Below are 57,473 nucleotides of genomic sequence, written 5' to 3' on the forward strand. Positions count from 1 at the left end.
AGCATCTACCTAAGAGATTGTCTGGTACTGAAGTATTATTTTTTAAAATCCTATTTAGTGACATGATAAAATGGCATGATATTAAGTAAAAAAGATCATTTTACAAAATGATAATTAGTGTGTTCTTAAAAAACATTTTATTGTTATTAATTTATTTATAAAATAAAAAATATTGACAAGATCATAGGATAAGAGGGGTATAATTCCACACAATTCCCACCAGCAGAGTTCCATATCCCATCCCCTCCCCTGATAACTTTCCTATTCTTTATTCCTCTGGGAGTATGGACCCAAGGTCACTGTGGGATGCAGAAGGTGGAAGGTCTGGCTTCTGTAATTGCTTCTCCACTGAGCATGGGCATTGGTGGGTTGATCCATACTCCCAGCTTGTTTCTATCTTTCCCTAGTGGGGCAGGGTTCTGGAGAGGTGAGGGTCCAGCGTACATTGGTGAGGTCCTCTGTCCAGGGAAGTCAGGTTGGCATCATGGTAGCATCTGCAACTTGGTGACTGAAAAAGCATTAAGATATAAAGCAGAGCAAATTAATAGTAGGAACCTACAGGCAAGAATACAACAGATGAGAACGCCAGTTCTGAATATATATTCCTTCAATCTAAGCACTTAAGTTTCAAATAGGTAACCTGATTGAATTTTAACAGTGGGCTCAAAATTTTAATACATTTCTAATAATGACTGTTTAATTGAAATATTAAATCACCGAGGTCTTGCATGACACAGCAAATTCTAACCATGAGATTTTTCAAAGTCAACCAAATTTCCCAATAACTTGGTTACAATAATAACTATCGATTGCCTTCTTAAACTCCAAGATAGCAGGATCCCTCCCCTTTCTCTATAAAGCCCATATTTCTTTTAAACAAACATTTGAAGGTTTCTTTATTTGTTTCATTTGATAGGACAAAGAAATTGACAATGGAAGGAGAGATAGAGAGGGACAAAGAGAGAAACCTGTAGCACTGCTTCACCACTTGTGAAGCTACCTCCCTGCAGGTGGGGACTGGGGACTGTGGACTTGAAACAAGTCCTTGCGCATGGTAACGTGCACTCAACTGGATGTGTCACCAGCTGGCCCCATAAGAATCACTTTTATAGTGAAAACACTTTACAGAAAGATGGAGAGATAGACAGGAAGCTGGAATTAATGATAATAAAAATATAGATCAAAATTATATGCTCATAGTGGGAGGATAAAATGATTATCTACACAACCCATTCTGGCCCATTTTTAATGCAATTACTAATAAAAATATTTCATTACAAAATGAAATATCTGGACAAGTGCTATGCAATTGAAATGATGAGGATATAGGTAGAAGTTAGGAACCTTTTGACCCAACTGGCATATATAAAACCATCACAGCCATCATTTTTTTTCTCTAGTTCAAGTTGGCTACATGATGCTGTCACTGCCCAACATGCCATTAAATACATCCTCTTATGCCTTTACCCTTAAGGTAAAATAGTCCACTGACTTCTGCACAAAGTAAATGCAAACAAAATAAAGTTCTGGAATAGAAACTTGAACAAAATATCATCCCAAATATGTTTGACCTCACACTCCAAAAAAGAAAATATATATTCCTGACTCCTTATAACTTGGCCCACAAGACCTTGCACAAGAGGACCCCTCCCATCTCCCTTCTTTCCTTCCATTCCTTTTTCATCTCCACAGTCTACCCGGCTTGCTTTCAGTTAGTTCCTCAGGCATGCCAAGTCTTATCTGTCCTGGAGGTTGGCAAGGGTTTGGACTGTCCTCCCCGCTACATTCCCAGGCCCTGTTCCAATTTTTTCCCTGGGGATTATCTCAGTCTTATATTCTTTCTTAGAGAATTTCTTCCTGCCTACCTAAATAAGGTCTCTTTTTCTCTTTTTTCTTCTCTTTCTCTCTCTCATTCTCTTCCTTTGTTTCTCTCTTTCTCTTTCTTTTGCTCTTTCATTCTTCCTTTCTTTTTATTGCCACCAGGGTTATATCTGAGACTAAGTGCCTACATGACAAATCCATCGCTCGCAACATCCATTTTCCCTTTTCCTTTATTTTGATAGGACAGAGAGAATTTCAAGAGAGCAAATAGAGAGGGAGACACACAGAGAAAGACCTGTGGTACTAGCTTTACTGTTGCTTGTGAAGCTTCTTTCCTGCAAGTGGGGAGCAGGGGCTTGAACCCAGTTCTTCTGCATGGTAATGTGTGTGCCTAACCAGGTGAACCACTGCCCAGCCAGAGGAGGCCTTTCTTAATTCCAACCCCTATTAATTTTCCTCACAGAAATGATAGCTTGTTGTTACAATCAGGCTCTCCAGTGATTTACTTACTTTATTGATAGTGCCAGCCATGAAACTTTAAGACCTATGTCCTTTTCATCATCATATCTACAGATCAGAAGAGGATACCTAGCACCACATACTGAATACAAACGTTCTGAATGAATCAATAACATACTAGCGTTGTGTTTAAGCTGCACAGTGCTGTGAACTCTTGGGTCGAATTTAATATACTTGATGTTGTTGGTTATGGCATCAAATTCCTAAAAAAGGGTTTTATTTCCACAATGGCTTCCACTGTACACTTTGCAAGATGGTACTCAGGACCCACCTCTACTTATTTCCCAGACTGTTAGCTTCTGCAAACCCAGGGACAGGGCCTCAGTTACTCAAATCCTACTTGCTGAGATGGTGCTGTGAACCAATATCCGCCCCCCCCCCCCCCCCAAATCACTGTCTAGACCCTGTGGAACACTGAGAATTTACGCCTCTGAGGTTCCTCTCCACATCTGACCTTTATAAATGTGACTTCGTAGGGAACTGTGGCTTCTGAACAGATGGTTGGGATGGTTTTTACTAATTGCTGGAGTTTATGTTGTTTTCATAAGCTACTAAACCACTGAAAAGTTTGTTTGCATTCTTTGATAAATGTAGAACACTTCTGCTCCATAGGTCTGCTTTCTGAGCAGTCACTCTAGCTTCATTTGTAAAGCAACAGAGTCAGAGGGGCTAGACAGTGAGTGGTGGACCCAGTTGAGCACACATGTACCAAATCATTGTAGTCACTCTGAAAAATAAAATACATGAATCTTTTTGGCTTTCATAGTCTAACACTTTAAGAAGGTAATCCTGCAAATATGGCTTTAATGTACGCTAAATGTTGTTCTGACTAATGTCACAATCATGGGCAAACACTTGCAGAATATTTCTAATGTGTTGAATTTTTTTCAGTTAGTCACTGGTATCAAATCTTTTTATAATTCATGTTTGATTTTGTGAGAATGTAGAGAGAGCCATTAGTATTCTATGAACAAGGTGTGGCTATAAGAAAGTATCTATGTCCAAGTCTTTATTTTAGCTTTCTTCTGAGGAATCAAGGGATAACACAGAATTTTTAAATTTTCCTTTTTAAAAACCCAGTCTATGGTAGCTGAGTAGTGCTTTTACACATCTCATAAAAAAAAGGTATTATACCATGACCAGCACCAAAGTACCAAAATCAACCCTTTTAGACCCTGATTCTACAGATGTATTTATATATCCATCTGTTAGCTACTCATCCTCTTTGGATTCTTAGGTTGCTTCCACACCCTGGCTACTGTAAAAACTCTCTTGTAGCTCTTGCTTACGGTGACAAACAGCTTCTAATTTCAGAGAGTGGAAACTGGCTCATCTGAAATACAAAGTCTAGAGCTGGTCATTGAGGAACAATGTATAAAACATAGGGGTCCTGAGGCAGGGAAGATAGCATAATGATTATGCAAACAGCTTAACAGCATGACTGAGGCTCCAAAGTCCCAGATTCAATCCCTCACACCACCATAAGCCAGAGCTGAGCAGTGTTCTGGTATTTCTCTCTCTCTCCCTCAAAATAAAATAAAATAAAATATTGAAAACACAGGGGTCCCTTTCTAGGATGTCAACTCTTGCTTTTGTTCCTGCTTTATCTTAAAATTTTTTTTAAAAGACTTATTTATTTACTTTGGCAGAACAGAGAGACATTGTGAAGGAAAGAGGAAGTAGAGAGAAAGATGAGTGGGGACCAGGGGTTTTTCTTTTCTTTTTTTGCAGAGCACTGATCAGGTCTGGTGGCGCAGGCACCGCCATGCGAGCTGCTTGACATGTTACCAGCTTCACAGGAAGTTCAGCACGGCTGGACTCTCCAGGCCAAACTGAAACCATCTTGCCTTTTGCCACATATAGGGCTTGCGATTAAGCTCTGTGTGGTCTTAATAATATTTACCTATGGCCAGACTCAGAGCCCGACCAATAATGAAAATAATGACAAAACCTGCACTGCACTCTGTAAGACTGATCATAATGGAACAAGCAATACCAGTAATGCAGAATTTTTCAGGAGACTCCAAGAGGAAGAATTGTTTCCCCCTTTATCTACACCACTTCCTTTAGTATTCCCCCTAAAATATAATGAAAGACTGGTGGTTCCCATAGTGGAGGGGCCACCTTCCATAGCATAATTAATAAATGGAAAGTTATGGTACCCGCCTAGATACAATGGGCCTTTTAATCTACCACCCACCACTATGCTCCCACTTCCTTATGCAGGAATAGTACACGAGAACCTAGGTCACATAGTGAGCATACACAGAAGATGGATTCCAGCTAGAGAGCTTAACTTTATGGAGAGGCTGGCCAGGTCAGCACCACCTGGGTGCCTTCTCAGGAACAAAACAAAACTCCTTGATCAAACAGTGGAACAGATTTTATGAAAAATGGGCTGTTCAATTTGTTTAAAGCCCCTAGAAACATAACAAGCTTGAACTTTCTATGAACCATTGGCTTCTGATGCATAGGGGCAAGAGAATGGCATAAACATGCAGGTAGAATATTAATCTTAATCAATAGGACATTTGCCCAGCACACAGGTACAGGAATAACAAAAGACACAGAAACTGTGGTGTGATCTCTAGGGAGGAAAGTGCCCCTGGAATGTGAATGTTCTACAAAGCAGGAGGTGTTCCCTACCTGTGCTGTTCTTACTTGGTGATTTTTGTTTTAATAATCAAAGCCTTGGTAATTTTTGTATTAGTGACCAAAGCCTTGGTGAATTTTGTTTTAATAATCAATACCTTGGTGACTTTTGTTTTAGTGATCTAAGCCTTATGAGACTATAAAAATAAAGTTCTGCTTAACTAAGACAGGTGTCTGCTTGAGCTTGATTCAGCATCAACTCACTCGTCTCTCATGTCTCTCATTCTTCATTCCCCTCCTCCTCCAGGTTACCCTAATAACCTGGCCCCTGGCAGTCTGGCTTTAATGCTGGAGATTGAACCTGGGAGCTCAGAGCCTCCAGCATAAAAGTTGTTTTTCACAACCACAAATGTTTTATTAAAGTCATTCCTTGAAGACATTAAGCCTTTTCAGATGTGTACCTTTCAAAAAATAATTGCCTTTCAAATGTGCAAACTTTGCAAATCTCCTCTCAGGAGTAGACACTGGACTCCCTGTACGCACACACCAAATCTCTTCAGCTAAAATGACTCTCCTCAGTGGGTGAAGTGTGGCTTGTCAGCACCACTGGGTGGCCTGTCTCACACTCAGGGTATTCCCAACTGAGGGAAAGCTCCTAAGAACCTCAACGCATCGAATACACCTACATATGGAGATACTGAGACCCTATCACAGCCCTTCACCCACAAAAGACACTGCAGGCCACTCTCATAAGAGAAAGTGGCTGAGTAACTGGGAAACAGAACAATTTCTTTTCTTTCTTTCTTTCTTTCTTTCTTTCTTTCTTTCTTTCTTTCTTTCTATCTTTCTATCTTTCTTTCTTTCTTTCTTTCTTTATTTCTTTCATTCTAGCCTCAGAGGTGAGAGTCTTTTTGCAGAACCATTATGTTATGTAGCTTCCATCCCAGAACAATTTTCTAAGTACTCAGTCATTAAGATATTTTTGAATGATAAACAGGGAGACAATTAAATCACTCTAAGTGGTTTTTAAAAATTTAATATTGTATTTATTTATTCATTCTTATGTTTACCAGAGCACTGCTCAGCTTATGAGTATGTCAAGGATTGAACCTGAGACCTTGGAGCTTCAGATACGAAAGTTCCTTATATAATCACTATGCTATCTTCTGGGCCCCAAGTATATGGATTTAAATAGTCTAAGCATATATTGTGTTTTCTATACACTTCAGATTTTGTTATACAATATTATTATACCTTGAAGTAGTCTATGTACATACACACATATGCATATATACATATCTATAACCTTATAAAAATATCTGGAATCAAAGAACTACAAACATCAGCCTATATTAATTGTGATTGTCATAAGTAACCCTAGAAAATAGTATTAATCAGATGTAGTACTCAAACACTGCCTATTGCTTGATATAATATTCAAACCATAATACTTGATATAGTGTAGTGTGACTCACGTATTATTACGCATGGCAGACTAGCATAGAAATGCCAAGAGTAGGAAATGGTATTGTTTACTGAAGACTACAACTAGCACTACAATGTGTTCTTCAATCTTTTTTAGGGAAAGTCAAAGGAAAATGACAGAGAGAATCATTATGACTTTGAATGTGTATTAAAGAAAGAAGTCAGCTAGTTAGGCATTCAGTCTTCCAGAATATGTGTAGTCATCAGTGGGCACCTGGAATGAGACCATGGCTGAACACAGGAAGTAGTCTTTCTTTTTTATTTTTAAGATTTTACTTACTTATTTATTCATGAAGAAGATAGGAGGAGAGAAAACCAGACATCACTCTGGTACATGAGCTACCAGGGATTGAAGTTAGGACCTCATGGTTGAGAGTCTAGTGCTTTATCCACTGTGCTACCTCCCAGACCGCCAGGAAGTGTTTTTTTTTATTGTTGTAGTTATTATTGATGCCATTGTTGTTGGATAGGACAGAGAGAAATGAAGAGAGGAGGAGAAGACAGAGAGGGGGAGAGAAAGATAGACACCTGTAGACCTGCTTCACTGCCTGTGAAGTGATTCTCCTGCAGGTGGGGAGTCAGGGGCTCAAACCGGGATCCTTATGCAGGTCCTTGCACTTTGCGCCATGTGCGCTTAACCCGCTGCACTACTGCCCGACTCTGTTTTTGACACTGTTTTTGACAGTGTACCTGTGCTTTCAGAAACTCCACTAGCCATTTTCAGTCATTCAGTGGCAATTAGTGTCTGTTAAAATAGTGGTGTACTAGCTAAATAATCTGACTAATAAACTAGGCTACCAAAAAGCTGATTTGAGGTGGGAAAAGATAATACTATATAGAAGTCAGGCCGAGTTATGCTTGGGGAGACCAACCCAGCAGACTCTAAGCTAGGGACCATCCACGGCGACTTTTGCATCCAAGTTGGCAGGAACATTATTCATGGCAGTGATTCTGTGGAGAGTGCAGAGAAGGAGATTGGCTTGTGGTTTCGTCCAGAGGAACTAGTAGATTACAAGAGCTGTGCTCAGAACTGGATCTATGAGTGACATGAAATCAGACTACAGTGATTTCTCCATTCCATTCCCTTTCCTTCCCAAGGGCCATGGACCAGACTATCGCACATATAGTTATTTCCGAGAACTTCCTTGTAATCTGGAGTGAAATTTTTGGAGCTATTAAGTGCTCCCTATACAGTATTAAGTGCTACCATCAAATTAAAATATTTTATCCCAGCTGGTAACTGAAAAAAAAAAGTCTGGAATATTCCTGTTGTCAGTCAATATTTTCTCTGACTTGTGGGACAATCTCCCTGGGAAGTCAAATTACCACGGAAAAAGTTGGTTGGTGAAAATCAAGTCAGTTTTCTCAACGTCTCTCTCCCCCTTACCCTCCTTCACTCTCCCCCAGCCTGTATCCTCTTCCCTCTCAATTTCTCTCTGTCTCTACCCAAAATAAATGAATGAATGAAGGGGAGGTGCCGGTGGCAGCACACTTGATACACCATCAAGCACAAGGAGCCAGGTTCAAGCCCTTAGTCTCACCAAGAGGGGGTGGGAGCTTCATGAGTGGTAAAGCAGGTGTTTCCCCCTCTATCCTTCTCTATCTCCCTTTTCCTCTCAATCTCTATCCAAAATAAATAAATAAATAAATAAATAAATAAATAAATAGTTTAAAATGTTTTTAAAAGTTCAGAAAGAGGGGCCTTATTTGAGGAATCCTGAGATTTCCAAACAGACATAGTGGGCCTAGACCTTGAATAAATCCCTCTCTCCATTGCTACCAGCTATTTCTATCAGGAACAACAAAATAGACCCCTTTGTGGGACCCCCATAGGACCTTGCCCTCAACTTGGATCAACAATGACAGAGAATGTAACATACTCTATGCTATACCTGAGGAAGATGGGTCCTGACATTGGGGCAGCTTGGAACGTTCCTACTCATGACCACAGAATGTGAACTCAGATCTACAGGGATGCAGAGGTCACATAGGCTCCCAAGCTGAATATGGGTCCCAGATCACATCAAATCCATGGGGTTTACAGTCAACAATATTTATACACCTTTCCCATATTTGGGAGCTACTCTCTTCCCTGATCCAGCTTTCTGGTCCTTTTTCCAGCCATGACATCATCTCTCCAGACAATAACTTGGATCCATCTGCATATCAGACTTCAGGCTCAGGTGAAACAAAAACAAAAGCAAAAAACAAAAAACTAGTATGCTGGGCTGAGCTTCACTGACGCCAGACAGATGACCAGGGACTCATGGCTGAGCTGTACGCAGTATCTCTTTATTCATGCAGAACGCAGCACAATCTAAGCCAAATTAAACTAAACTAACTAAACTAAAATCACAATTCTGTCCTTATATATATATACTTGCCAAGTAGGGTGTAAACAGGATGTGATGTAGAGAGGGTGGAGCGAAAAGTGACTGGTGCAAATCAGGGTGTACTACGAGAGGGGGTGGAGCAAAAAGATATCATGAACCAGTGGGGATTAAACCAATGCCCTGCAGGCAGGGTGGTGCTTAGTTAACAGTGGTTATGTAAATAGAATACAGTGTTAAGCAGGGGGGATTAAACCAATGAAACAGAAGGGGTTTTTAGAAGCAGAATTAGAAGCATACCAACACTAGTATATCCACAGACCCTTTAGAATATAACTAAAATTGGAGTCAGGCGGTAGGCAGCAGGTTAAGCGCATGTGTTGCAAAGTGCAAGGATCGGTGTAAGGATCCTGGTTCGAGCCCCTGGCTCCCCACCTGCAGAGGAGTCGCTTCACAAGCGGTGAAGCAGGTCTGCAGGTGTCTAGCTTTCTCTCCCCCTATGCCTTCCCCTCCTCTCTCCATTTCTCTCTGTCCTATTTAACAATGATGACATCAATAATAATAATAATAATTACAACAATAAAACACAAGGGCAACAAAAGGGAATAAATATATTTTAGTTGTATTCTAATAAATATTAGAATATAACTAAAATATGCCTACTAGCTATCTACAAAATGGAGACACCCCTCTCCCCCAACTCTTCATCTGCACTACTCCAGCCTTTAGGTTCATGATTGGCCAACAATTTTTTTGGCTTTCTATGTTAACTCTCTTTTCAGCCACAAAGTTCCAGATGCTAGCATGATGCCAACCAGACTTCCCTGGACAGACAACCCCACCAATGTGTCCTGAAGCTCCACTTCCCCAGAACCCCGCCCCACTAGGGAAAGAGAGAGAGGCAGGCTGGGAGTATGGATCGACCTGTCAATGCCCATGTTCAATGGGGAAGCAATCACAGAAGCCAGACCTTCCACCTTCTGCATCCCACAATGACCTTGGGTCCATGCTCCCAGAGGGATAAAGAATAGGAAAGCTATCAGGGGAGGGGATGGGATATGGAGTTCTGGTGGTGGGAATTGTGTGGAGTTGTACCCCTCTTATCCTATGGTTTTTGTCAGTGTTTCCTTTTCATAAATAAAATAAAATAAAAATCAGAAGAAACAAAGAGCTCATAGTCTTCTCATAGTCTTAATGAGAAGCAGCATCCTGAAGAATGAGATGAATCTGAAATGATTTTAAGTCAATGTCTGTGTCTTTTTCAGAGCTTCAGAATATATATTCAAATTCTCTTTTCAATACATTCTGGTGATAATTGTTCAAGACCACAAGGTAAAACTTCTAAATTTTATTCTAAAGGGTCCTGGTAACTTATTTGTTTCCTAGGCTCAGATATTCAGGTCAGTCTTCTGTGAGCATGATTCTCTTTTCTCTTATATCAAAGTCCTACCTGCACAACTAAGAGAGGTTTCCCTCATAATAGTGTGTCAACTTGCACTCGAAACAATATTATCTACTTCCCCTGCCCTTGACCTTTACCTTTCAGTCATTATACCAGAGATACCACGTTTTAGAGAAGTTGAAGTATTGCACACTGGAGGCCGGGCGGTATCGCACTGGGATAAACACACATAGTGCAAAGTGAACACACCGGTGAAAGGATCCCGGTTCGAGCCCCCAGCTCCCTACCTGCAAGGAAGCCGCTTCTCAAGCAGTGAATCAGGTCTGCAGGTGTCTATCTTTCTCTTCCCCTCCTCTCGATTTTTCTCTGTCTTATCCAACAACAATAAGAAGAACAAGCATTTAAAAAAAAAGAGAGAGAGAGATGGTTGCCAGGAGCAATGCAAGCCCCAGCAATAACCCTGGAGGCAAAATAAAATAAAATAAAATATTAAAAAAAGAAACATTACACACTAATGTTACGCTGACACTTAGCATTTGCACATAGCACTAGTAAACAAGTTAGCAACTAAAGGGCATAATTTCTACCTTATGGCCTCTCTGCCAATTTTCTTGGTTAGAGTAACTGAGAGGTAGGGCGATATCTCAGAGATGGAGCACAGGGTTTGCATGCCAGGGGTCCTAGTTTCCATCCCCAGCACTGCTATATGCCAGAGTTGGGCAGTGACCTCTCTCTCTCTCATGAAATACTCTGTTTCTAAAAAAAAAAAAAACAAAATGTATCCAGCTACTTTTCAAAATCAAGTAAAGAAAGGACATTGAACAAACTGAACTTCTCACCTCCCCTATGAATGGAATTCAGGAATTGAATGTCCTGGTTGAATTATTAACAGCATTAGCTTTCTCAGGAGCAAGACAAACGGGTCTTTCTTTTAAATCTTGATATCTTTTGCATGGAGGTGCCAACTGCTTTGGCTCTGGATTATTTGTCAAGGGTGATGATCTAGCAAACTGCCTTGGGAGAGTGAGGCAGTGTCTGTCACAAGAGAAATGACCTCTGTGCTTCTGTTCAGTGTTATGAACTGGCTTCCCTACGCTCAAAGTTTCTCTCAACTGATGACGCTACTCATCAAGTCCTGTGTCTCTGACCCCGAGAGCCTCCGGCCTTCTGCCAGCGTCATTGAAACTATGTCTGAGTAGCACCTTCAACTTGAAAGTAGGGTCCAATATCACACCCTCCACACCTCTGGAGAGTCAGCACTCAAAACAAAAGATCCCTTAAATGAACTCATTTGGAAACCTTCTGGAGAGGGGGGCGGGGGCTTATCCTTCTTCTGACTCATTTCAGTTACCTCAAGAAAAAGCCCAAAAGCTCTTGGCAGGCAGCTGTTTCACAATATATTTTCATTCTCGTACCAGTGTGTGTAAGTCAGCCAGTGTTTAGTTTAGATATCAGTGTTGACTTAGAACTGTTGGCAGCAGTGTATTTGGACTTGGCTGAACACTGACTTGTATGATGGGAACGGACTATTTATCTATTTATTTAAGCATTACCTAGTCCTGTAGGAACTACAGGCTTTGGAGTTTCTACTTGCTTCTGCTTCAGTGTCTCTAATGGGTGAGGCCATAGTTTTGATTCATGAGACTAAAGTTTCATTCTCTCTTTCTAAAGCTAATGACCAATTATCCTCTCCTTTCTTTTTTTTTTTTTGTCACATACATGATTTTATCACTTCTAGTTGCTTTTTCACTCATATAAACACACACACACACACACACACACACACACACACACACATACACACACAGAGAGAGAGAGAGAGAGAGAGAGAGATCATAAAACTAAAGCTTCCTCCAGTGTCACAGTTCCTGCCATGTAGTGCCAGGCCTTTGAACTTGGACCATGGGCATGGCAATGGTCTAAAGATAGCTTCCAGCTAGTATTTATATAATTGGAACACAAAATTCTGACTTGGGTGTCTGTTTTTCCATTTGTTCCAGAAGTAGATTTGCATTTTAGGGTTCCTGGTAAAGCTGAGGCTGGCACCCTTTACCAAAAGGAAATGACTGTGTCCTTCTGTAAGGCAGATGGCCAAGTAGCCAACTATCTCCTCTGTCAATTGTAACTCCAGGAGCCTTATTGAGGGTTGGTGCCAAGCACGCAGGAATCCAGGGAGAACTATGCTTTCTGAAGGTAAACAAATGACTTAAACTCAGTGGTCACTAAGAGTTGTCTTAGAAACGGCCTGGTCTATTGGGAGGGAAGAATTGCTAGGATCAAGGAGAGAGCGTTTGCTTCTAGTTTTGCAACATTTTCTGTGACCCTGGGAAGGTCATTTGACCTCACCTGAGTCTTGGTTTTTCCAGCTGTGAAATGGTAATAATAGCACTTGCTCTGCCTATATCACAACATTGTTTTTGAGCATCAAAGGAAATAGCTCCAATTGGGTGAATGTAACAATCAAAGAACCCTTGGCTCAGCATCCTGATTTCAAGTTTGGAAGAGCTTTACACGGAGGCCTTACTAGGAAGGGGTTTATCCATCACACTCTTTTAAGAGCTGCTGCCTCCCTTTTCTTTTGAACTGAATAAAATTGCCACTCAGAAGAATTCAGCCAATACAGCTTTGGAAGCTGAGCACATACAATTGAGGTATTTAGATCACGAGAAAAGAGATTTATTTGTGTGTGTGTGTGTGGGGGGGGGGAGGCACTTTTGTAATGATAAACTGAATCAAAGCAAAACAGAAGAATACAACATCAAAAAGGAACACAAAGTTATCAAAGTTGTCATTTATTTCTGGCTTTTTAGATTTTCTTCAAGGAGTTCAAACTAGGGACCTAACCTAGATTTAATTGGTTCTGCAGAACCTTGAACAGAACGAAGGCCACCTGAAGGCCACCCGACAGCTTCTCAATTTCTCAATTTTGCCAGTGCTTGTAGAAGCAAACCTCTAGCTCTGTGATCAGAGCTATGTGTTTCCACAGGACACAGAGTGTGAGAAACAAAGTTAACATAGCGTTAATTTTTAAGTTGTCCTAAGGCATAGTAATATACATTAAGATCATTTTTCAAAAGAGATAGACAATAAAATATGTAAGTATATGTTTACTGAGATGTTTACAAAAATGACTTGAAGATAAGCATTTTTTGACTTAAAAATAATTCTGTGAAGAAACCTATCCATTTCCTTTTGATTTTAGCAATCATTGCTAAATGTGGTATATTTGCCTTTATATACATTTTTAAATATTATATTTATGAGAGAGACACACAGAAAGTGAAAACAGGGCACTACCAAGCCCTGGCTTTTGGGGGTACCTGGGATTGAATCTGAGACTTCAGAACCTCAGGCATGAAAATCTTTTGCATAATCATCGTGCTGTTTCCCCTGCCCACCGCATATACATTTTTAATGGCACTGAATAAAATAGAAAGGAAACAATCTCCAGAGGAGCATTAAAAAAAAACTTCAAATTTCATTTTTAGAATAGTCTGTGAATGGTTACTATACTTTATGGTGTTGCCTTAAAAACTGATCACCAGTTTCATATTTCTGTGAGATAATCTTTTCCATAATGGATCTATGCTTTGGCTGTGAGATAAAATGGTGAATTATTTACTTATAGATACATTATCTCAAATTGTGATTGATGCATAGTTTGCTATTGAAAGATATCTTTATAGTACTGACAATACCATACGTATTTTATGTATCAAAGATAGGACAACTCCCTAAACCAATAAATAATATAATGTCTCCACTATGAATTTTAATTCTATTTTAGATGTGTATATACTGTATGATTTGTCATACAAGGCCCTTAAAGCTATTCCCTTGTGGATTTCCCATATGTATTTTCAAGTTAGTTATTCTAACCTTCATTATAAAATATTTGATTAGATAAAAGTGAAGGATATTTTCATTAGCAGTTAGATGAACCTAACTGAAAAAAGCTGCAGACAGATCAAACAAAATATCTTATTTGTTTTCATGTGGGCTGTAATGTTTATTGCTAACATCTGTATCATAATAGCATCGGTACTGATGAGATGACTTTTAGGAACTAAACTAGGGCACATAGAACCTATTTCACGGAAGATCTACTCTAGGCAAACTCGACAGGACCTATATATTTGGAAACACTAGTTAACCTTTGTTTCCTTTTATATAGCTTAAACATAGGATGCCTTTGTCCCCCCCCCCCCCACACACACACACAGGTAAGACTTTAAATAGTTTTACAGTGGAAAAACTTGAGCATGGACAAAAAAAGAATGTTGTAATAAAAGTTCACAGGTATTAACATATGACCAGCCTTGTTTCATTTCTACTTCATGCCATTTTTTTTTTTATTAAAGAAAGGATTAATTAACAAAACCATAGGGTAGGAGGGGTACAACTCCACACAATTCCCACCGCCCAATCTCCATATCCCACCCCCTCCCCCGATAGCTTTCCCATTCTCTATCCCTCTGGGAGCAGTTCATGCCATTTTTATCCAAAAGTACTTCACACACTCAAAAGAAGAAGAAGGAGAAGAAGAAGAAGAAGAAGAAGAAGAAGAAGAAGAAGAAGAAGAAGAAGAAGAAGAAGAAGGAGAAGGAGAAGGAGAAGGAGAAGGAGAAGAAGAGGAAGAAGGAGAAGGAGAAGGAGAAGAAGGAGAAGAAGGAGGAGAAGGAGAAGAAGAAGAAGAAAGAAAAGAAAGGAAAAGAAGGATGTATGGGAGCTGGGTGATGGTTCACCAGGTAGAGTGCACGTGCTGCCATGCACAAAGACCCAAGTTCACACTCCCAGTCTTTACCTGCAGGAGGATGCTTCTCGAGGGTTAAAACAGTGCTGCAGGTGTTTCTCTTTTATAAAAGATAATTTCTGAAATTCTTTTAAGTTACTATAATTGTTATTTGTTTTACACTGCTCAGCTCTGGCTTATGGTGGTGCTGGGAATTGAACCTGGGATCTGGAAACCTCAGTCATGAAAGGCTCATTACATAACCACTATACCATCTCCCCTGCCCTGCAAGTGTTTCTCTTTCCCCACCTTCCCTGTCAATTTCTCTCTGTCTTTATCAAAAAGAAGAAATAAAAGAAAGAAGGAATGGAAGGAAGGAAGGAAAGAAGGGAGGGAGGGAGGGAGGAAGGAAGGAAGGAAGGAAGGAAGGAAGGAAGGAAGGAAAAGAATCCACTGGGAGAAGTAGATTCATTGTGTAGGCACCAAGCTGCAGTGATAACCCTGGCTTTTAATATCTCTCCCTTCCTTCCTTCCTCCCTTCCTCTCTTCCTTCCTTCCTTCCTTCCTCCCTCCCTTCCTTTCTCTATTCTCTCTTTCTCTTTCTCTCTCTCTCTCTTTCTTTCTTTCTTTCTTTTTCAGTTTGAGATAAAGATGGAGAGTAAGAAACACACACACACACACACACATACCACAGCACAGAAGCTTTCTTCAATGTGGTGGAGGATGGACTCAGACCTAGTTCATGGCATAGCAAAGCAGTTCATGGCATAGCAAAGCTATTTCACCAGCACTATAAATCTTAAAATAAGAACCATTCACATAGAATAATGATTATGCAGATGATTTTCATGCCTGAGGCTCTGAGTGTTGACTAATTATGAACTTAAAGACTAGAATATTGCAGGTGAAGATTTGGGGTCTTTTAACATTTTTTTAATCCCCACCTCACTTCCCACCCTCTCCCAGAGCATGGCTCAGCTATGACTTATGGTGTCCAAGGGATTGAACCTGGGACTTCAGAGCATCAGGCATGAAAGTCTCTTTGCAAAGCCATTATGCTGTCACCACTCATAGTTTTCTTTCCTTTCTTCTAGCTAGATAAGGGAGAGACAGAGAAAGAAAGAGAGACACCACAGCATAGCTCTCCTGCTCATGAAGCTTCCTCTCTGTGTGATGTGTGTGATGCTCCCATGTGATGACCGGGTATGCAGTAAATTGTGAACTCAGCTGGATGAGCTGTCTCCTGGTCTTCAAAGCTGTTTTGAAGGGAAAGCACTAAAATGATTCACTTAATAATTCCTCAGTTACGTCACCACTTCCATCTCTCTACAGGACCCCTGACTCACTGCACACTGACAGTACGCATTCTGATGAAAGAAGAGTCATTTATTTATTATTTTCTTCTCAGCTTAAAGAGCAGGTGAACAGAAGCACAACTGGGTTCAATTCATTGGACCCTGTCTGAAAGGAGAGATGGTTACAGATGGAGAATAAAATGGAAGGGAAACAAACACCTGTGTGGAGGGACTAGCCAAGGACAAACTGTTTTTTTTCATTTGTTAGGTTTTTTTAAAATTTCTTTATTGAGGAATTAATGTTTTACATTCAACAGTAAATACAACAGTTTGTACATGCATAACAATGTCCAGTTTTCCATATAATAATACAACCCCCCCTAGGTTCTCTGTCATCCTTTTTGGACCTGTATTCTCCCCCCCCCCCCAAGCACCCACCCCAGAGTCTCCAGAGTCTTTTACTTTGGTGCAATATGCCAATTCAAGGACAAAATTTTACCCTGAAGAAGATGTTTTATAGTGAGTTGACAAACACCATTTGTCTTTGTGCAGAAAGCCATGTCCAGAATCAACATTCTGTGTCCTCACAACCAGAGGCAATTGGGTCATGCACGGAATAATTTTGTGATTTTATTTTTAGTTGACAAGCAGTGACATGTGTTAAATCTGTTTATCCAGGGAAGATCTTTGTGGCTGTAACATCTGCAAAGTTATATTTTTCTCAGACAATTATTTTATTACAGTTCCTTTTATTGTCTTTTTTTGGTTTAATTTTAATTATTTTACAAGAAAGAACCAGAATGCCACTCTACCATATCCAACACCAGCAATTGAACCTGGGGCCTCTAGTATGCAAGCCCTGTGCTCTATCTGCTGAGTTCTTTTCTGGCTGCTCTACAGCTTTACTGTAGTTCTTAGTCAAGGTAAAGAAGTGCATGTGTTGGGGCTGGCTGGTGGTGAAACCTGTTAAGTGCAGATATTGCTACGTGCAAGGACCTCAGTTCCATTCCCTTCTCCCCACCTGCAGGGGGAACACAGGTCTGCAAGAGTCTATCTTTCTCTCTATATATATATTTCAAAAGAAAATGAAATAAAAAGAAAAGAAAAAAGCAGTCACCAGGAGTGGAGGACTCGTAATGTTTGCACCAAGCACTAGCAAAAGGGTCTAGAGTATTTGATTATCTACATGTAGCTCAGAAATATTCAGAACTTCCTGTGACTTGCCTAATAAAATTCTCCCAAGTAGTATTGGGTCTTTTACTTTGCTACTAGAAATCATTTTGGTTGGTTGGCTTTTTTTTTTTCTTCTTCTTATATATAAATACCATGGGCAGAGTCTTTGAGAAAGTATTTGGACAGTGGTGAAGAGTAGTCTGCAATGATGGGACTAGACCTCGAATAAATCCTTCTCTCCATTGTTACCCATAATCTCTATCAGGAACAACAAAACAGATTCCTTTTTGGGCCCCCATAGGACCTTGCCCTCAACTTGGATCAACAACGACAGAGAATGTTCCATCCTCCGAAGGGAGGATGGAAAACATATTCTATGCTATACCTGAGGAAGACGGGTCCTGATATTGGGGCAGCTTGGAACATTCCTACTCATGACCACAGAATGTGAGCTCAGATCTACAGGGATGCAGAGGTCACATAGGCTCCTAAGCTGAATATGGGCCCCAGATCACATCAAATAGATGGGGTTCACAGTCAACAATATTTATACACTTTTCCCATATTTGGGAGCTACTCTCTTCCCTGATCCAGATTTCTGGTCCTTTTTCCAGTCATGATATCATCTCTCTGGTCAATAACTTGGGTCCACCTCCATAACAGACTTCAGGCTCAGGTGAAAAAAAAAAACAAACAAAAACAAAAAACTATTATAGCCACAGACCCTTTAGAATACAACTAAAATATGCCTACTAGCTATCTACAAAATGGAGACACCCCCCCCCCCCAACTCTTCATCTGCACTACTCCAACCTTTAGGTTCATGACTGGTCAACAATTTGTTTGGCTTTCTATGTTAACTCTCTTTTCAGCCACGAGGTTCCAGATGCTAGCATGATGCCAACCAGACTTCCCTGGACAGACAACCCCACCAGTGTGTCCTGGAGCTCCGATTCCCCAGAACCCCACCCTACTAGGGAAAGAAAGAGGCAGGCTGGGAGTGTGGATTAACCTGTCAACGCCCATGTACTATGGGGAAGCAATCACAGAAGCCAGACCTTCCACCTTCTGCATCCCACAATGACCTTGGGTCCATACTCCCAGAGGGATAAAGAATAGGAAAGCTATCAGGGGAGGGGATGGGATATGGAGTTCTGGTGGTGGGAATTGTGTGGAGTTGTACCCCTCTTATCCTATGGTTTTTGTCAGTCTTTACTTTTTATAAATAAAACAAAAAAAGAAAGAAAGAAAAAGAGTGGTCTGCAGAGCATAATGCTTAGAAAGAGCAGTTGGAAGCACAAATGTGTGGTTGTCCCTCGAAGTTTTTTTGATTATATATGTATGTATTTATATTTACTTATAGACAGAGATAGAGATGGTAGAGCAGTAGACAGAGAGTGAAAGACACTACAGCACCAAAGTTTCCTTCTGTATGAGGGGGGCTGGACATGCACATGACAAAACAACACACTGTTCAAGTGAGCTATTCAACTGGCATTTATTTATTTATTTATTTATATACTTACTTATTTTTTAAATTTAATTTATTCGTAACATAAAAAATAGAAAATATCGACAGAACTATACAATAAGAGGGGTGAAATTCCACACAGTTCCCACCACCAGAGTTCCATATCCCATCCCCTCCATTGGAAGCTTTCCTATTCTTTATCTCTCTGGGAGTATAGACCCAGGGTCATTATGGGTTGCAGAAGGTGGAAGGTCTGGTTGCTGTGACTGCTGCTTCAGTGGACATCGGCATTGACAGATTGATCCATACTCCCAGCCTGTCCCTATCGTTCCCTACTGGGGCAGGACTCTGGAGAGGAGGGGTTCCAAGGTACATTGGTGAGGTCGTCTGTCTGGGCGAGTCAGGTTGACATCACAGTAGCATCTGCAACTTGGTGTTTGGAACATGTATTCCTTTGCTTCCTCCTTTCTTTTTTTTTAATTTATTTTTATTTTTTATTTAACAAATCCATAGGGTAGGAGGGGTGCATCCTCCTTTCTTGTGGGACTCAGTTCAGTAGTTCTTGTAAGGTGGGGTTGATTGTGGCAAATTCCTTTAGTTCTTGAATATTTGAGAAAAACCTTTATTTCTCCCTCATATGTGAAGGATAATTTTACAGGATACAATATTCATGGCTGGAATTCTCTCTCCTTTAGAACTTTGAATATGTCATTCTACTCTCTTCTTGCCTCTAGAGTTTGTAAAGAGAAATCTGAGGAAAGTCTTATAGCTCTGCCTTTGCATGTAACTTCTTTCCTTTCCCTAGCAGCCAGAAAAAATGTTTCCTTGTCATTGACTTTTGACAGTTTTACAATAATGTGCATTGGTGTTGGTTTTTTTTTTATATTTAAAATCTAGGTGATGGCTCTGCCTCTTGAATGAAAATGTTCTGATGGTTTCCTAAGTGAGGGACATTCTCAGCTAAAATTGCTCTGAAAGTGGGCTCTGGGCCTTTGGCTTTGTCCTCCTCCTCAGATATACCTGTCACTCTTATATTCGATCTTTTGATGGAGTCTGCAATTTCCCAGAGAGTTGCTTCAGTCTTTCTGAACCATTCCTTTCCCTCATCTTTCAATAGAAAGAATGAGATGGCCATATCTTCTGGGTTGGAGATTATTTCTTCTGAATGTGTGGATCCACTTCCTAAACCTTCTACCTGGGCATGGATTGCAGTTAGGGTGTCTTTTGCTCCCTGGAGTTCTGGCGGAAGTTCTTCTTTCAAGGTTTGAAGATTCTTAGTGATCTGTTATTCGTTCCTCTCTTAGGTGTTTTAATTCCATAGTAACATGCTCTTTTAATTCTTGCTTAATTTCTTGGGGAATCCTCATAATGAGCTCTGTGTAGTCTGTCTCTGAGCGTCTCTCTAAATCTGTAATCCCTTGATTTCCTCTGTTTCATTTCTCTCTGGCTGATACAGCATACTTGGCTGTTTAGTTCTTTTTCTCTGCTTGCGTATTATTTTTTTATGTGTGCTGGTTCTTGATGGACAGCAGGTGGTGCTATTGTGATCTCTAGGTTTCTCTTGTATGATCTGCAGTGGGTGGGATGGGGTGGGAGGTGGTTGCTTTGGGCTGTCTTGTGGTCACAAATGTTTTATGTTGTGTCCTTGTCTTAAATTCAGAAGGCTAAAGCCCCCCTGAGTCGAAGACTGAGAGGTTTTAAGCCCCTGTCTCTTTTCTTCTGGCACTAAGAACAATGTTACTTGCTTGCTGTGCTTAAAGTGAAATCGCCAAAATGGCACAGCTCAGAGCCCGCACCACCCAGAACTCTGAGTTGACTTTGCTGTTCTTCAGCCCCTGCCTGTGCCCCTTTTTGCTCCAACTGGACATGAGCATTCACCTGAGGTTGCAGAATTTTCAGCTGTAGATTATGGCTTCAGTTGGGTCTCTTGTATTTATTTGTTGTCTTGGGAGGAGAGGTGATTTGGTCCCAGTTATTCCATGGCCCTGCCTCCAAGAAGTCCTCCTATATTTACTTATTTATATTATTGCCACTAGGGCTATTACTGAGGCCTGAGCTTTGCAAAGCTCCACCGTTCCCAGCAGCAATTCCCCCCACTTTTTTTTATAGATGGTAAGAGGCAGAGAGAGAGAGAGAGAGAGAGAGAGAGAGAGAAAGTGAGAGAAACATCTGCAGCATTACTCAGCCACTCATTTAGCTTTTCTCCTACAGGTAGGGACCAGGAATTGAAATTGGGTCCTCCAGCATGGTGACACATGCACTCTGTTGGTGAACCACCCCCTGCTCCCCAGTTTCTATTTTTGCAACATTGAAGACTGTGGTTCATGAGCAGAGCCTCTTTACAAACACACACAAACATTTGCCTTGTTTGTTTCATCTCTTTGCAATATTCTTCCTGATCCATCTTTTTCTTTGTGACCCTAGAATTGCAAAATTATTTTTATGCAAAAACAAACAACCTGTACTCTGATCCTTCCTCTTATCCCAGATTGTGCTGACTACCTGCTATACTGCGAGCATCCTCTGTCTTTGGATCACAAACTGCTCTCCTATGCCTCCTCCCCACCTGCTCACTTCTACCCACTGCCCATGTCACACCCTGTGACTGTGAGCCTGTTGAGACTGGAATTTTCACACTGTTGAGTTTGAATTACACAGAACTACTGGGTCCTCATGATTTTCTGAAGGATTAACTGAATGAATAAGGGAATGAAGCCAATAAATAAAAGATGACAAATATGAAGGCTAAAGGGTGTGGAAGGAAGGGTGGGAAAGGAAGTTGGTGCCAGGAATTCTCACTCCCAAGATGTTGAGAGAAGTGCACACATGTGTGCATGTGCGAGGTTTGTGTGTGTGTGTGTGTGTGTGTACAGACTTGCTCACATATGTATGGTTGTGGTGGCGGCACAGATGAAGGCAGTTTTATACATAGCTGCATACAAATACTTTCAATGTAGCATGTGTGAAGGATATTTTGTTGTTGTTGCATTTCTGGGGCCTCATGATATAAGATTTCATCACTCCAGGATGACGTGTGTGTGTGTGTATCCATCCAGACATTCATACATACATACATACATACATACATACATACATACATACATACATACTTGGAGAGATAGCACAGCACCAGAACTTCTCCCACTGCCAATGTAGCAGCCCCATATGACATGTCGGAACATAAGGTAAGGCAGGCACTCTACCTGGTAAGCTATTTCTCCAACTTCACTTTGCCACTTTAGGGGCTGTAAATACTATATTTCTCTAAATTGGAAAAGTTAGTTCTGTACTTTCATCTGCACAACTGGCAGATCACTGAACCTCAGCCGTGTTTGTATGGGTTCTGTCTTAACCACCAAAGGTTCATCTAAGAGGTCCTAGCATTTAGGGAGCCAGTTTACAGGTCACGCAACTGTTACTCCACCAGCTGTGGTTCAAGAGCTATTTCCGAGGCACTGATGAAGCAACAGTCGTGTGCCAGATGTCCCTCATGGAGTCCCAGTTCTCTACCACACACACACACACACACACACACACACTCACAGAGACCTTCAAAACATCCTATGAACGTGGAACATTATGTTGACTTTTAATGTGCACACCAAAATAATTCCCAATAGATTTCAGCCACCAAGTTGTAGATGCTATCATGATGCCAACCTGACTTGTCCAGGCAGATGACCTCACCAATGTGTCCTGGAACCCCACCTCCTCAGAGCTTTATCCCACTAGGGAAAGATAGAGACAGAATGGGGGTATGGATCAACCTGCTAAAGTCCGGGTCCAGTGGAGAAGCAATTACAGAAGCCAGACCTTCCACCTGAGGAACTTGGGTTCATATTTCCAGAGGGATAAAGAATAGGGAAGCTTCCAATGGAGGGGATGAGATAGGAACTCTGGTGGTGGGAATTATATAGAATTGTATCCATTTTGTCCTACAGTCTTATTAATAATTATTAAATTACTAATAAAAAAAGAAAAAATGATTCCCAATAGACATGTACATGCTAGGGAACCTGAATCCCACGTCCTTCTCCACAACCTATCTGGTTCTTACACATATGTCCTGATTCCAGCTGGAGGAAAACCAACCTTCTTCCATTAGGTAGCTTCCATTTATTTATTTACCAGAACACTGCTTAGCTATGACTTATGGTCATATGGAGGATTGAACCAGGGATTTTGGAGTCTCAGGCAGGAAAGTCTTTTTTTAAAAAAATTTAAAAAATATTTATTTATTCCCTTTTTGTTGCCTTTGTTGTTTTATTGTTGTAGTTATTATTGCTGTTATTGATGTTATTAATGTTGGATAGGACAGAGAGATATGGAGAGAGGAGGGGAAGACAGAGAGGGGGAAAGACAACTGCAGACCTGCTTCACCACCTGTAAAGTGACACCCCTGCAGGTAGGGAGGTGGGGGCTCGAACTGGGATCCTTATGCTGGTCCTTGCGCTTTGTGCCACCTGCGCTTAACCCATTGCACTACCACCTGACTCCCAAGGAAAGTCTTCTGTATAACCATTATGCTATCTTCCCTGCCCCTATTAGGTAGCTTCTTTGGCTTTAAATCCAAAGCCCTATCTACTAGGTTCTCCTCTGGGGAATAATAATTAGGGAACTCTTTGTACTGTGAGTCAAGGACAGTTCTTAGCAACATCACCCCGCCAGATATTCGTCGGGATGCGGCATCATCTAGGTTCATTTCCCACGTCTACGCTCGACCGGACCTGCCAATATACGCGGATATCTTCGCCCACCCTGTCCAACGCTTGACGTCTCGTCACCCAATCTGGTCCCCTACGCCTACACTGAACTTCTCTGTTCCAGACTCTTGGAAACAGAGCTGGCAGTCAGCTGAGGTAAAGAACAAACACCTCATCACAGACCCCTGCGAGCGTCAACCCGGCTTTGACCTAGCACGTTATGATTGGGCCCTCCTCAATCGCTATCCAACTGGCCATGGCCGGTGTGCCGCTATGTTCCATCGCTGGGGAGCCAGAGAGGACCCGAACTGCCCCTGCAGCTACAGACAGACTATGACCCACATAGTCAATGACTGCCACCTCTCCAGATTCAAAGGAGGTCTCGAAACTTTACATCAGGCTCAACCTGACGCTGTTGACTGGCTACGGAAGAAGGGCAAACGCTAGAAGAAGAAAAGGACAGGGAAAGAACAGTCACGTGCACCCAGCACGTTTTCGTTAGTGGACCTCATATACTCAGCCCCAAGAGGTCCCAAAGGCTATCCCACAGAACCGAAGGATGTAGTAGGTTTGAGCACCTAGGTTTGTGCAGTTACATTCTATTATGTTTCCAGAATGACAAGATCACCTAGTGATGCATTTCTTGGACCATGTCTCCAGCAATTAGACATGTTAGTCTGCAGCGGGAAATACCAGTTATTCTATTCTTAATAACTCACCTTGTTACACAAGTTTTCAGAAGCATGGCAAGTCCTCACTTGGCATCATCAACAGGTTCTTGGAAACAGACAAGAAAGGAAACAAGATATAATGAAACCATGTTGACCAGAGGCCATTGACAGAAACTATGATTCTGATATTCCCAGACTTCACCAAGCTTCTGCATAAAAACTCCAGACATTGTAGTTTCTTTTTTCCATATCAGGGTCTTACATGCATGCAGTTTTACTGTTCCCAGGCCAACTTTTTCATTCTTTTTATTTCAGATAGAAAAAAAGATAGAGGGAGAGACTCCATAACACTAGAGCTTTCCCCTGTCCCATGGTACTCCCATGTGGCTCCAAGGCTCCAACCTGGACCACCCACCAGGCAAGGCACCAGCCCTACCAGATGATCTAGCTTCTGGTCTTCCCAAAACCTTATTTACTTATCTTAAATATTTGGTTGTTTATTTTTATGAGAGATTGGAGCACTACTCAGGTCTGGCATATACAGCTTTTGGCATTGAACCTGAAGTCTCTGACCAGCAAGGCCTCTACTCACCACTGAGCTGCTCTCTCTCTCTCTCTTTCTCTCTCTCATACACACACACACACACACACACACACACACACTTTTGATTAAAAAAATCACTGGGAGTGGGCTGGTTCGCTTGGATAGCATGATGCTTTGCCATGTGCATGACCTAGGTTTGAGCCTGAGCCCACCACAGTGAAGAAAGTCTCAGTCCTGTGGTCCCTTTCATTCTCTCTCTCTGCCTGTGACTTCATCTAAAAACATAAAATAAAATAAGTGGCTGGGGTGGTACACTAGGTAGAGGGCACACATTGTAATGCACAAGGAGCAGGTTCAAGCCCCTAGTCCCCATCTGGAGAGGGTAAGTTTTAACAGCAGTAAAGCAGTGCTACAAGTGTCTCTCTTTCTTTTTCTCTCTCTAGCTCGCCTTCTCTGCTCAGAATTTCTTTGTCCTATCAAATCAAACAAATAAACAATATTTTTAAAAAATAAAGTTATAAAAGAATCAAAATTAAAATAAGTGGGGTATACATCATACCCCAGAACCATGAAATGAAAACAAGAAACCAACATCAGTCACTCATATTTGTAATTTGTAAACTGGCTTATTGCAGCTGAGGGTCACAGGTAGTTGAAGCTTGTTATGGAAACTCAAGGTCAAGGCCTAGTGGAATCCTGGACAGGATGCCCTTCCATCAAAGGGTCTATCCCTCCACCCATACTCACTCCTGCTAGGGACAATGTAGACATACCCATGAACCTCCATGTGCCCTTTTGGGATGTGGGAGGTTGATACTGGAGTCCACGAGGAAACACAGAGGGAACATGCAGACTCCACAGAGAGAGAAGCTTGGCCCCAAGGGAATATATTGGCTGCCTTTCTTCCCCCCTATGGAAGTTAGAATGAACTGATATTGACCTATAGACATCATTCACGAACCTGCTAAAATAGGACCTTTTATCTCCCTCTTCCCAGAACCCTACTCTCCCACCACCAGTGCAGTCCTGGATCTGCCCACTTTTCTGGCCACAATTGTACTCACTCTGCAGTGTAGAAAAACGCAAAGCACTGGGCCCTGGCCACTGTCCCAGTCTTCTGTATCCTGTTCATGACGCCAAAGAAAACATTTCCAACTCAAAAACAAGCCCAAGGTTTCTGTTGGGACCTCAAATATTTTCCCAGAGTCCACCATAAAAATAAGGTCCTGTTTTAAATTTGAATGATGGTGTTCATGTTCTTGTGGCTGGGCCCTGTTAGAGTTTTATTTATTGGACCGAGAGCCTCAAGGCTGCTTGTAAACAAAATATTTTCTCTCAAAATAAAGTGGCTTTCCTTCTGTGGACCCAACTCTTAGACAGAATCAGCATTTGTTATTATAAAGCCCCCAAACAAAATATTTATAAATACTTGCAGTTCTTTTCAACTTGCTCGACTGTGGCAAATTGTTACTCATGCTCGTATCATTATTTGGGCTTGCTTTCAGAGTATTCCTTAAAATGCTCTCCTGAGGTAGTAAAAAATGTATAAACTTTATTGCCTAAGATACATTGAACAGGCATGGTTATCAATGTGTTCTGCTGAATGAAATATGGCTTTCTTTTGAAAAAAGCAGGAAATTCATACGAGGAGTTTCTGGGAGAAGAAATTGTTGATTGAACGAACTAATCCCAAATAATTATGATCTCTGACAAACAACACTCACAAAGTCCCATTTGTAAACCACCCAAACTAAAGACTTTCAAATAATAAAATGAGAAACTTGACATAACAAAAGAGTATGACTGAACTCCAATTGTTGCCAAATAATTTTTTTTTTTAAATGAAGTGACATTGTTCTGTAAGACTATGTTTTAGAGGGACATTTTGCACCTGCACAATGTTACCACAGCTTGTCCACTACCAAGTGCCAATTTTTCCCTGGCTCAGTCATTGGACTCCGTTCTTCCCTCTCTGGGTAGCTGAAACCTTGCAATCTTCCGCTAATGGTTTGAAACATAACAGTAACTCTTTCCTCCTCTTCCTGCTCCTGCTCCTCTCCCCCCCTTCTCCTCCTTCCTCTTTCCCCCCCTCCTCTTCCGTACTCTTCCCCATCCTCCTCCTCTCCTCCTGCTGCTCCTCCTTGATAGAGACAGAGAAAGGAGAGGAAGAGGAAAAAACAGAGGGAGAATAGCACCAGTTTCCCTCACTGCCGTGGAGGCTCAAACCTGGGTCACACGCAGCAAAGCTGCGCACTAACCAAATGAGATATATCACTGGCTTCTCTCCTTTTTTGTCCTGAGTTTTTGAACCAGCTCTGGTTCCAAAGAAAAGGTAATGTTTAGGAAGGGCTGTGTATTAATGTCCTGGGCAGACTCTAGTGAAGAGGATCTTTGGGTTCTTTCATTTTGCTATTGAAGGAAGTGACTAATAAGCATATATGGGCTTCAGACGTGCAGCAACTGCTGTAAGTCCGATGTTAAGTTCTGAAAGTCTAATCCATCTTTCAGAATATAATTGGTCTTTTTAACCTACTTATCCACCTCCCTTCTCTCTTTCTCCCAGGCTACACTTAACTTTGTCTTGTTTTTATTGTCTTCATTTTCATTTTATTTAGTTTGTTTATTTTCCATGTCTGAGTGAAATTATATAGTGTGTCTGCCTCTGTCTGACTTATCATTTCACTATGAATATTACCTTTTGGGTTTATCTGTGTTGTGAATGGCAGGGTTTCACCTTTCCTTTTCATAGCCAAGTAGTATTCCACTGTGTCTATAGACCACATCTTCCTTCTCCCTTCTTCTATCTATGGGCACTTAGGTTTTCCCCAGCTCTTGACTATCGTGACTAATGCTATAATAAACATGATGTTATACACATATATCTCTTTGAATTTGTGTTATCACATACCTCAGGGTCATCTGGCATTACTGATTAAATAGAAGGTATATTTAATTTTGAATAATCCATAAATTCATAACCTCTCTCTCTTCTTTCTCTCTTACCAGAGCATTGCTCAACTCTGGCTTATGGTGGTGTGGGGAATTGAAGCTTGGACTTTGGAGCCTCAGGCATGAGAGTCTCTTTGCATTACCATTATGCTATCTAACCCCTAACTTCATAGTTTCAACCTTCAAATGTACTGTGCATTATATTAAGAAAATGTCTCTGGAGCCGGGCAGCGGCCAGCCTGGCTAAGCGCATATGTCACATGCTCAAGGAGCTCACCGCCTGCAGGCGGAACGATTCATGAGCAATGAGGCAGGCTGCAGGTGTCTTTCTTTGCCCCCCTTTACCCCTAAATTTTTATGATCTTTATTTATTGGGTAGAGACAGAAATCTAGAGGGAAGGGGGAGATAGAGAGGGAGAGAGACAGAGAGACACCTGCAGCACTGCTTCACCACTGGTAAAGCTTTCCCCTGCAGGTGTGTGTGTGGGGGGGCAGGGGCTCGAACTTGGGTCCTTGCACATTGTAACATGTGTGCTCAACCAGGTGTGCCACCACGCAGCCCCTCTCTCTCCCTCTCTGTCTTCCCTCCCCTCTCAATTTCTCTCTGTCCTGTCAAAAAAAAAATAGAAAGAAAAAAATTTAAAAAATGGCCACCAGAAGTTGTGTATTTAGTAGTGCTTGCACCAAGCCACAGCAGTAACCCTGGTGGCAGTTAAAAAAAAAAAATCTCGGGAGTCGGGTGGTAGCACAGCGGGTTAAGCGCAGGTGGTGCAAAGCACAAGGACTGGCCTAAAGATCCCAGTTCGAGCCCCCGGTTCCCCACCTCAGGTCTGCAGGTGTCTGTCTTTCTCTCCCCCTGTCTTCCTCTCCTCTCTCCATTTCTCTCTGCCCTATCCAACAACAACGACATCAATGACAACACCAATAATACTACAAGGGCAACAAAAAGGGAATAAATAAATAAATAAATATATTAAAAAAAAAATCTCCCTAACCCTCCAAACAAACCCTTAGCCACTAGTTTTCCTCCTTAGAATTCCCTAATATGGGGCCGGGTGGTGGCGCACCTGGTTGAGCGCACATGTTACAGTGCTCAAGGACCTAGGTTCGAGCCCCAGTCCCCACCTGCAGGGGGAAAGCTTTGCAAGTGGTGAAACAGGGCTGCAGGTGTCTCTCTGTCTCTCACCCTCTCTATCCCTCCTTTTCCTCTCGATTTATGTCTCTATCCAATAAATAATTTAAAAAGAATTCCCTAATATTACCAGCTACTTGTTCATCTTCCAAAGTTATTTTATGCATATACAGAAGAAAGACATTTTTATTATATACTTATATTTTTATACACATTAAAACACTTCACAACTTTTTTTTGCAAGCTGGTAACTTTATTTCATTTAAGATAATTCTTTTTTAAAATTCATTTTATTAGTGATTTAATAATGATCAACAAGACTGTGGGATAAGAGGGGTACAATTCTTACAACCAGAGTTCTGTGTCCCATCCCCTCTATTGGAAACTTCCCTATTCTTTATCCCTCTGGGAGTATAGACCAAAGGTCTTTATGGGGCACAGAAGGTGGGAGGTCTGGCTTCTGTAGTTGTTTCTCTGCTAGACATGGGTTCTGACAGGTTGACCCATATCTCCAGCTGTTTCTATGTTTAAGATAATTCTAATTCCTCTTCACTATAGAGTGTTTCATTATAGTGGTGGACAAACCTTTTTTTGCAAGATTGCCCTTTGGACTGCTTTCACTTATTTGCTGTAAGATACATGATACTATGACTACTTATTTGTTTGTCATCAGAGTTTGTCGCTGGGGCTCAGTGACTGCATGGCGAGTCCATCAGTGCTGGAGGCCATTTTTTTTTTTAATCTTTACTTATTTATTGTATAGAGACAGCCAGAACTTGAGAGGGAAGGGGAAGATAGAGAGGGACAGAGACAGAAAGGCACCTGCAACACTACTTCACCACTTGCAAAGCTTTCCCCCTGTAGGTGGGGACTGGGGCTCGAACCTAGGTCCTTGTGCACAGTAACATGTGCGCTCAACCCAGTTAGGGATAAGGGGTGAGGAGGGACTTGGGGGCGGCATGGAAAAGTCTCCCAGAGTCATCTTGTCTTCTGGGAGGCTCTTGAGTGGCTCACAGTAGCCTGTGACATCAACACTGCCTGATACTCACTGGAGACTGGACTAAGCTAGCGTCCACTAAGCTTCTCCAGTGACTCCATTCCTTTCGTCTTTGATCAGCGTTTGTGGGCTGATGATTTGAAATGACATCAGGAGCGCACTGTCAGCATACTTTTGATTACTTAATGAGTAACTCTCTGGCCTCATGTTTTCTGATTTTCTTCAGTGAGTTGTAGTTGATGAGTAATGCCCAAGTTGTTCCGGATCAGACCTGTGGGAAGTCCTTTAATTTTGTTGTTGTTGTTCTTTATCAGAGCACTGCTCAGTTCTCATTTATGGTTGTGCTGGGAATTGAACCTAGGATCTCTGGACCTCAGGCATGAAAATCCTTTTTGCATAAGCATTATGCTATCTCCCTAGCCCAAGTCTACATTCCCTTTTTTTTCCTTAATTGCCTCCAGAGTTATCACTGGTGTTTGGGGATGCGAACCTGGGTCCTAGCACATGCTAACGTGAGCATTCAACCATGTGTGCCACCATCAGGCTCCGTTTTAGAAAGTCCTTTAAGGTTGATTTCTGTGTCGTTTCAACAGGGTTCATTCATTCATTCATTCATTCATTCATTCATTCATTCTTTGAGCATGTCCATACTTTCTGGCTGTATCATCTATACTTTTTATTTTCTGCATCTTATGAATTTTCTTCCTTTTTTCCTCCTTCCTCCCTTGTTTCCTTCCTTCTTTCCTTCCTCCCTCCTCCCCTCCCTCCCTTTCTTCCTTCCTACCTCCCTTTCCTTCTCTCTTTCTTTCTTCCTTTCTCTTGTGGGAATGAACCCAGGGACTTGCACATGTATGATACTACTCAGAGGCTTCCTAGTCCCATTCCCTCGCCTTCCTCCCACCCCCTTCCTTGTTTTGAGAGTGAGGAGAGAGGGAGAAACAGGCCCAGAGGGACACCACAGTCCTGTTTCACCATCCATGTTGTTCCCAGGTGGTGACATTACTCAAACCCTGGGCTTTGCCCATGGTAATGCACACTCTCTGCTAGGTGAGTTGTCTTCTGGCTCCCATTATGATGCTTTGACATCTAAAAGCCTGTCTGAACAATGAGATACCACTTCACTCCTGTGAGAATGTCATATATCAGAAAAGGTAACTGCAGCAAATGCTGGAGAGGTTGTGGGGTCAAAGGAAGCCTCCTGCACTGCTGGTGGGAATGTCAACTGGTCCAGCCTCTGTGTAAAACAGTCTGGAGAACTCTCACAAGACTAGAAATGGACCTACCCTATGATTCTGCAATTCCTCTCCTGGGGATATATCCTAAGGAGTCCAACACACCCATCCAAAAAGATCTGTGTACACATATGTTCTTAGAAGCACAATTTGTAATAGTCCAAACCTGGAAGCAACCCAGGTGTCCAACAACAGATAAGTGGCTGAGCAAGTTGTGGTATATCTACACAGTGGAATACTATTCAGCTATTAAAAATGGTGATGTCACCATTTTCAGCCCATCTTGGATGGAGCTTGAAAAATTCATGTTAAGTGAAATAAGTTAGAAACAGAAAGATGAATATGGAATGATCTCACTCTCAGGCAGAAGTTGAAAAACAAGATCAGAAGAGAAAATACAAGTAGAACTTGAACTGGAATTGGTGTATTGCACCAAAGTAAAAGACTCTGGGGTTGGTTGGAGGGGTGGAGAATACAGGTCCAAAAAGGATGATAGAGGACCTGGTGAAGATTGTACTGTTATATGGAAAACTGGGAAATGCTATGCATGTACAAACTATTGTATTTACTGTCGAATGTAAAACATTAATTCCCCAATACAGAAATTAAAAAACTAATAATAAAAGCCTGTCTGACTGGGATGAGTCCTCCCAGCTCTCGGATTCTTAGAACTAGAAAAAAACTCTCCAGGATCTTACCTTTGAGATGCAAAGTAACCTACCAGACCTGGCACCTGTATCCCACACAAAGCAATATTCTTCTGCTTGGATCACCCCTGGAGCAGGCTGCCAGGGAGTATCCCTGTGGCTTAGCGCCTGATATGGTGATTTGCTCCTCAAGTGTTTACTCTCCCCAGCCCTGCCCCGCCCTGCCCAGACAGGCCCAGAAGGCCCAGAATCTTCCCTTACCCCACACCCCTCCTCCCTCTTGATCACCAGTGTCTTTTCCATGCCACCTGGGTCACAGGCTGTGTCTCCTGCTTCTGGGGTCTGTGAGTGTGATGTATTTTGTTTTCCTGACTGTGTCCTATACCTTCTCTTGAGGTCACATCTTGTGGCCTGGCACAGGGGCACAAGCTATTCCAGAATTAGCCTAGATTTCCTCTGCTTCCAGTTCTGGACCCAGTCATTTCTCCATTATGCTATCTATCCCCAACACAGTCATTTCTTTAAAGAATCTTAACACTCTTCATTGAAGAGTGGTGTTCAGAAACCAAAGACTTGAACTACAGGAGGATTTCACTCACTCTGGCATTTCACTGGGAAATGCTTATACTCATCCTGAAGTTGAAAGAGGGGCACTGCTGCTGGTGCTACAGAAAGCCAAATTTTGTCACACCACCTTTTGCATGATGGGAAATCTGTTTTACTAAAACACAGTTGGAAGCAGGAGTTTGTTGACTCAGATGAAGTCCCCTCCTCCAAGTTGTGTCAGTCTTTTAGACAGGCAGAGGTAGGTGGTGGGGGTGTGTGCAGGTACAAGTAGGGAGGGTCAAAGGCTCCCAAGCCCTCTAAGATCATGTTTCCCCCTTTGAGAAAAGTCCTTCAGGGGTTTTCAACTACCTTCTATTGTAACAAAAGGGTAAGAGAGTGAGTGGGGATGGGTCCTGTTTCAGACTTGGTCTTAACATATCAACTGCCGGAGTTAAATTCGATCTTATTTTAACTTACTTTTTATTTGACAGAGTCAGATAAAGGGTTCAAAAGAAGTTCGCTGCTGCAAGTGGGAACCAGGGCTTGAACCTGGGTTCTGGTACATGGTAAGATGTGTACTCTACCAGGTGGACCATGGCCTCCACCCCCGGCCCCTAGAGTTAAATTCAATACCATAGCCACACTAGACAGTCCAGACCTAGTTCCTTTTTTTTTTTTTTTTTTTTTTTTGGATAGAGACAGAGAAGAAGTTGTGAGGGGAAAGGGACAGAATAATACAAGGGGAAAGAGAGAGAGAGAGAGGGAGAGAGAGAGAGAGACAGACCTGCCCCACTGCTTCACTGCTTGCGAAATCTGCCCCCTGCATATGGGGACTGGGGGGGGGGGCTTGAACTTGGGTCTTTGTGCACCATATGGGTGTGCTCAGCCAGGTGCGCCACCACCTGCCCTCCGCCCCAGTTTTTTTGGGACTTGATTCTCTCTCATTCTTTTTTTTTTTTTTTTTTTGCCTCCAGTGTTATTGCTGGGTCTTGGTACCTGCACTACAAATCCACTATTTCTGGTGGTCATAATTTCAATTTTATTGGATAGAACAGAGAGAAATTGAGAGGGAAGGGAGGAAAGGGTGAGAGAAATATAGATACCTGCAGACTTATTTCACCAACTGTGAAGTATCCACCCTGCTAGTGAGGAGTCAGGGGCTCATACCCAGGTCCTTGCACCGGTCCTTGTGTCTAATACTATGTGGGCTTAACCGAGTGCACCATGACCAGGCCCCCATGGACATGATTTCAATCTGACCCACCCCCTTGGGTTGGAGGTCATGTGGAGTGGTCATTAAGAGGGTGGGCTGGAGACACCACCTCCAGTGTTTTTCACCAACAAAAAGACGGCTGAAGGGAGGAAAGGACTCCCTTAAGACTCACCGAATGCAACTGTGAGTTTCCATTGCTACTGCCCTCAGAATCTGGAGCAGCAGTGGGGGGTGGGGGGAAGGCCCTGTGCTGACACCAGGGGACAGAAAACTAACAAGGAAACTCAGGAGAAGATCTATACCTCAATGGCCTAGTGGTGGGGCTGTGAGAGTCTCTTTGCATAACGACTGGATTATCTATGTCCCACCCTACCTTATCTCTTGATCAGGAGTCAGCAATTAAGCTAAGAAGCCTACTTATGATTTAAAAGCCCTCAGGCTCCCATAGGCTACAAGGGAAAAAAAAGAAAAAAGAAAAAAAAGAGGCTTTTAAACCACTGTGCTCCAAGTCAGGGATTAAAATAATACTGAAACAACTGTCACTTTCCACAACTTTAAGTGAACCCTTTAATTACCTTACTTAGACAGAAGTCAATCCAGGCAAGAGTGACTAGTAATATGAGAAGTACTGAGAGAGGGATCTCATAAGATATTATATAAAATGGTTAAGCCAACAAGAAGAAATATTGCAGAAATGAACCAAGACAAAAGTCCAGCCAACCCCCCCCCCCAAAGGTTGAAGCACAAAATCATGAGGTCAACATCCAAACACTAGTGAAGAAAATAATCACAGGAGTCAGTAAAGAGTTTGAAAGAATTTTCATCAGAAATGCAAAAACAACAAATGAGACTCTGGAAGAAATCACTAATTATTTCAAGGTTATTAGAGAGCTGAAAGCTGAAATAGCTGAGCTAAGAACACAACTAACTGAACAAGCTAAAACAGTATCAGAACAGGGTAACAAAATAGATGAACTCCAGAAAACAGTAGAGGGGAGAGAGAATAGAATAAATGAGGCTGAAGACAGAATTAGCAAGATCGAGGATAAATTAGAGACAACTAGAAAATAAGTAAGAGATCTCAAAAAGAGATTAAGAGATACTGAAAACAGGGACATATGGGATGACTTCAAAAGAAATAATATATGCATTATTGGCTTACCAGAGAAAGAAAGAGAGAGGGGAAGAAAGCATTCTTCAGGACAAAATAGCTGAGAACTTCTCTAGTCTAGACAACACAAAAGACATAAAGGTACAAGAAGCCCAGAGGGTCCCAAACAGAATTAACCCAGACTTAAAGACACCAAGACACATCATATTTAGAATGGAAAGGAAGAAGAAAAGAAGGATCCTGAAGGCTGAAAGAGAAAAACAAAGAGTCACCTAAAGAGGAAAACCTATGATTAGCAGCAGACTTCTTCACACAAACACTACAGGCCAGAAGAGAATGGCAAGAGATATATTGAGTGCTCAGTGAGAAAGGTTTTCAACCAAGACTACTGTATCCTGCTAGACTGTCGTTCAGACTATATGGAGGCATAAAAACCTTCTCAGACAAGCAACAGTTGAAAGAATCAACTATCACCAAGCCTGCCCTCAAAGAAGTTCTGAAAGGTCTCCTATAAACAGTCAGACCACCATAAATATGCCATATATCAGAACACTCTAAAAATCTACAAGAATGGCATTAAAATATCTTCAATCTTTGATGTCAATAAATGTCAATGGCCTGAATTCACCTATTAAAAGGCACAGAGTAGGAAGATGGATCAGAAAACACAACCCAACAATATGCTATCTACAGGAAACCCACCTAACTCAACAAGACAAACACAGACTCAAAGTGAAAGGATGAAAAACTATCATTCAAGCCAATGGCCCACAAAAATGGGCAGGAACAGCTATTCTCATATCTGACATGATAGACTTTAAAATAAATAAAAATTTTAAAAGATAGGGATGTACACTACTTAATGCTCAGAGGATCAGTCAATCAAGAGGACTTAACAATTATTAACATCTATGCACCCAATGAGAAGCCATCTAAATACACCAAGAATCTACTGAAAGAGCTACAGCAATATATTAACAGCAACACAGTTATGGTAGGGGATTTCAGTACTCCACTTTCTCAACTTGACAGATCTTCCAAGCAGAAAATCAATAAAGACATGAGGGAGCTAAACGAGGAGATAGATAAACTAGAACTATTGGACATTTTCAGAGCCAAGAAACTGGAGTACACATTTTACTCAAGTCCACATGGGTCATTCTCAAGGATAAACAATATGTTAGGCCACAAAGACAGCATCAGCAAATTCAAGAGTATCGAAATCATCCCAAGCATCTTCTCAGACCACCGTGGAATTAAACTAACACTTAACAATCAATAAAAGATTAGTAATAGTCCCAAAATGTGGAAGCTCAACAGTATACTTCTTAACAACTACTGGGTCAAAGAGGAAATAGAAATCAGAAGAAGATATCAAAATATTTTGAGAGTTCAATGAATATGAAGACACAAACTATCAAAATATTTGGGACATAGCTAAGGCAGTACTGAGAGGGAAGTTCATAGCCATACAAGCACACATTAGGAAACAAGAAAAAGCATAAATAAACAGCATGATTGCATGCCTTAAAGTGTCGGGGTCTCTGGCGGGGTGATCTCCAGGGGAAAGGTAACGGACCGGTTCTTTTCTCACTCACGCAAGGGACAACACGAATTAAAGACACCAGGGAGACCTGCAGCGTGCTCAGACCTCAGATCTCAAGTCACAGGTCTCAGGTCTTGTTTATTAGCAGGTGGGCAAGGTTGAAGTAGAAAACCAAACAAAGAACATTATTCAATTTTGTCAGAAATTACAGGTTTCTTAAAGCTTGCCCCTATGGTAGGGGGCTGGTATGACAAGAATTGATGCAGATACATAAAGGTCAAGATAATTAGTCTCCTGATGCAGGCATTTAATTACCCAAAGGCATTTGAGGGGAGGAGAGGGGTTGAACCAGTTAAGGCAAGATAGAGAGAAGATAAGCAAGGTTTGATGCAAATTGAGAACATCAAAGGGCACTGCTAGGAGTGTGTGATAAGGTGTGTTCTCCTCTGTGAACTTTGAGTAAGTGAATCTTAAACGTAGGCAGCCATGTGGCCTGCAGTTAATGGGGAGAAGTATTGGGGTTTCTGTGGGCCTGAGAGTCAAGAAGGAAAGAACTAAGTCTGAGTTTCCCCCCTTTTGCTCACCTTGGTTGAGAGAGACTAACAAAGAACATATCTTCTCAGACCTCCATCCAAGCATGGGAAGTTCTCCCTAAGCTCTATCAAGCTTACACATAGTCACAACATTAAAGACCTAGAATAAGAAGAACAAAGGAACCCTAAAGCAGTCAGAAGGACAGAAATAACTAAAGTTAAGGCAGAAATAAATAACATTAAAAATAAGAAAACCATACAAAAGATCAACTAAAGTAAATGTTGGTTCTTCGAAAGAGTGAACAAAACTGACAAACCTTTAGCCAGACTCACAAAACAAAAAAAGGAGAAGACCCAAATAATTCATATCATAAATGAAAGAGGAGATATCACAACAGACACAGAAGAAATTAAACATATCATGCGAGGCTTCTATGTACAACTATATGCCACCAAGCTAGAGAACCTGGAAGAAATGGATGATTTCCTAGATACCTATGAACTTCCAAAACTAAGTAAAGAGGAACTAGATAACATTAACAGGCCCATGACAGCTAATACAATTGAAACAGTTATCAAAAACCTTCCCAAAAATAAAAATAAAAGTCCTGGACCAGATGGTTTTACAAATGAATTCTACAAAACCTTCAAAGAAGAACTAATACCTCTATTCTTTAAAGTCTTCCAGAACATTGAAGACACTGGAATACTCCCTTTGAGCTTCTATGAATCAACATCACTTTGATACCAAAAGCAGACAGGGACACAACCAAAAAAGAAAACTACAGACCAATATCTCTGATGAACATAGACACTAAAATATTGAACAAAATTCTAGCCAACTGGATACAGCAGTATATTAAAAAGATTGTTCATCATGACCAACTGGGGTTTATCCTAGGCATGCAAGGTTGGTTTAATATACATAAACCAATCAACATGATCCACCACATCAATAAAAGCAAGATCAAAAACCACATGGTCATATCAATAGATGCAGAGAAAGGCTTTGACAAAATACAACATCCCTTTATGATCAAAACACTACAAAAATGGGAATAGATGGAAAATTCCTGAAGATAGAGGAGTCTATATATAGCAAACCTACAGCCAACATCATACTCAATGGTGAAAAACTGGAAGCATTTCCCCTCAGATTAGGTACTAGACAGGGCTGCCCACTATCACCATTACTATTCAACATAGTGTTGGAAGCTCTTGCCATAGCAATCAGGCAGGAGCAGGAATTAAAGGGATACAGAGTGGTAGAGAAGAAGTCAAACTCTCCCTGTTTGCAGATGACATGATAGTATACATAAAATAACCTAAGGAATCCAGCAAGAAGCTTTTGGAAATGATTGGGCAATACAGTAAGGTGTCAGGCTACAAAATTAACATTCAAAAGTCAGTGGCATTCTTCTATGCAAACACTAAGTTAGAAGAAGTTGAAATCCAGAAATCAATTCCTTTTACTATAGCAACAAAATCAATAAAATATCTAGAAATAAACCTAACCAAAGACGTGAAAGACTTGTATACTGAAAATTATGAGTCACTACTCAAGGAAACTGAAAAAGACACAAAGAAGTGGAAAGATATTCCATTTTCATGGGTTGGAAGAATTAACATCATCAAAATGAATATACTACCCAGAGCCAAATACAAATTTAATGTTATCCCCATCAAGATCCCAACCACATTTTTTAGGAGACTAGAACAAATGCTACCAGTGTTTATCTGGAGCCATAAAAGATGTAGAATTGCCAAAACTATCTTGAGAAGGAAGAACAGAACTGGAGGCATGACACTCCCAGATCTCAGATTGTATTATAGGGCCATTGTCATCAAAACTGCTTGGTACTGGAACATGAATAGACACACTGACCAGTGGAATAGAATTGAAAGCCCAGAAGTAAGCCCCCACTCCTATAGACATCTAATCTTTGACAAAGGTGCCCAGACTATTAAATGGGGCAAGCTGAGTCTCTTCAACAAATGGTGTTGGAAAAAATGGGTTGAAACATGCAGAAGAATGAAACTGAACCACTATATTTCACCAAATACAAAAGTAAATACCAAGTGGATCAAGAACTTGGATGTTAGACGACCAGATACTATCAGATACTTAGAGGAAAATATTGGCAGAACTCTCCTCTATATAAAATTTAAAAACATCTTCAATGAAACGAATCCAATTACAAAGAAGACTAAGGCAGGAATAAACCTATGGGACTACATCAAATTAAAAAGCTTCTGCGAGACTGGGAGTATGGACCGACCAGTCAACGCCCATGTTCAGCGGGGAAGCAATTACAGAAGCCAGACCCTCTACCTTCTGCAACCCTCAATGACCCTGGGTCCATGCTCCCAGAGGGCTAGAGAATGGGAAGGCTATCATGGGAGAGGGTGGGTTATGGGGATTGGGTGGTGGGAATTGTGTGGAGTTGTACCCCTCCTACCTTATGCTTTTGTTCACTAATCCTTTCTTAAATTAAAAAATTAAATTAAAAAAAAAAAAAAAAAAGCTTCTGCGCAGCAAAAGAAACCACTACCCAAACCAAGGCCCCCCACAGAATGTGAGAAGATCTTTACATGCCATACATCAGACAAGAGGCTAATAACCAGAATATATAAAGAGTTTGCCAAACTCAACCACAAGAAAACAAATAACTCCATCCAAAAACCAGGATCTTTATGCTGCTCCTTGTGCGTTGCTCCATGTGCGTTTTATCTGCTGGATAACCACCCGGCCCCATCACTTTCTTCCTTTTCCTTCCTTCCTTTCTTTCTTCCTTCCTTCCTTCCTTCCTTCCTTCCTTTCTTTCTTTCTTTCTTTCTTTCTTTCTTTCTTTCTTTCTTTCTTTCTTTCATATTTATGTATTCCCTTTTGTTGCCCTTTTTTTAATTGTTGTATTTATTATTGATCTCTTCGTTGTTGGATAGGACAGAGAGAAATGGAGAGAGGAGAGGAAGACAGAGAGGGGGAGAGAAAGATAGACACCTGCAGACCTGCTTCACCGCCTGTGAAGCGACTCCTGTGCAGGTGGGGAGCCGGGGACTGGAACCAAAATCCTTCCTCCTTTTCTTGTGATTTGCGCCATGTGTGCTTAACCCACTGCGCTACCGCCCCATCTCTGTCTATCCCATTACTCAGAGAGTAATTACTGAACGGTCTTCCTAGAGAAGTTTCTTGGTCACTGTTAAGCAAGGAATATTCATGGGAATATTTTATATTTTTGTTTGTCTTGAATTGGCATTGCAGTCCCATTGGAATTTTTCTTAAGATTTATTTATTCAATGAAAAAGAAAGAGGACTATAGCATCACTCTAGTGGTATGGTGCCAGGGGTCATACTCAGGATCTCATGTCTATCAGTTCTACCTCTACCTCTGAGCCCTTTCCTTGGCTGCACCATTGCAATTCTTAATCAAGTTTCCCCCTCACTTTGTAAGTCTAGAAAAAAAATAAAAAGTAATTCCCAAGTCACTGGAAAGGCTTTGTTTAAAAATTACAACTGCAGGATCTTTCAGTCTATTGAAATAGGCCAGGGTAACGGTTCAACTTGAAAAATGGCATGGATTTACCATTAGGGTTCTCACAAGCAAATGACTGTTTTCGTAACTTAGTACAATGAAGGGAGTTGTCCCTAGATGATTCAGCTGGTTAGAATCCCAACTCCCTTTCTGGGGAGGAAATCTAAAGCCCAGTGTTTATGTTAGATGCTAGAGTAATGCTCACTGGAACCTCAGTTTTCTCTGCCTATCACAAGGTGGAGATTGTGGTGGGAAAGTTAACCATCCACTTGGCGAGGACTGAGATGTAGGGCTGTCCTGTCTGTTTCTATAACACACACACACACACACACACACACACACACACACACACACACACACACCTCACTGTTCCTTTGCTCTTGATAAACTTTCCTGCTGCCAAATCAACAGTAACCTGAGTTTTCAACTAATTCAGTTTCAGTGGGACAACTGCCCTGTCAGAGTTCGACTGACAATGACCAAAACCAGTTTGACTGAAAGTGGCGAGGCCACAAGGTCCGGGTGGAGTATTAATTCACCAGCTTGGAGTGAGGACTTAGAATCTGATTTATGCTTCTACCTGAGTCTCTAAAAGCACAGGGGGTGGCTACACAAACGTTAGGCCAGGAGGCTGGATTCAGAACCCAACCACAAAAAAGAGATCTTCCCTTCCACCAGTTCTCCTGGGAAGGAGCACAGTGAGCCAGCTGCCTTCACTTCTTATCTGTATGTGTGATCTTCAACTCCTATTTGACAGGAGCTCTGCTGGGTTGGAAGGGCCTGGAAGCAGAAGGGGGGAAATTCACCTCCATCTTTCTGAAAAGAAGGCATATTTTGATAGAAGGTCAAAGGTGAAGCCATGTCACGTTAGACACCAGGGTCAAAGAAACGAAGATAGGCTTTATCTTTTCTGTTCTGTACTGACTTTAGGAAAATTCTCTTTCTCTGTGTGTGTGTGTGTGCATCTTGCTCATTCAATTTCTCTACAATAAATCCAAGTGTATTAATTCCTAGCAAGAAGAGTTCTGGTCATTTATTTATTATTTATTTATTGGGGGATTAATGGTTTATAATCAACAGTAAAATACAATAGTTTGTACTATAGCATAACATTTTCCACATAACAATACAACCCCCACTAGGTCCTCCTCTGCCATCATGTGAGTTCTGGCCACTTAATCTATCCTGGTGGAATGTCTTTTCCTTTGAAAGAGGCCCTGTAAACTCTATAAAGATCTGCCTAATTCAAGTGGGACCCCAGTGATTTTTTAAAATAAATATTATAACTCTTACATAGTTGTTTCATTGTCATAGCTCTGTGAAATCATCTAGGTTTCAGATGTAGATCACTGAAAATCAGCATGTGTTCTCTTTTGTCCTGGTCAGTGCCTCCCTCTTTTTGTCCCCCCAGCCTGTTTCCTTCTTTTCTGGTAGCTGCTAACTGGCTGGATAGTTTCCAAGTTTACCATTGTTTTATTGAGCTCATTGGAACCCTAGTGACTGATGTCTTGGAAATAGATTATTCCAAAATGCCAAACAAGGGCTGGGGAGAGAGCATAATGGAATATACAAAAAGTCTTTCATGCTCAAGGCACTAAAGGTCCCAGGTTCAATCCCCAGCACTATAAGCTGAAGCCAAAGAGTGATCTGGTTAAAATTAATTAATTAATTAAAATAGGTATATTTAAATGGGAAACTAGGTGGTAGTGAATCCAGTAGATTGTACATGTTTGTGCAAAGACCTGGGTTCAAGTCCCAGGTGCCCACTTACAAGGAAAAAGCTTCATAAGCAATGGAGTAGTGCTATAGGTCTGTATCATCTATCTGTCTATCTATCTATCTATCTATCTATCTATCTATCTATCTATCTATTTATCTTTCTATCAATCTATCTATCTGTTTCCTCTTCCCTCTCAATTTCTATCTCTATCCAATAAATAAAATATTTATAAATATATAAAAATAATAAATATTAAAGTGTCTTACTGAGCATACATGTTGTAGTAGGCAAGAACCCAAGGTCCAGCCCCTAGTTTCCACCCGCAGGGAGGAATCTTCACAAATGGTGAAGTTGTGTTGCAGATGTCTCTCTTTCTCTGTGTCTAGCTCCTCTTCTCTCAATTTCTCTCTGTTATATCACATAAATAAATAAATGAAGCTAAAACATGTTTTAAAAAATGATTAACAAATGAGAAAAGAAAAGATCCTTAAATCAGTTCAACTTTTGTTGTTGTTGTTGTTGCTGGATACAGTGTTGGGATACAGTACCAAGGAGTCAAAAGTGTTTAGGAAATAATGTGGGTGTGTGAGTCAGGGATCCCTGAGTGGGAGGAACCTGGAGTGTGTCACCAGCCTTGTGACTTTGAGCACTGAACCTGCCTGAGACTGGGTTTTCTCACCTGGAAATGTCTCTGCACAGCAGGACTACAGAGTCCCATCAAACAGTGGAAGGTCCTAGCACACCATGAAATTGTCTATCTCCTTCTCCCACTGAATGCACAGAAAGCAGGTACCACTCCTAGACTTCCCTTCCAAAGGCAGCTGGGACCTGGGGAAGCAGATGAGAGCCACAGAGACCCACCTGCTTGGTCTGGCTCAGAATCCACAAACAGGTGAAGTCACTGGTGTTGAAGCTTCAGGGTTTGATTTTGGTTCGAATTTAATCCATGGATTCTGTTCTGCCGGGCTAGTGCTGCTGGAGAGAGAGACTCTGGAACACGTGGCTGAGCAGAAACGCAATGCAAGTTCTTTTTTTATTGATAAGAGAAAACGCATTTATATCTTTTGAAATGGAAGTGGCAGTTTGGAAATGGAAATGGCTAAGAGAGGGGGTGGAGAGAAAAAAAGAGCAGGAAGGTAGCAAGCTTCCATAGCAGCTGTGCAAAGGTTCTAACCAATGGGGATTAAACCAATACCCTGCAGGCAGGGCAGGTCTCAGGCAAAACAATGATTATGTAAATAGACCACAGCATCAAGCAATGCAGGGAACCTGGCGTAATGACCAACACTGTTCTGAACTGAAGCTAATACCTCTGGACCTTGCTGGCCTCATTTAGAAGGCTGGGAAGCTGGACCACTTACTGTCAGTGGGTTTTCACTTAGACCATGTGTTGGAATCTCCTGGGGAACTTTCCTAAAATCTGGGTTCTTGGGGCTGGATAGTGTCATACTGGGTTGAGAATACATGTTACTATGTGTAAGGACATGGCTTCAAGCCCCAGTTTCCCACCTGTAGGGGGAAGATTCTTAAGCTGTGAAACAGTGTGGTAAGTCTCTATCTCTACCTCCCTCTTTCCTCTCAACTTCTCTGTCTCTATACAAAATAAATTATATATATGTGGTCCAGGTTCTTCACCTCATGTTCAGAGTCTCTCTCTATCCTATGAGCTAAATCACTGTATGCAGTTTTGGAGGGTTTTTTGTTTTTTGTTTTTGTTTTTGCCTCTGGGGTTATCACTAGGTTTCAGTGCCAGAATTACAAATCCACTGCTTCCACTGGCCATTTTTTCTATTTTATTGGATAGGCCAGAGAGAAATGGAGAGGACAGGGGAAGACAGAGAGGGAGAGAGAAAGATAGATACCTGCAGATCTGCTTAATAAATTGTGAAGCAAGCCCCCTGTGGGTGGGGAGCCAGGGGCTCAAACTGGGATCCTTGCGAGGGTCCTTGCACTTTGTACTATGTGCACTTAACCCAGTACACCACTGCTCAACCCCCTATTGTGTGTAGTTTTACAGAGTCGCTTCCTTCCATTCAGGTGGCATTTTGTATCCGTTCACCGTCTCATACCCCACAGGTAGAAAGGAAAAGAGATAGATACCTGCAGCACCACTTCACCATTTTTGCACCTTCCCCCTTTGCAGGAGGGACTGGGGGTTAGAACCCAGATCCTTATGCACGACAATGTGTGTGCTCAAGCAGAGGCACCACCACCTGTGCTTTATATTCATTCATTAAAACACACACACACACACACACACACACACACACACATACACAAACACACACACCTATAATAAGTTATAAACAACAACAACTAAAATCAACTATAATCCACCACAAAGCTGAGAAAAAGGTTCTCAAACCAGATGTGAGTCCTCTGGACATCATCTCTCATCCATACTATAAAGGTGATTATGAGCTTCAGACCCCCTCCCCCACCAGGTGTAGGTAACCCAGGAGGTAGCTTCTCTAAAATGAATCCTAGGTGTACGCAACCAGAGAGCTTTTAACTTAAATCTGCAGTGGGGGCTGGGTGGGGGCCTTTAGGAGCAGGAAGGAGGATAAAGATGAGCTCTGATGTAACCTTGGGCTGAGAAGCATATATTCAACCCAAAGAGAGATTGAACATCAATCTAAAATCAGGAGAGAGTTAAAAGGCTGTGGGCAAGTGTCGTATGCTTTACATTGGCTTGTTCTAGCCCTCCCCCTCCAAGAGAATTGGATGAGTCCTGTTAATTTCGCGGGCCTGCTTGGCCCCGCCCCAAGGGACCCTGGGAGAGGGTTCCGGAGTCCGAGAGTTCCTGAGTTCCCCAGTGACAGAGTTCCTGAGTTCCGGAGTTCGAGAGTGCGAGAGTGCGAGAGTTTCAGAGTTCGAGAGTAAGAGAGAGGGTTCCTGAGTTCGAGAGTGCCAGAGTTCCTGAGTTCCTGAGTTCGAGAGTTTCAGGGTTACAGAGTAAGAGAGAGTGCCAGAGAGACAGAGTTCCTGAGTTCCTGAGTTCGAGAGAAAAGAGAGTTCCTGAGTTCGAGAGTTTCAGGGTTACAGAGTAAGAGAGAGTGCCAGAGAGACAGAGTTCCTGAGTTCCTGAGTTCGAGAGAAAAGAGAGTTCCTGAGTTCGAGAGTTTCAGGGTTACAGAGTAAGAGAGAGTGCCAGAGAGACAGAGTTCCTGAGTTCCTGAGTTCGAGAGAAAAGAGAGTTCCTGAGTTCGAGAGTTTCAGGGTTACAGAGTAAGAGAGAGTGCCAGAGAGACAGAGTTCCTGGGTTCCTGAGTTCCAGAGAAAAAGAGAGAGTGCTTGCGCCGCCGCAAAGAGACAGCAGAGTTCTGTTTGGTGATTAGTTTGTCTTAGTTTATGAATCGTTGTTCCTGAATAAAGAAATACAGCTTCCCTGCCCAGCCGTTGTCTCCGCGTCTCTGTTACCAGCCGTGAAGCAAGCCAGCCCGGCAAGAGCCTCCGAAATTTTAACAACAGGCAAGAATAGTTAACGTGGCTTCCTTACTCTGTTTTCCTGTTACTGGTTCTCTGCGCTGACTGTAGTTGTTGTTTTTCTTAATGAATGAATATAAGGACCAGGTGGTGGTGCCCCTGCTTGAGCACACACATGACTATGCCTAAGGATCTGGGTTCAAGTCTCCAGTCCCCTTCTGCAGGGAAGAAACTTCCCAAGCAGTGAAGCAATGCTGCAGGTTTCTTTCTCTTTTCTTCTCTTATCTCCCCCTTCCCTCACAGTTTCTTTCTGTCTCTTATCTATACAAAGTACATAAATAAAAATATTGCAATGAGTGAATGTACTTGTTTTTTTAATATTTGTTTATTTAAGTTGTTAGGACAGAAAGAATCTGAGAGAAGAAAGGGAGATAAAGAGAGACACTGGCAGCTCTGCTTCACCACTAGTGAAACTTCCCTTCTGCAGGTATGGACTGGGGCCTCGAACCCAGTTTCTTATGGATGGTAGCATGCATGCTAAACTAGGTGTGCGCCACCATCCAGTCCCCAGAAGAAGGAGAAGAGAGAAGAGAAGGAGGCAGGAAAGGAAGAGAGAGAAACCAGAGCACAATTCAACTCTGGCTTATGGTAGTGCTGGAGACTGAGCCTAGGGCCTCATTCATGGGTAATGTGCTCTACGGCTGAGTCATTTTACAGGTCCTGTGTACAGTGTCTTTCTTTCGTGACTGTAGTGCTCCCAGCTGCCATTTTCAGATAAAGAGAGGCAGATAGACAAATAGAAAAAAATTGCAGCCCTAAATCTTCCTCCAATGCAGTAGGGGCTGGGTTAGAACCTGAGTGCCGTACATAGCAAAGCAGTCACACACTGCACATGCGCTGCTTTGCCGGCCCTCTAGTTTTATTTACTGTTATTATACTTCACTAGTGATTTAATAGCGATGTATAGGATTATAAGATAATAGGGGTATGATTCTACACTACTCGTATCGTCAAAGTTCTGTGCCCCCAATGTTAATTCTTCCAATGTCACAGTAGATTCATAGTGCTGACACTGAGCCCCAGCAATAACTCTGGTGGCGAAAGAAACAAAGAAAAAAGAAATGTGAGATGAAGTATGAGGAGGACAGTCAAGGTTTCCCACGGAATTTGATTTGCTGGGTCCCTAAGTTCATTGTCCCATGTGCATGTGACCTATGTTTTTCATCACGGGTGTCCCTTTGGGTTGAAGTAGCTGGAAATAACTTCTACATCTTAGAATAAAAAAAAAAGATTCTGATGAGTGTGTTCTTTACATATTAATCATTATATAATTGCAAAGATGGACTCATTAACAGGAGAAAGAGAGAGAGAACCAGAGCATCACTCTGGCATATGCAACGCCAAAGATTAAACTTGGGATCTCATGTTTGCAAAGCCAGGACTCTACACAGTGCTCCATCTATCTGCTTCCGTGAGCCATTATGTGTGTGTGTGTGTGTGTGTTTCCATGAGAAAGATACAATTTTCCCAACAAGGAAGCCAAAATACATATAAGAGAAAGCAATTGTGAGACAAGAGATATGACTTCAAATCTCCCGCTGAGAATCTCACAACCACATAGACCCTCCAACTATCCGAGCTAGTTACACAGGCTACAGATTCCCATTAGACAGGCTGAGTGTCACCAGAAATCGTTTTTAATGCCAGTGGGTATAGCCATAAAGTCAACTCTGTGAAGATTGATTGTGGAGCCATTCTCTCTGTGGTGTCTTCCATCACCATAGCCTATACGTTTACAGCATTTGATATTGTCAAAGGTGTTTAATTCCACTGGAATTATTCCTCTTCTTATAGATGTATCGCAAGACTAGAAGATTTGAGTACAACTTCACACCTGTTCACCTATATTCTATGAATCATCACACCCACTACCGAAGTTCCAGTGCCAAAGAGACCTTCTTCCCTATCCATTCCTTAAACAAACAACAACAACAAACCCACCCTAGTTTTTACAGGATCTGAAAGTCATTTTGTTACTATCATCTCTTGAAAGTCGTTTTAGTTAGTTATAGTCTACATGTGAATGAAATTATTCTGCAGTTGCCTTTCACTTCCTTCCTTGGCCTAAACACCTCCATTTTCATCTATTTTTGCCTGCAAGACACCATGTCATCTTTCTTTGTGGCCAAGGAGTAGCTCACTAAGTCTGTCTCCCACAGCTTCTTTATTCCCCTGGAATTGTGCTTGAGGGCATACTCTGCATATTAAATGGTCTGGAAAGTCAAAGCTATGAGAAGCACTTACTTCTCCTATGTTTAAGAAATCTGTGTGAATAATAGGTAAAACTAAAAACAAAAAATTAACATAAATGCAACAGATGCTATTTCTGCCTAACTTTCCATAAGACATTTTGGCTTTGCTTAAAAGAAAGTGGCCTTAGAACTGAATATATTCAAAACCCCTTGCTTACATAAATTTTAGCAAATACTTATTGAGAGTCAGCTAGATGCCTGGCATTTTCTTGACTATTATTCCTTGGACTGGGTAGAGATAATCCCTTCAGGGACCTCGGCAAAGTTGGAGAGACTAACAGGAGACACACTAGGGCTTCCTGGTCTGTTGGGTGCTGGGGGCTGGAATGGGGAGTGGGGGGAGTGACAAGGTGTCCGTGGCAGCAGGGATGGGAGGTAGGCAGGGATGAGGTCAGTGAAAGGAGCTAGTCTGGGTGTGGGAACAATGCAGGAAGAAAGAACAGGACCTTCCTGGCAAGAGGATGGAGACCCTAAACATGAGGTTGAGTCTTGTGTCCAGGGATCAGGAAACTGCAGGTTTGCAGTGAAAATCACTATTTCCCAAGGTCTTTGTGTAACTGAGGCTGGCTCCAGAGGAGTCAAGAGACGTCAAGTGCACTTTTACTCTAACTGTGGAAATGTTGGCACTTAAAAATGACTCACGAGTGAATAAAAGGATCCGAGATCCAGTGGAGAGATGGGACCATGCCAGGAACGTCGATGGGATGAATCATTCACGCCTGGAGTGTGGGCAGAGGATGGTAATCAGCACTAATCAGCAGCATCAACTGAGTGAGCATTAAGCCCCCAGGTGGTTCACACTTGACGCCTGACTCTGCTCCTCTCTACTCTGGGACCGGGGTCTATTAGCCGCCTCTGAAAGGCCCTCACCCCACACCTGCCTTCTGAACTTCCCTGTCCCACCTCCATCTCATCTGTCTTTGATGGTTGTACTATTCAGTTTTACTCCTCTCCTTCTGATAGAATGCCCCCCTTCTCAAAGGTCAGGCTTTGGTTAGCTTTGGTTCTTGTTAGAACCTCAACATTTCTGAAATATTGATGAAAGTCCAATAGTGATGGGATCTGGAACAAGAGTATGCATAGTTATGAGGGGTTTGTGGTGTGACAGTGAGTTAACAGGAAGGCACAATAACTGGGGGCAGGGCGACCAGGGAGATAGTTCAACATTAGAGGAAAGGACTTGCAAGCCCAAGGTCTCATGTTCAGTTCCCAGCACTGCCACGTGGCAGAGCTAACCTGTTCTCTGGTTCCCACCCCACCCCCACCTTCATAAAGTCAATAAATAAAACTAAGAGGAGGAGGAGGAAGGGGAGGCAGAGGAGGGAGAGGAGGGGGAAGAACTGAGGGTGATGGAAACACAGCATTAGCCTCATAAGAACAGACCTGAGGGGACTGACTTTTGGCACACCCCACTGAGCACACACATTACAGTGCATAAGGACCTGGGTTCTAGCCCTCATCCCCCACATGCAGGGAGACAGCTTCACAAGTGGTGAAGCAGCACATATCTGTTTTTCTTTTCCCTCACTTGCCTCTCAATTTCTGTCTGTCCTATCAAACAAAATGGAAAGAAAAAAAAGGCCACTGGTTTTGTGGTTTGTAGTGCAGGCGCTGAGCTGATAACATGGTAGCAATTAAAAAGGAAGAAGGAGGAGGAGGAGAAAAAGCAGAAGGAGAGGGTGAAGAAGAAAAAAGAGGAGGAGGAGAAGGAAGAGGAGACTTGAAATTTGAAGATGCCCTTTATGGATGGTGGAGTGCTACTAGGTTCCAGATGCTAACATGATGCCAACCAGACTTGCCTGGGCAGATGACCCCACCAATATGTCCTGGAGGCCCGCTTTCCCGAAGCCCTGCCCTACTAGGGAAAGAGAGAGAGGCAGGCTGGGAGTACTGATCGAACTGTCAACGCCCATGCTCAGCAGGGAAGCAATTACAGAAGCCAGACCTTCTGCACCCCTTAGTAACCCTGGGTCCATACTCCTAGTGGGATAAAGAATAGGAAAGCTATCAGGGGAGGGGATGGGCTATGGAGTTCTGGCGGTGGGAGCTGTGTGGAGTTGTACCCCTCTTATCCTATGGTTTTTGTTAGTGTTGCCTTTTTTTATAAATTAAAATAATAAAAAAAGAAATTTCATTTATTTATTCAACCAGTCAGCCTATATTTACTAAGTACCTACTATGCACCGGATAGGCTTTCAGGTACTGAGGAAACAAGGGGCCTTTCTAAGACCAGGAATATGAGCCAGGTTCTGCAACAGGAAGCTCCAAGAGAAGATAAGGCTCAGAGAGAGGAAGAAAGGAGGCAGAAGGGAGAGGTGGGCTGGGTTGGGGTTGGAGAGTGAAATAAAGGTTTCAGGGGACAGCAGAAAGCCAGGGTGCTTTGGTGTTAAAGTCTGTCAAATTATACAGAAAAAAAATATCTTTTTTTTTTTTGCCACTGAAGCTCTGTGTCTCCGAGCTATGATTCCACCTCTGCTCAAGACCATGTTTTTTTCTCCTTCAAAAAAATTTTTTTTTAATCTTTATCTAGTTACTGGATAGAGATAACCAGAAATAAAGAGGAAAGGGGAAGATAGAGAGGGGGAGAGAAAGAGAGACACCTGCAGCACTGCTTCACCACTTGCAAAGCTTTCCCCCTGCAGGTGGAGACCAGGGTCTGGAACCTGAATCCTTGCTCATTGTAACGTGTGCGCTCAACCAGGTGCGCCACCACACAGCCCCCCTTTTTTTTTCATAGAGGGAGAGAGTTCTCTAGCACTGGTTCACCATTCATCCTCACCCCACCCACACCCGAAAAGTCATTCTTTATTTGTGATTAATAGTGGGTTACAAGATTTTAAGGTTACACACCACACCCACCACCAAACTTCTCTGCCCCCATCCTCCCAGCAATAACTCACAGTCATAAAGACAGTTCGCTTGCTTCCGGTTTTTGTTTTTTGTCCTTTTTTTTTCTTTCAAGTTCATGTGTATCCATTCTCTAGATTTCACATATGGGTGAATCCACCTGATAGTTGTCTTTCAGCTCTACTGTTTTCACTAAGCAGTATCACCTTCAGTTCCAGAGTCCCCTCCAAAATATAGTATCACCTGTTTAGATTGTGAGTAGTATTCCATGGAATATATATCTCATAACTTTGTTAGCCAGTCATCTGTTGATGGGCATATAGGCTGATTCTCCTCGTTGGTGATTATGAATAGTGCAGCTATGAACATAGAGGTGTGTATTTGCATGTCTTTTGGATAAATATCCAAGAGTAATATTGCTGGATCATACGGTAATTCCATTTTTATTTGTTTAAAGATTCTCCATATAGTCTTCCAAAGGGGCTGGAACCAGTTTGCATCCCCACCAGCAGTGAAGAAGAGTCCGCTTTTCTCCACAGTCTCACCAATACCTGTCATTTCCTGTTTTGTTGGGGTAGGCCATTCTCTCCGGTGTGTGGTGCAATTTCAGTGAAGTTTGAATTTGCATTTCTCTAATGATGAGTGAAGTGGCTGCTCCAGGCTCGAACCCAGGTCCTCACAAATGGTAGTGTGTGTACTCGACCAGGTGTGCCATTACCCAGTCCCTACATGTCTGCCTTTATTTAAGCCATGAGCCCAAACCACAGAAGACACTGCTACTGCAGTGGCTTGGGTGATCTGCTGAGGGTGCCGCAGAGAAAGACGGGAGGGTGGGCACAGGGAGAATTCTGACCACTGAAGGCTGACAGTGCCTTCCTTACCCAGACTACAATGCACCCCCGCAACGTGCACAAGGCCTTGTGCCTGATCTGGCTGCAGGGCCACTGAAGGTAGGGAAGGTCTTAGAACCATTTGATACACATGGGACTTACTTGGCTAGTTACCAGGCTAGCTGTCCCCATACCACAAGGAACTTAAGACTCATTTAAAGTACTTTAAAAAGATGCAGATCGGGGGTTGAGCGGTAGGTAGCACAGTGGGTTAAGCACACATGGCGCGAAGCACAAGGACCAGAGTAAGGATCCTGGTTTGATCCCCTGGCTCCCCACCTGCAGGGGGCATCGATTCATAGGCAATGAAGCAGGTCTTCAGGTGTCTATCTTTCTCTCTCCTTCTCTGTCTCCCCTCCTCTCTCAATATCTCTCTGTCCTATCCAACAACAACAACATCAACGGTAACAGTAACGACAGCAAGGGCAACAAAATGGGAAAAAATGGCCTCCAGGAGCAGTGGATTTGTAGTACAGGCACCGAGCCCCAGCGTTAACACTGGAAGCAAAAAATGCAGATGACTGTACCCCCACCCCCAGAAACTTCTTTTTATTTTGCCTATTTGATTTAAGCTTGGCACCACAGAGGAGCACTATGAATAGCACCACAGAAGGCTCGTGGATGGTGGGTTGGTGCCATGATATCTCTACTTCTCTTTCCTTCTGTGTCTCTCATCCTCTAGCTAAAGAGAAAAGAAATAATGAATTCTCCAAGAATGGGTGGGCACAGGCAAACATGAAGCTTCAATAGAAGTAAAAAAAAAAAAGGTACAAAAACAAAACAAAATAAAATAATAAAATATTTAGGGTTGAGGAGACCCTAAATCTTTTATGCAAAAAGATTTTCATGCCTGAGGCTATAAGGTTCCAGGTTCAATCCCCAGCACCACCTGAACTGTGCAAGGCTCTGGTCTCTCTCTCTCTCTCTCCCCCCGTATCTCTCATTAAAATAAGTAAATGAAATATTTAAAAATAACTAACTAGTTAAAATAAATGCGAAAGGAATCTGCATCTGGGATTCCATCTGTCTCAAGGGTGGGTCTCATGTTGAGAGTCTTGACAGAAGATCCATCAGTGGGCTTTAGGGAACTCCCCAAGTGGAAGGAGAACATGGTCACATAGACATCCATTGCTTTCCTCCACCTCATAGGATGCTCAGAAACCTTGGAAGCACCATCTTAGAGAGCAGGAAACTGAGCCCCCAGCCTAGAACTCACTTCCTACCCCACCAAGCAGGAGAGGAGCAGAGCTGGGCTCTCCCTCCATCCACACTGCCCCTTCCTACCCCCTTCCCTTATTTCTCCCACCCCCTGGCCCTGATGATTGGGGGGTGGGGTGGGAGGGAGGGAGTAGCCTCAAGTGCTTGAGGGAAAACCCTCCAAGTCTGAGCAGCACCCCTCTCCAAACACGCACACATAGCACTCAGGGCCCAGGAGGATCAGAACAGGAGAGCAGAGAGTCAGAAGGACGCTATGCCATTTACTCCCACTGCCACCACCAGGAAGAACTCTGAGGACACTGGAAGTCTGGCCTGGAGGTCTGGCACCCAGAGCAGTGGTTGTTTGTCCCTGCTGTTGGGTGCAGGGTGCTGACCCATGAACCCCAACTGACCTCCCTTGTATGTGTCCTCCCCCAACTCTACCCTCACCCCCTTGTTGGGGTCCTGAACTTTCACACTGATCTTCTGGATTCACCAGTCCTGCTGCCCTTCCCCTTCAGAGCTGGCCACTCCCAGCTTGGCCCATGTCCCTTCTCTGTGCCTGCAGGGACCTACCAGGCCATCCTGACCTGACCCTCCTTCAGCACCATCCTTGGAAGCTGGTGCAACCTGCTACTCCGCTTGGGCTGAGACCGAGTCCTCCTTCTCTGCCATAGCTGCACAGGATAGTGTGTCTTTCTCTGCCTGCAGCCAGTCAGTTCAGGCTCTAGCCAGAAAGACCACAGGACACAGCCTGTGCCCTGATCCACGGTGTATGACTATCCCAGCCACTCCGGGGACCCTGGATTGTGTTTCCCCCTCTGCTTGCCACTTCTCACCTCCTCTGTCCCTCTCTTTTGCACTTTTCTTCTCCCACACCTTATCTGGTCCTCCCTGTCCCTTCCAGCATGGCTTGACTGCAGTCAAAAGGTATCCAAGCCCTTTGTGTGCACTAAGGCCACCTGTGTCTGGGTGCCAGTTTGATCTGGAGGCAGGTATCCAAAAAGGCTGAATGGCAGGATCTGTGGGGCCACAGTCAGGGGGAGGAGACTGCTCTGTCATTGTCCCCACTGCCTGTTCTGAGTCTCCTGATCCTTGCCTGAAACAAAGCAAGAAGAGAAGAAATCCTGATTGCTTGCAGCAAACAGATGAGCTGGGAGCTCAGGTCAGAGCCTGGCCCTAGGTCTCTAATGAAAGCAGCACGGGGGTGGAGGCCATGCTCAGCCTGGAAGGCGTCCAGGCAGCTGCCAGGAGCAGGACCTGGTGTCACACTGGAGGCGGGGAGGCAGGGAGGCAGGGAGGCAGGGACACACTCAGCAGTTACTGGAAAGCTGGATTCCATGTCCCAGGTCTTTCTTGGGGGAGGGAGCTGCACAGTGAATTAATTCCTTGTGGAGTATTAATCATGCTCTCTCCCTAGCTGATGACTGAGTCTGTTTCTCACGTCCTGCCCCCCCCCCCACCTCCCATGCCCCAGGGTTTCACTTGTCCTAAAGATTTTATCTGAAGGGTTGGCTGTTCCCCCAGCCACTTCCCCTTTCCCTCCTCCCTTCAAATGGGGCTGCAACAGGACCAATGAGCTCAGAGTACATCATCCATTTGGGGGTGACGAAGAGCACCTAATATTTAAGAGGTTGCAGGAATGGGCTGAGAGTGGCTTTTGGTTCCTTCACAGACCGGCAGCTTCTGGGTATAGCAAGGGCACCACCCTGAAGTAAGTAGAGAGCGTGACACCCTCCCATACACACACACAGCTCAGACTCCACCATGTGCTACGGCAGATGTGCTCGCTGCATTGGGCATGCCCTGCTGTGGCTGGCCATCTTCTGCATCGTGGCCAACATCCTGCTCTACTTTCCCAATGGGGAAACGAAGTACGCCTCGGAACACCACCTCAGCCACTTCGTGTGGTTCTTCTCAGGCATCGTGGGAGGGGGCTTGCTGGTAAGTACAGCCTGGCAGTTCTCTCCTGCAAAAGAAAGTGATTTTGTGGAACTTTGTAGTGCCTGCTTCCAAACCCAGTGTTTTTCTTCCTTTCTTTCTTCCTTTCTTCCTTTCTTTCTCCTTTCTTTCTTTTTTTGACTGAGCACTCATTTTGCAGTTAGAAACAGAAGAGCTCTGAAGTAGGATCTAAGAAATTCTAGAGTTTCTGGTCCTGGAAACAGAAACAAACGCCGGAGCATTTCACATTTGCTTTGGGGAACTGGTTTTCTGTCTCATTCAACGGAGTTCAGGGATCTCAGTTCTCGGCTATTTATTCTCAGGCATCTGTGACAGAAATAATAATGATGATGATGATGACTTTGGTGAGTGCATTGCTATTTAGACAGAGTGATGGATTTTTTCGTCTTTATATAACACTGGGGCATGGTGCTCAGGAGGAGAAAAATATGCTGACAGTTGACAGCAGAGCTGACTCTGGAGCTCATAGTGGAAGTGTTGTTTTTCCCAAGGTTTGTTTTCAGTTGGAGAGGAAGGAATTTGCCTGCTGACCTGGGAGCTGAAAGTCTGAGTGTCAGCCACAGCATGGAAAGAATGGAGGCAAACTTGAGCAGGCTAGTTTGAAATGTTGGAATTGAGCATTTTTGTAGGAGAAATTTTATGCAGGATATTTTCTCTTCAAGTCAAAGCTATTTAAACATTTCAGCCTAATGAACTAGATGTGAAAGAAACTTAACTTCAATCTGCTTTGGATTTAAATTTCCCTGTCATGTTAACATAATCATCTCTCCTTAATATAACTTTGCACTCATTTAAGTTTGATTTCAAGATTCAAATATGGTCTTCTTACTTCATATGAAGAGCTGAACTGTAAAAATGTAGTCCTTCACCCCATCTTCTAAGCAGCAGTTCACATTTATTATAAAAAACTTTCATCTTTCCCACTTAAAAAATAGGTTATTCTATTAAAGCTCTGTTGTTGTGGTGGTGGTGTGCGTGTGTGTATAAGGAGAAAGTCAGATTGAAAGTCAGGGCTTAATCGCTCTGTCAGAAGCTGTTATGAACTCTTGTAGAATAAGCACATTTGTAGGCTATTTTTTTTTTTGACCTTCCCAAAACTATACCTTCACCCTAAAGAATTCTCAGGCATATTACATGAAAACAAGAAGATATTACCGTCAAAAGTTTTGTTTTTCCTCTCCTCGGAGTCTGCATTCTCTAAGATACCTGATCAACCAAACTAAGCCAATAGTATCAAAAGAATCCATTCATGAGACCTGAGTAGTGACACATCTGGTTGAGCACACACGTTGCCATGCACAAAGACCTGGGTTCAAGCTTCTGTTCCCTACCTGTAGGCAGAAGTTTCACGAGTGAAGAACCTTGACCCTTTTGGACCCGTGAAGAGTCAGTGTCCATTTTTTTTTCTCTGACATTTATCTATTTCTGAAAGATAAAAAGAACCTGGGCCTGACCCCCATGCGGGGATCAAAGCAGGAACCTTACTGGGTGAGGGTCCTGGGCTCTACCACTGGGCCTCTTCTCACACCTGTAACTTGTTTGTTCCCTGGGCAGATATTTGTGCTCCTTCACAGCCCGACACCAGACCACCTCAACAACACTCTTTTAAAGATTTTATTTATTTATGAGAAAGATAGGAAGAGAGAGAAAGAACCAGACATCACTCTGGCACGTGTGCTACCAGGGATGGAACTCAGGACCTCATGCTTGAGAGTCCAAAGCTTTATCACTGCGCCACCTCCCGGACCACGCCCCTTCTCTCTTGATTTCTTTGTCTCTATCCAGTAAATAAACAATATATTTAAAATATATATACACACGGGGCTGAGGGAGACAGTATAATGGGTATGCAAAAAAGACTCTCATGCTGGAGGCTCTGAGGTCCCCAGCATCACCATAAGCCAGAACTAAGCTGCTCTGGTCTTACTCTCTGTATCTCGCTACTTAAATTAAAATATTAAAAACACACACATATGTATACAAAAAGATTGTTTCCTTTTCGTAAAAGATATTCTTTACTGTTTAGAGAGAAGGAGAGATTGAGAGGTCAGAGCTCTACCCCAGCATATGCCGTATAAGGGATAGAACCCAGGGTCTCACCGTGTGACTCCTGTACTCTGTCTGTTGTGCTGTTATCGCAACCATGGAAAGAAATAACATTTTCTCCAAAGATGCTCACCTTGATCCTTTTGGACCTGTGAAGAGTCAGCTTCTGTGTTTTTCTTTCTTTCTTTTTTTTTTTAATGTTGTTACTGATGTCATCATTGTTGGATAGGACAGAGAGAAATGGAGAGAGGAGGGGAAGACAGAGAGGGGGAGAGAAAGATAGACACCTGCAGACCTGCTTCACCGCCTGTGAAGGGACCCCCCTGCAGGTGGGGAGCCGGGGGCTCAAACCAGGATCCTTATGCTGGTCCTTATGCACTTGTTTGTTTCCTGGGCAGATGTTCGTGCCTGCCTTCGTCTTCATGAAGCTGGACGAGGAGGACTGCTGTGGCTGCTGTGGCAGAGAGGACTACGGCAAGAGCTGTGCGGTAGGTCATCTCTCCCTGGGGCAAGATGGCTTCTGAGGCACAGCAGGATCTTTTGGGGTTCACTCTTCTTGTCTCTCTGGCCCCAGATGCTTTCGTCAGTCTTGGCTGCACTCATTGGAATCACAGGATCTGGCTACTGTGTCATCGTGGCTGCCCTGGGCTTGGCGGAAGGACCCAAATGCATGGATTCCCAGGGCCAGTGGAACTACACCCTGGCCCACACAGAGGGACAGTAAGTCATTGTTCCCTATTGGATCACCCATTTTTCTCCACTCTAGTGCATGGTAGCAGTCTTGTTAACTGAAAAGAACATCATTCATTCATTCATTCATTCATTCATTCGTTTGTGGGGTTTGCTGAGTCTGACTCAGGCACCTGTCCGGGGAAGGGATGGAAGGATGCATGACT

At 42.6% G+C, this 57,473-nt stretch overlaps 1 protein-coding gene and 1 long non-coding RNA gene across 2 annotated transcripts in view; one reads left to right on the plus strand and one right to left on the minus strand.

The window, feature by feature from the left end:
* Window positions 1-295: 295 nt before the first annotated feature.
* On the minus strand, window positions 296-25,887 carry LOC132540169 (uncharacterized). The gene is made up of 3 exons (XR_009551398.1): window positions 25,803-25,887; window positions 24,243-24,300; window positions 296-508 (listed from the first exon to the last, which is right to left on the minus strand). It is a non-coding gene; the product is annotated as an uncharacterized LOC132540169 (long non-coding RNA).
* A 28,283-nt stretch (window positions 25,888-54,170) lies between these two features.
* Window positions 54,171-57,473, plus strand: part of TM4SF1 (transmembrane 4 L six family member 1) — a 10,566-nt gene continuing 7,263 nt past the window's right edge. The window contains exons 1-3 of the mRNA XM_016185983.2: window positions 54,171-54,513; window positions 56,976-57,065; window positions 57,152-57,297. Of these exons, the coding sequence (XP_016041469.1) occupies window positions 54,337-54,513; window positions 56,976-57,065; window positions 57,152-57,297 (413 nt within the window). The 5' untranslated portion in view covers window positions 54,171-54,336. The remainder of the gene's footprint in view (window positions 54,514-56,975; window positions 57,066-57,151; window positions 57,298-57,473) is intronic.

This window comes from Erinaceus europaeus, chromosome 9 (genome assembly GCF_950295315.1).
Source record: "Erinaceus europaeus chromosome 9, mEriEur2.1, whole genome shotgun sequence".
NCBI classification, from domain to species: domain Eukaryota; kingdom Metazoa; phylum Chordata; class Mammalia; order Eulipotyphla; family Erinaceidae; genus Erinaceus; species Erinaceus europaeus.